Below are 72,089 nucleotides of genomic sequence, written 5' to 3'. Positions count from 1 at the left end.
TATTTTACCGCAGCTATAATCAGAGCTCTACCTTACCGCAGCTGTAATCAGCGCTCTACCTTACTGCAGCTGTGATCAGTGCTCTACAATACCCCAGCTGTGATCAGTGCTCTACCTTACCGCAGCTGTGATCAGTGCTCTTCCTTACCGCAGCTTTGATCAGTGCTCTACCTTAGCGCAGCTGTGATCAGCGCTCAACCTTACCCCAGCTGTAATCAGCGCTCTACCTTACTGCAGCTGTAATCAGCACTCTATCTTAACCCAGCTGTAATCTTTGCTGTACTTTACCGCAGATGTAATCGGCGTTCTACCTTACCACAGCTGTAATCCGTTTCCTACCTTACCGCAGCTGTAATCAGAGCTCTACATTACCCCAGCTGTAATCAGTGCCCTACCTTACCCCAACTGTAATCAGTGCTCTACCTTACCCCAGCTGTTATCAGTGCCCTACCATACCGCAGATGTAATCAGTGCCCTACCTTACCGTAGCAGTAATCAGTACTCTACCTTACCCCAGCTGTAATCAGTGCTCTACCTTACCGCAGCTGTAATCTGTGCTCTACCTTACCCAAGCTGTAATCAGCGCTCTACCTTACCCCAGCTGTAATCAGCGCTCTACCTTACCCCAGCTGTAATCAGTGCACTACCTTACCCCAGCTGTAATCAGCGCCCTACCTTACTGCAGCTGTAATCAGTGCTCTACCTTACCCCAGCTGTAATCATCGCTTTACTTTACCGCAGCTGTAATCTGTGCTCTACCTTACCCCAGCTGTAATCATCGCTCTACCTTACCCCTGCTGTAATCAGCGCTCTACCTTACACCAGCTGTAATCAGAGCTCTACCTTACCCCAGCTTTAATCTGTGCTCTACTTTACAGCAGCTGTAATCAGTGCTCAACCTTACCCTAGCTGTAATCAGCGCTCTACCTTACCGCAGCTGTAATCAGCCCTCAACCTTACCGCAGGTGTAATCAGTGCTCTACCTTGCCCCAGCTGTAATCAGCTGTAATCAGTGCTCTACCTTACCGCTGCTGTGATCATTGCTCTACCATACCTCAGCTGTAATCAGCGCTCTACCTTACCCCAGCTGTAATCAGCTGTAATCAGTGCTCTACCTTACCGCAGCTGTGATCATTGCTCTACCTTACCGCAGCTGTAATCAGTGCTCTACCTTACCCCAGCTGTAGTCAGCGCTCTACCTTAATGCAGCTGTGATCAGCGCTCTACCTTACCGCAGCTGTGATCAGCGCTCTACCTTACTGCAGATGTACTTAGCGCTCTACCTAAATGCAGCTGTACTCAGCGGTCTAACTTACCCCAGCTGTAATCAGCACTCAACCTTACCCCAGCTGTGATCAGTGCTCTCCCTTACCCCAGCTGTAACCAGCGCTCTACCTTACCCCAGCTGTAATCAGTGCTCTACCTTACCCCAGCTGTAATCTGTGCGCTACCTTACCACAGCTATAATCTGTGCTCTACCTTACCACAGCTATAATCTGTGCTCTACCTTACCACAGCTGGGATCAGCGCTCTACCTTACCACAGCTGCGATCAGCGTTCTGCCATACCGCAGCTGTGATCAGCGCTCTGCCATACCGCAGCTGTGATCAGCACTCTACCTTACCCCAGCTGTGATCAGCGCTCCACCTTACCGCAGCTGTACTCAGCACTCTACCTTAACCCAGCTGTAATTATTGCTCTATTTTACCGCAGCTATAATCAGCGCTCTACATTACCGCAGCTGTAATCAGCGCTCTACCTTACCGCAGCTGTGATCAGTGCTCTACAATACCCCAGCTGTGATCAGTGCTCTACCTTACCGCAGCTGTGATCAGTGCTCTTCCTTACCGCAGCTGTAATCAGCGCTCTACCTTACTGCAGCTGTAATCAGCACTCTATCTTAACCCAGCTGTAATCTTTGCTGTACTTTACCGCAGATGTAATCAGCGTTCTACCTTACCACAGCTGTAATCCGTTTCCTACCTTACCGCAGCTGTAATCAGAGCTCTACCTTACCCCAGCTGTAATCAGTGCTCTACCTTACCCCAGCTGTAATCAGTGCTCTACCTTACCCCAGCTGTAATCTGTGCTCTACCTTACCCCAGCTGTAATCAGCGCTCTACCTTACCCCAGCTGTAATCAGCGCTCTACCTTACCCCAGCTGTAATCAGCGCCCTACCTTACCGCAGCTGTAATCAGCGCTCTACCTTACCGCAGCTGTAATCAGCGCTCTACCTTACCGCAGCTGTAATCAGCGCTCTACCTTACCCCAGCTGTAATCTGTGCTCTATTTTACCCCAGCTGTAATCAGCACTCTACATTACCACAGCTGTAATCTGTGCTCTACCTTACCCCAGCTGTATTCAGCGCTCTACCTTCCTGCAGCTGTAATCAGCGCTCTACCTTACTGCAGCTGTAATCAGCGCTCTACCTTAACTTAGCTGTGATCAGTGCTCTACCTTACCGCAGCTGTGATCAGTGCTCTACCTTACCGCAGCTGTAATCAGTGCTCTACCTTCCTGCAGCTGTGATCACTGCTCTACCTTACCGCAGCTGTAATCAGCGCTCTACCTTAACGCAGCTGTGATAAGTACTATACCTTACCGCAGCTGTGATCAGTGCTCTACCTTACTGCAGCTTTAATCAGTGCTCTACAATACCCCAGCTGTAATCAGCACACCACCTTACCACAGCTTTGATCAGTGCTCTACAATACCCCAGCTGTAATCAGCACTCCACCTTACCACAGCTTTGATCAGTGCTCTATCTTACCCCAGCTATAATCTGTGCTCTACCTTACCGCAGCTGTAATCAGCGCTCTACCTTACCCCAGCTGTAATCTGTGTATAATCGATGCTCTACCTTACACCAGCTGTAATCAGCGCTCTACCTTACCCCAGCTGTAATCTGTGCTCTTCCTTACCGCAGCTGTAATCAGCGCTCCACCTTACCGCAGCTGTAATCAGCACTCTACCTTACCGCAGCTGTAATCAGCGCTCTACCTTACCCCAGCAATAATCAGCTGTAATCAGTGCTCTACCTTACCGCAGCTGTTATCAGTGCTCTACCTTAACCCAGCTGTGATCAGTGCTCTACCTTACCCCAGCTGTGATCAGCACTCTACCTTACCGCAGCTGTACACAGCGCTCTACCTTAACCCAGCTGTGATAAGTACTATACCTTACCGCAGCTGTGATCAGTGCTCTACCTTACTGCAGCTTTAATCAGTGCTCTACAATACCCCAGCTGTAATCAGCACACCACCTTACCACAGCTTTGATCAGTGCTCTACAATACCCCAGCTGTAATCAGCACTCCACCTTACCACAGCTTTGATCAGTGCTCTATCTTACCCCAGCTATAATCTGTGCTCTACCTTACCGCAGCTGTAATCAGCGCTCTACCTTACCCCAGCTGTAATCTGTGTATAATCGATGCTCTACCTTACACCAGCTGTAATCTGTGCTCTTCCTTACCGCAGCTGTAATCAGCGCTCCACCTTACCGCAGCTGTAATCAGCACTCTACCTTACTGCAGCTGTAATCAGCGCTCTACCTTACCCCAGCAATAATCAGCTGTAATCAGTGCTCTACCTTACCGCAGCTGTTATCAGTGCTCTACCTTAACCCAGCTGTGATCAGTGCTCTACCTTACCCCAGCTGTGATCAGCGATCTACCTTACCGCAGCTGTACACAGCGCTCTACCTTAACCCAGCTGTAATTATCGCTCTATCTTACCGCAGCTGTAATCAGCGCTCTACCTTACCGCAGCTGTAATCAGCGCTCTACCTTACCGCAGCTGTGATCAGTGCTCTACAATACCCCAGCTGTGATCAGTGCTCTACCTTACCCCAGGTGTGATCAGCGCTCTACCTTACCGCAGCTGTACTCAGCGCTCTACCTTAACCCAGCTGTAATTATCGCTCTATCTTACCGCAGCTGTAATCAGCGCTCTACCTTACCGCAGCTGTAATCAGCGCTCTACCTTACCGCAGCTGTGATCAGTGCTCTACAATACCCCAGCTGTGATCAGTGCTCTACCTTACCGCAGCTTTGATCAGCGCTCTACCTTAGCGCAGCTGTGATCAGCGCTCTACCTTACCCCAGCTGTGATCAGCGCTCTACCTTACCCCTGCTGTAATCAGCGCTCTACCTTACCCCAGCTGTAATCTCTGCTCTACCTTACCACAGCTATGATCTGTGCTCTACCTTACCGCAGCTGTAATCAGCGCTCTACCTTACTGCAGCTGTAATCAGCACTCTATCTTAACCCAGCTGTAATCTTTGCTGTTCTTTACCGCAGATGTAATCAGCGTTCTACCTTACCACAGCTGTTATCCGTTTCCTACCTTACCGCAGCTGTAATCAGAGCTCTACATTACCCCAGCTGTAATCAGTGCATTACTTTACCCCAACTGTAATCAGTGCTCTATCTTTCCCCAGCTGTTATCAGTGCCCTACCTTACCACAGCTGTAATCTGTGCTCTACCTTACCACAGCTGTAATCAGTGCTCTACCTTACCCCAATCGCGATCAGTGCTCTACCTTCCCGCAGCTGCAATCAGTGCTCTATGTTACCGCAGCTGCAATCAGCGCTCTACCTTACTGCAGTTGTAATCAGCGCTCTACCGTTCCGCAGCTGTGATCAGCAGTCAACCTTACCCCAGCTGTACTCAGCGCTCTACCTTACCGCAGCTGTAATCAGCGCTCTGCCATACTGCAGCTGTAATCAGCGTTCTGCCTTACCCCAGCTGTAATCAGCGGTCTACATTACCCCAGCTGTAATCAGCGCTCTACCTTACCGCAGCTGTAATCAGCGCTCTACCTTACCACAGCTGTAATCAGCGCTCTACCTTACCCCAGCTGTAATCAGCACCGTATCTTACCGCAGCTGTAATCAGCGCTCTACCTTACCCCAGCTGTGATCAGTGCTCTACCTTACCCCAGCTATGATCAGTGCTCTACCTTACCCCAGCTGTGATAAGCGCTCTACCTTACCGCAGCTGTGATCAGTGCTCTTCCTTACCGCAGCTTTGATCAGTGCTCTACCTTAGCGCAGCTGTGATCAGCGCTCTACCTTACCCCAGCTGTAATCAGCGCTCTACCTTACTGCAGCTGTAATCAGCACTCTATCTTAACCCAGCTGTAATCTTTGCTGTACTTTACCGCAGATGTAATCAGCGTTCTACCTTACCACAGCTGTAATCCATTTCCTACCTTACCGCAGCTGTAATCAGAGCTCTACATTACCCCAGCTGTAATCAGTGCCCTACCTTACCCCAACTGTAATCAGTGCTCTACCTTACCCCAGCTGTTATCAGTGCCCTACCATACAGCAGATGTAATCAGTGCCCTACCTTACCGTAGCAGTAATCAGTACTCTACCTTACCCCAGCTGTAATCAGTGCTCTACCTTACCGCAGCTGTAATCTGTGCTCTACCTTACCCAAGCTGTAATCAGCGCTCTACCTTACCCCAGCTGTAATCAGTGCTCTACCTTACCCCAGCTGTAATCAGTGCACTACCTTACCCCAGCTGTAATCAGCGCCCTACCTTACTGCAGCTGTAATCAGTGCCCTACCTTACTGCAGCTGTAATCAGTGCTCTACCTTACCACAGCTGTAATCAGCGCTCTACCTTACCGCAGCTGTAATCAGCGCTCTACCTTACCGCAGCTGTAATCAGCGCTCTACCTTACCCCAGCTGTAATCAGTGCTCTACCTTACCCCAGCTGTAATCTGTGTTCTACCTTACCACAGCTGTAATCAGCACTCTACCTTACCGCAGCTGTAATCTGTGCTCTACCTTACCGCAGCTATATTCTGTGCTCTACCTTTCCGCAGCTGTAATCAGCGCTCTACCTTACCGCAGCTGTAATCAGCGCTCTATCTTACCCCAGCTGTAATCAGCGCTCTACCTTACCCCAGCTGTAATCAGCGCTCTACCTTACTGCCGGTGTAATCAGCGCTCTACCTTACTGCAGTTGTAATCAGCGCTCTACCTTACTGCAGCTGTAATCAGCGCTCTACCTTACTGCAGCTGTAATCAGCGCTCTACATTAGTGCAGCTGTGATCACTGCTCTACCTTACCGCAGCTGTAATCAGTGCTCTACCTTATCCCAGCTGTAATCAGCGCTCTACCTTACCGCAGCTGTACTCAGCACTTTACATTACCCCAGCTGTAATCAGCACTCTACCTTACCACAGCTGTAATCTGTGCATAATCAGTGCTCTGCCTTACCCCAGCTGTAATCAGTGCTCTACCTTACCGCAGCTGTAATCAGCTATTTGCCATACCGCAGCTGTAATCAGCGCTCTGCCTTACCCCAGCTGTAATCAGCGCTCTACCTTACCGCAGCTGTACTCAGCGCTCTACATTACCCCAGCTGTAATCAGCACTCTACCTTACCGCAGCTGTAATCAGCGCTCTACCTTAACGCAGCTGTGATCAGCACTCTTCCTTAGCGCAGCTGTGATCAGCGCTCTACCTTACCCCAGCAGTGATCAGCGCTGTACTTTACCGCAGCTGTAATCTGTGCTCTACCTTACCCCAGCTGTAATCTGTGCTCTACTTTACCGCAGCTGTAATCATCGCTCTACTTTACCGCAGCTGTAATCTGTGCTCTACCTTACCCCAGCTGTAATCATCGCTCTACCTTACCCCTGCTGTAATCAGCGCTCTACCTTACACCAGCTGTAATCAGAGCTCTACCTTACCCCAGCTTTAATCTGTGCTCTACTTTACAGCAGCTGTAATCAGCGCTCAACCTTACCCTAGCTGTAATCAGCGCTCTACCTTACCGCAGCTGTAATCAGCCCTCAACCTTACCGCAGGTGTAATCAGTGCTCTACCTTACCCTAGCTGTAATCAGCTGTAATCAGTGCTCTACCTTACCGCAGCTGTGATCATTGCTCTACGATACCTCAGCTGTAATCAGCGCTCTACCTTACCCCAGCTGTAATCAGCTGTAATCAGTGCTCTACCTTACCGCAGCTGTGATCATTGCTCTACCTTACCGCAGCTGTAATCAGTGATCTACCTTACCCCAGCTGTAGTCAGCGCTCTACCTTAATGCAGCTGTGATCAGCGCTCTACCTTACCGCAGCTGTGATCAGCGCTCTACCTTACCGCAGATGTACTTAGCGCTCTACCTAAATGCAGCTGTACTCAGTGGTCTAACTTACCCCAGCTGTAATCAGCACTCTACCTTACCCCAGCTGTGATCAGTGCTCTCCCTTACCCCAGCTGTAACCAGCGCTCTACCTTACCCCAGCTGTAATCAGTGCTCTACCTTACCCCAGCTGTAATCTGTGCACTACCTTACCACAGCTATAATCTGTGCTCTACCTTACCACAGCTATAATCTGTGCTCTACCTTACCACAGCTGGGATCAGCGCTCTACCTTACCACAGCTGCGATCAGCGCTCTGCCATACCGCAGCTGTGATCAGCGCTCTGCCATACCGCAGCTGTGATCAGCACTCTACCTTACCCCAGCTGTGATCAGCGCTCCACCTTACCGCAGCTGTACTCAGCGCTCTACCTTAACCCAGCTGTAATTATTGCTCTATTTTACTGCAGCTATAATCAGCGCTCTACCTTACCGCAGCTGTAATCAGCGCTCTACCTTACCGCAGCTGTGATCAGTGCTCTACAATACCCCAGCTGTGATCAGTGCTCTACCTTACCGCAGCTGTGATCAGTGCTCTTCCTTACCGCAGCTGTAATCAGCGCTCTACCTTACTGCAGCTGTAATCAGCACTCTATCTTAACCCAGCTGTAATCTTTGCTGTACTTTACCGCAGATGTAATCAGCGTTCTACCTTACCACAGCTGTAATCCGTTTCCTACCTTACCGCAGCTGTAATCAGAGCTCTACATTACCCCAGCTGTAATCTGTGCTCTACCTTACCCCAGCTGTAATCAGCGCTCTACCTTACCCCAGCTGTAATCAGCGCTCTACCTTACCCCAGCTGTAATCAGTGCACTACCTTACCCCAGCTGTAATCAGCGCCCTACCTTACCGCAGCTGTAATCAGCGCTCTACCTTACCGCAGCTGTAATCAGCGCTCTACCTTACCGCAGCTGTAATCAGCGCTCTACCTTACCCCAGCTGTAATCTGTGCTCTATTTTACCCCAGCTGTAATCAGCACTCTACATTACCACAGCTGTAATCTGTGCTCTACCTTACCTCAGCTGTTTTCAGCGCTCTACCTTCCTGCAGCTGTAATCAGCGCTCTACCTTACTGCAGCTGTAATCAGCGCTCTACCTTAACTTAGCTGTGATCAGTGCTCTACCTTACCGCAGCTGTGATCAGTGCTCTACCTTACCGCAGCTGTAATCAGTGCTCTACCTTCCTGCAGCTGTGATCACTGCTCTACCTTACCGCAGCTGTAATCAGCGCTCTACCTTAACGCAGCTGTGATAAGTACTATACCTTACCGCAGCTGTGATCAGTGCTCTACCTTACTGCAGCTTTAATCAGTGCTCTACAATACCCCAGCTGTAATCAGCACACCACCTTACCGCAGCTGTGATCAGTGCTCTACAATACCCCAGCTGTAATCAGCACTCCACCTTACCACAGCTTTGATCAGTGCTCTATCTTACCCAAGCTATAATCTGTGCTCTACCTTACCGCAGCTGTAATCAGCGCTCTACCTTACCCCAGGTGTAATCTGTGTATAATCGATGCTCTACCTTACAACAGCTGTAATCAGCGCTCTACCTTACCCCAGCTGTAATCTGTGCTCTACTTTACCACTGCTGTAATCAGGGCTCTACCTTACCCCAGCTGTAATCAGTGCTCTTCCTTACCGCAGCTGTAATCAGCGCTCCACCTTACCGCAGCTGTAATCAGCACTCTACATTACCGCAGCGGTAATCAGCGCTCTACCTTACCCCAGCAATAATCAGCTGTAATCAGTGCTCTACCTTACCACAGCTATAATCTGTGCTCTACTTTACCGCAGCTGTAATCAGCGCTCTACCTTACCGCAGCTGTAATCAGCGCTCTACCTTACCCCAGCTGTGATCAGTGCTCTACAATACCCCAGCTTTAATCTGTGCTCTACCTTACCACACCTATAATCTGTGCTCTGTGCACTACCTTTCCGCAGCTGTAATCAGCGCTCTACCTTAACGCAGCTGTAATCAGTGCTATATGTTACTGCAGCTGTAATCAGCGCTCTACCTTACCCCAGCTGTAATCTGTGCTCTACCTTACCGCAGCTGTAATCAGCTCTCTTTTTCACCGCAGCTGTAATCAGCGCTCTACCTTACCCAAGCTGCAATCAGCGCTTTACCTTACCGCAGCTGCAATCAGCGCTCTACCTTACCGTAGCTGCAATCAGCGCTCTACCTTACCGCAGCTGTAGTCAGCGCTCTACCTTACCGCAGCTGTGATCAGCGCTCTACCTTAGCGCAGATGTACTCAACGCTCTACTTTACCCCAGCTGTACTCAGCACTCTACCTTTCCCCAGCTGTAATCAGCTCTCTACCTTACCGCAGCTGTAATCAGCGCTCTACCTTACCCCCGCTGTAATCAGCGCTCTACCTTACCCCAGCTGTAATCAGCGCTCTACCTTACTGCAGCTGTAATCAGCGCTCTACCTTAACGCAGCTGTGATCAGTGCTCTACCTTACCGCAGCTGTGATCAGTGCTCTACCTTACCGCAGCTGTAATCAGTGCTCTACCTTCCTGCAGCTGTGATCACTGCTCTACCTTACCGCAGCTGTAATCAGCGCTCTACCTTACAGCAGCTGTAATCAGCGCTCTACCTTAACGCAGCTGTGATAAGTACTATACCTTACCGGAGCTGTGATCAGTGCTCTACCTTACTGCAGCTTTGATCAGTGCTCTACAATACCCCAGCTGTAATCAGCGCTCCACCTTACCGCAGCTGTGATCAGTGCTCTACAATACCCCAGCTGTAATCAGCACTCCACCTTACCGCAGCTTTGATCAGTGCTCTATCTTACCCCAGCTGTAATCAGTGCCCTTCCTTACCACAGCTATAATCTGTGCTCTACCTTACTGCAGCTGTAATCAGCGCTCTACCTTACCCCAGCTGTAATCTGTGTATAATCAGCGCTCTACCTTACACCAGCTGTAATCAGCGCTATACCTTACCCCAGCTGTAATCTGTGCTCTACTTTACCACTGCTGTAATCAGCGCTCTACCTTACCCCAGCTGTAATCAGTGCTCTTCCTTACCGCAGCTGTAATCAGCACTCTGCCTTACCGCAGCTGTAATCAGCGCTCTACCTTACCCCAGCAATAATCAGCTGTAATCAGTGCTCTACCTTACCACAGCTGTGATCAGCACTCTACCTTACCCCAGCTGTGATCAGCGCTCTACCTTACCACAGCTGTACTCAGCACTCTACTTTACCCCAGCTGCAATTAGTGCTCTACCTTACCGCAGCTGCAATCAGCGCTCTAACTTACCGCAGCTGCAATCTGCGCTCTACCTTTCCATAGCTGTAATCAGCGCTCTATCTTACCGCAGCTGTGATCAGTGCTCTACAATACCCCAGCTGTGATCAGTGCTCTACCTTAGCGCAGCTGTTATCAGTGCTCTACCTTACCCCAGTTGTGATCAGTGCACTATTTTACACCAGCTGTATTCAGCACTCTACCTTTCCCCAGCTGTAATCTGTGCTTTACCTTAACAAAACTATAATCTGTGCTATACTTTACCGCAGCTGTAATCAGCGCTCTACCTTACCCCAGCTGTAATCAGCGCTCTACCTTACCCCAGCTGTAATCTGTGCTCTACTTTACCGCAGCTGTAATCAGCGCTCTACCTTACCCCAGCTGTAATCAGCGCTCTACCTTACCACAGCTGTAATCAGCGCTCTACCTTACCGCAGGTGTAATCAGCACTCTACCTTACCACAGCTGTAATCTGTGCGCTACCTTACCCCAGTCACGATCAGTGCTCTACCTTACCCCAGCTGTAATCAGCGCTCTACCATACCCCAGCTGTAATCTGTGCTCTATTTTACCGCAGCTGTAATCAGCCCTCTACCTAACCCCAGCTGTAATCTGTGCATAATCAGTGCTCTACCTTACCCCAGCTGTAATCAGTGCTCTACCTTACCCCAGCTGTAATCTGTGCTCTACTTTACCGCAGCTGTAATCAGCGCTCTACCTTACCCCAGCTATAATCAGCGCTCTACCTTACCACAGCTGTAATCAGCGCTCTACCTTACCGCAGCTTTAATCAGCGCTCAACCTTACCGCAGCTGTAATCAGCGCTCTACCTTACCCCAGCTGTAATCAGCTGTAATCAGTGCTCTATCCTTACCGCAGCTGTGATCAGCACTCTACCTTACCCCAGCTGCAATCAGCGCTCAACCTTACCGCAGCTGCAATCAAGAAATATACATTACCGTAGCTGCTTTCAGCGCTCTACCTTACCGCAGCTGTGATCAGCGCTCTACCTTACCGCAGCTGTGATCAGGCCTCTACCTTACCGCAGCTGTGATCAGCGCTCTACCTTACCCCAGCTGTGATCAGCGCTCTACCATACCGCAGATGTACTCAGCGCTCTACCTTACCCCAGCTGTAATCAGCGCTCTACCTTACCGCAGCTGTAATCAGTGCTCTACCTTACTGCAGCTGTAATCAGCCTCTACCTTACCGCAGGTGTAATCAGCACTCTACCCTACCGCAGCTATTATCAGCGCTCTACCTTGCCGCAGCTGTGATCAGCGCTCTACCTTACCTTAGCTGTGATCAGTGCTCTACCTTACCCCAGCTGTAATCAGTGCTCTTTCTTACCCCAGCTGTAATCTTCACTCTACCTTACCCCAGATGTAATCTGTGCATAATCAGTGCTCTACCTTACCCCAGCTGTAATCAGCGCTCTACCTTACCCCAGCTGTAATCTTTGCGCTGCTTTACCACAGCTGTAATCAGTGCTCTACCTTACCCCAGTCGCGATCAGTGCTCTACCTTACCGCAGCTGCAATCAGTGCTCTACCTTAACTTAGCTGTAATCAGCGCTCTACCTTACCCCAGCAATAATCAGCTGTAATCAGTGCTCTACCTTACCACAGCTGTGATCAGCACTCTACCTTACCCCAGCTGTGATCAGCGCTCTACCTTAGCACAGCTGTACTCAGCGCTCTACTTTACCCCAGCTGCAATCAGTGCTCTACCTTACCGCAGCTGCAATCAGCGCTCTAACTTACCGCAGCTGCAATCTGCGCTCTACCTTTCCATAGCTGTAATCAGCGCTCTATCTTACCGCAGCTGTGATCAGTGCTCTACAATACCACAGCTGTGATCAGTGCTCTACCTTAGCGCAGCTGTTATCAGTGCTCTACCTTACCCCAGTTGTGATCAGTGCACTATCTTACCCCAGCTGTATTCAGCACTCTACCTTACCCCAGCTGTAATCTGTGCTCTACCTTAACAAAACTATAATCTGTGCTATACTTTACCGCAGCTGTAATCAGCGCTCTACCTTACCCCAGCTGTAATCAGCGCTCTACCTTACCCCAGCTGTAATCTGTGCTCTACTTTACCGCAGCTGTAATCAGCGCTCTACCTTACCCCAGCTGTAATCAGCGCTCTACCTTACCACAGCTGTAATCAGCGCTCTACCTTACCGCAGGTGTAATCAGCGCTCTACTGCAATCTGTGCTCTACGTTACCACAGCTGCGATCAGCGCTTTACCTTACCGCAGCTGTGATCAGTGCTCTACCTTAGCCCAGCTGTGATCAGTGCTCTACCTTAGCCCAGCTGTAATCAGCGCTCTACCTTACCCCAGCTGTAATCTGTGCATAATCAGTGCTCTACCTTACCCCAGCTGTAATCTGTGCTCTATTTTACCCCAGCTGGAATCAGCACTCTACCTTACCCCAGCTGTAATCTGTGCATAATCAGTGCTCTAATTTACCCCAGCTGTAATCAGTGCTCTACCTTACCCCAGCTGTAATCTGTGCTCTATTTTACCCCAGCTGTAATCAGCACTCTACCTTACCACAGCTGTAATCTGTGCGCTACCTTACCCCAGTCACGATCAGTGCTCTACCTTACCCCAGCTGTAATCTGTGCATAATCAGTGCTCTACCTTACCCCAGCTGTAATCAGAGCTCTACCATACCCCAGCTGTAATCTGTGCTCTATTTTACCGCAGCTGTAATCAGCCCTCTACCTAACCCCAGCTGTAATCTGTGCATAATCAGTGCTCTACCTTACCCCAGCTGTAATCAGTGCTCTACCTTACCCCAGCTGTAATCTGTGCTCTACTGTACCGCAGCTGTAATCAGCGCTCTACCTTACCCCAGCTATAATCAGCGCTCTACCTTACCACAGCTGTAATCAGCGCTCTACCTTACCGCAGCTTTAATCAGCGCTCAACCTTACCGCAGCTGTAATCAGCGCTCTACCTTACCCCAGCTGTAATCAGCTGTAATCAGGGCTCTATCCTTACCGCAGCTGTGATCAGCACTCTACCTTACCCCAGCTGTGATCAGCGCTCTACCTTACCGCAGCTGTACTCAGTGCTCTACCTTACCCCAGCTGCAATCAGCGCTCAACCTTACCGCAGCTGCAATCAGCAATCTACATTACCGTAGCTGCTTTCAGCGCTCTACCTTACCGCAGCTGTGATCAGCGCTCTACCTTACCGCAGCTGTGATCAGGCCTCTACCTTAACGCAGCTGTGATCAGCGCTCTACCTTACCCCAGCTGTGATCAGCGCTCTACCTTACCGCAGATGTACTCAGCGCTCTACCTTACCCCAGCTGTAATCAGCGCTCTACCTTACCGCAGCTGTAATCAGTGCTCTACCTTACTGCAGCTGTAATCAGCCTCTACCTTACCGCAGGTGTAATCAGCACTCTACCCTACCGCAGCTATTATCAGCGCTCTACCTTGCCGCAGCTGTGATCAGCGCTCTACCTTACCTTAGCTGTGATCAGTGCTCTACCTTACCCCAGCTGTAATCAGTGCTCTTTCTTACCCCAGCTGTAATCTTCACTCTACCTTACCCCAGATGTAATCTGTGCATAATCAGTGCTCTACCTTACCCCAGCTGTAATCTTTGCGCTGCCTTACCACAGCTGTAATCAGTGCTCTACCTTACCCCAGTCGCGATCAGTGCTCTACCTTACCGCAGCTGCAATCAGTGCTCTACGTTACCACAGCTGCGATCAGCGCTTCACCTTACAGCAGCTGTGATCAGTGCTCTACCTTACCCCAGCTGTAATCAGCGCTCTACCTTACCCCAGCTGTAATCTGTGCTCTATCTTACCCCAGCTGGAATCAGCACTCTACCTTACCCCAGCAGTAATCTGTGCATAATCAGTGCTCTACCTTACCCCAGCTGTAATCAGTGCTCTACCTTACCCCAGCTGTAATCTGTGCTCTTTCTTACCCCAGCTGTAATCAGCACTCTACCTAACCCCAGCTGTAATCTGTGCATAATCAGTGCTCTACCTTACCCCAGCTGTAATCAGTGCTCTACCTTACCCAAGCTGTAATCTATGCTCTATCTTACCCCAGCTGTAATCAGCGCTCTACCTTACCACAGCTGTAATCAGTGCTCTACCTTACCCCAGTCGCGATCAGTGCTCTACTTTACTGCAGCTGTGATCAGCAGTCTACCTTACCCCAGCTGTACTCAGCGCTCTACCTTACCGCAGCTGTAATCAGCGCTCAGCCATACCGTAGCTGTAATCAGCGCTCTGCCTTACCCGAGCTGTAATCAGCGCTTTGCCTTACCCCAGCTGTAATCAGCGCTCTACCTTACCGCAGCTGTAATCAGCGCTCTACCTTACCCCAGCTGTAATCTGTGCTCTACCTTACCACAGCTGTAATCAGCTCTCTATTTTACCGCAGCTGTAATCAGCTCTCTACCTTACCGCAGCTGTACTCAGACTCTACCTTACCCCAGCTGTACTCAGCGCTCTACCTTACCCCAGCTGTAATCAGCGCTCTACCTTACCGCAGCTGTAAACAGCGCTCTACCTTACCGCAGCTGTAATCAGCGCTCTACCTTACCCCAGCTGTTATCAGCGCTCTACCTTACCGCAGCTGTAATCAGTGCTCTACCTTACCGCAGTTGTAATCAGCGCTCTACCTTACCGCAGCTGTAATCAGCGCTCTACATTACCGCAGCTGTGATCAGAGCTCTACAATACCCAGCTGTGATCAGCGCTCTACCTTACCGCAGCTGTGAACAGCGCTCTACCTTACCCCAGCTGTGCTCAGCGCTCTACCTTACCACAGCTATAATCAGTGCTCTACCTTACCCCAGCTGTAATCAGTGCTCTATCTTACCCCAGCTGTAATCAGCGCTCTACCATACCCAAGCTGTAATCAGTGCTCTACCTTACCACAGCTGTAATTAGCTCTCTATCTTATTGCAGCTGTAATCAGCGCTCTACCTTACCCCAGCTGTAATCTGTGCTCTATCTTACCACAGCTATAATCTGCGCTCTACCTTACCGCAGCTGTAATCAGCTCTCTACCTTACCGCAGCTGTAATCAGTGCTCTACCTTACACCAACTGTAATCAGTGCTCTACCTTACCCCTGATGTAATCAGCGCTCTACCTTACCCCAGCTGGAATCAGCTTTCTACCTTACCGCAGCTGTAATCAGTCCTCTACCTTACCGCAGCTGTAATCAGTGCTCTACCTTACCGCAGCTGTAATCAGTGCTCTACCTTACCTTAGCTGTAATCAGTGTCCTACGTTACCGCAGCTGTAATCAGCGCTCTACCGTACTGCAGCTGAAATCAGCGCTCTGCCTTACCCCAGGTGTAATCAGCGCTCTGCTTTACTGCAGCTGAAATCAGCGCTCTACCTTACCCCAGGTGTAATCAGCTCTCTACCTTACCGCAGGTGTAATCAGCGCTCTACCTTACTGCAGGTGTAATCAGCGCTCTACCTTACTGCAGCTTTAATCAGCACTCTACCTTACTGTAGCTGTAATCAGCGCTCTACATTAGTGCAGCTGTGATCACTGCTCTACCTTACCGCAGCTGTAATCAGTGCTCTACCTTATCCCAGCTGTAATCAGCGCTCTACCTTACCGCAGCTGTACTCAGCACTCTACATTACCCCAGCTGTAATCAGCGCTCTACCTTACCGCAGCTGTAATCAGCGCTCTAGCTTAACGCAGCTGTGATCAGCGCTCTACCTTAGCGCAGCTGTGATCAGCGCTCTACCTTACCCCAGCAGTGATCAGCGCTCTACCTTTCCGCAGCTGTAATCTGTTCTCTACCTTACCCCTGCTGTAATCTGTGCTCTACCTTACTGCAGCTGTGATCACTGCTCTACCTTACCGCAGCTGTAATCAGCGCTCTACCTTAACGCAGCTGTGATAAGTACTATACCTTACCGCAGCTGTGATCAGTGCTCTACCTTACTGCAGCTTTAATCAGTGCTCTACAATACCCCAGCTGTAATCAGCACACCACCTTACCGCAGCTGTGATCAGTGCTCTACAATACCCCAGCTGTAATCAGCACTCCACCTTACCCCAGCTATAATCTGTGCTCTACCTTACCGCAGCTATAATCAGCGCTCTACCTTACCCCAGCTGTAATCTGTGTATAATCGATGCTCTACCTTACACCAGCTGTAATCAGCGCTCTACCTTACCCCAGCTGTAATCTGTGCTCTGCCTTACCGCAGCTGTAATCAGCGCTCCACCTTACCGCAGCTGTAATCAGCACTCTACCTTACCGCAGCTGTAATCAGCGCTCTACCTTACCCCAGCAATAATCAGCTGTAATCAGTGCTCTACCTTACCACAGCTATAATCTGTGCTCTACTTTACCGCAGCTGTAATCAGCGCTCTACCTTACCGCAGCTGTAATCAGTGCTCTACCTTACCCCAGTCGCGATCAGTGCTCTACATTATTGCAGCTGCAATCAACGCTCTACCTTACCGCAGCTGTAATCAGCGCTCTGCCATACCGCAGCTGTAATCAGCGTTCTGCCTTACCCCAGCTGTAATCAGCGCTCTACCTTACCCAAGCTGTAATCAGCGCTCTACCTTACCGCAGCTGTAATCAGCGCTCTACCTTACCGCAGCTGTAATCAGCACTCTACCTTACCCCAGCTGTAATCAGCGCTCTACCTTACCACAGCTGTAATCAGCGCTCAACCTTACCGCAGGTGTAATCAGTGCTCTACATTTCCGCAGCTGTGATCAGTGCTCTACAATACCCCAGCTGTAATCAGCGCTCTACCTTACCGCAGCTGTGATCAGCGCTCTACCTTACCGCAGCTGTGATCAGGCCTCTACCTTAACGCAGCTGTGATCAGCGCTCTACCTTACCCCAGCTGTGATCAGCGCTCTACCTTACCGCAGATGTACTCAGCGCTCTACCTTACCCCAGCTGTAATCAGCGCTCTACCTTACCGCAGCTGTAATCAGTGCTCTACCTTACTGCAGCTGTAATCAGCCTCTACCTTACCGCAGGTGTAATCAGCACTCTACCCTACCGCAGCTATTATCAGCGCTCTACCTTGCCGCAGCTGTGATCAGCGCTCTACCTTACCTTAGCTGTGATCAGTGCTCTACCTTACCCCAGCTGTAATCAGTGCTCTTTCTTACCCCAGCTGTAATCTTCACTCTACCTTACCCCAGATGTAATCTGTGCATAATCAGTGCTCTACCTTACCCCAGCTGTAATCTTTGCGCTGCCTTACCACAGCTGTAATCAGTGCTCTACCTTACCCCAGTCGCGATCAGTGCTCTACCTTTCCGCAGCTGCAATCAGTGCTCTACGTTACCACAGCTGCGATCAGCGCTTCACCTTACAGCAGCTGTGATCAGTGCTCTACCTTACCCCAGCTGTAATCAGCGCTCTACCTTACCCCAGCTGTAATCTGTGCTCTATCTTACCCCAGCTGGAATCAGCACTCTACCTTACCCCAGCAGTAATCTGTGCATAATCAGTGCTCTACCTTACCCCAGCTGTAATCAGTGCTCTACCTTACCCCAGCTGTAATCTGTGCTCTTTCTTACCCCAGCTGTAATCAGCACTCTACCTAACCCCAGCTGTAATCTGTGCATAATCAGTGCTCTACCTTACCCCAGCTGTAATCAGTGCTCTACCTTACCCAAGCTGTAATCTATGCTCTATCTTACCCCAGCTGTAATCAGCGCTCTACCTTACCACAGCTGTAATCAGTGCTCTACCTTACCCCAGTCGCGATCAGTGCTCTACTTTACTGCAGCTGTGATCAGCAGTCTACCTTACCCCAGCTGTACTCAGCGCTCTACCTTACCGCAGCTGTAATCAGCGCTCAGCCATACCGTAGCTGTAATCAGCGCTCTGCCTTACCCGAGCTGTAATCAGCGCTTTGCCTTACCCCAGCTGTAATCAGCGCTCTACCTTACCGCAGCTGTAATCAGCGCTCTACCTTACCCCAGCTGTAATCTGTGCTCTACCTTACCACAGCTGTAATCAGCTCTCTACTTTACCGCAGCTGTAATCAGCTCTCTACCTTACCGCAGCTGTACTCAGACTCTACCTTACCCCAGCTGTACTCAGCGCTCTACCTTACCCCAGCTGTAATCAGCGCTCTACCTTACCGCAGCTGTAAACAGCGCTCTACCTTACCGCAGCTGTAATCAGCGCTCTACCTTACCCCAGCTGTTATCAGCGCTCTACCTTACCGCAGCTGTAATCAGCGCTCTACCTTACCGCAGTTGTAATCAGCGCTCTACCTTACCGCAGCTGTAATCAGCGCTCTACATTACCGCAGCTGTGATCAGAGCTCTACAATACCCAGCTGTGATCAGCGCTCTACCTTACCGCAGCTGTGAACAGCGCTCTACCTTACCCCAGCTGTGCTCAGCGCTCTACCTTACCACAGCTATAATCAGTGCTCTACCTTACCCCAGCTGTAATCAGTGCTCTATCTTACCCCAGCTGTAATCAGCGCTCTACCATACCCAAGCTGTAATCAGTGCTCTACCTTACCACAGCTGTAATTAGCTCTCTATCTTATTGCAGCTGTAATCAGCGCTCTACCTTACCCCAGCTGTAATCTGTGCTCTATCTTACCACAGCTATAATCTGCGCTCTACCTTACCGCAGCTGTAATCAGCTCTCTACCTTACCGCAGCTGTAATCAGTGCTCTACCTTACACCAACTGTAATCAGTGCTCTACCTTACCCCTGATGTAATCAGCGCTCTACCTTACCCCAGCTGGAATCAGCTTTCTACCTTACCGCAGCTGTAATCAGTCCTCTACCTTACCGCAGCTGTAATCAGTGCTCTACCTTACCGCAGCTGTAATCAGTGCTCTACCTTACCTTAGCTGTAATCAGTGTCCTACGTTACCGCAGCTGTAATCAGCGCTCTACCGTACTGCAGCTGAAATCAGCGCTCTGCCTTACCCCAGGTGTAATCAGCGCTCTGCTTTACTGCAGCTGAAATCAGCGCTCTACCTTACCCCAGGTGTAATCAGCTCTCTACCTTACCGCAGGTGTAATCAGCGCTCTACCTTACTGCAGGTGTAATCAGCGCTCTACCTTACTGCAGCTTTAATCAGCACTCTACCTTACTGTAGCTGTAATCAGCGCTCTACATTAGTGCAGCTGTGATCACTGCTCTACCTTACCGCAGCTGTAATCAGTGCTCTACCTTATCCCAGCTGTAATCAGCGCTCTACCTTACCGCAGCTGTACTCAGCACTCTACATTACCCCAGCTGTAATCAGCGCTCTACCTTACCGCAGCTGTAATCAGCGCTCTAGCTTAACGCAGCTGTGATCAGCGCTCTACCTTAGCGCAGCTGTGATCAGCGCTCTACCTTACCCCAGCAGTGATCAGCGCTCTACCTTTCCGCAGCTGTAATCTGTTCTCTACCTTACCCCTGCTGTAATCTGTGCTCTACCTTACTGCAGCTGTGATCACTGCTCTACCTTACCGCAGCTGTAATCAGCGCTCTACCTTAACGCAGCTGTGATAAGTACTATACCTTACCGCAGCTGTGATCAGTGCTCTACCTTACTGCAGCTTTAATCAGTGCTCTACAATACCCCAGCTGTAATCAGCACACCACCTTACCGCAGCTGTGATCAGTGCTCTACAATACCCCAGCTGTAATCAGCACTCCACCTTACCCCAGCTATAATCTGTGCTCTACCTTACCGCAGCTATAATCAGCGCTCTACCTTACCCCAGCTGTAATCTGTGTATAATCGATGCTCTACCTTACACCAGCTGTAATCAGCGCTCTACCTTACCCCAGCTGTAATCTGTGCTCTGCCTTACCGCAGCTGTAATCAGCGCTCCACCTTACCGCAGCTGTAATCAGCACTCTACCTTACCGCAGCTGTAATCAGCGCTCTACCTTACCCCAGCAATAATCAGCTGTAATCAGTGCTCTACCTTACCACAGCTATAATCTGTGCTCTACTTTACCGCAGCTGTAATCAGCGCTCTACCTTACCGCAGCTGTAATCAGTGCTCTACCTTACCCCAGTCGCGATCAGTGCTCTACATTATTGCAGCTGCAATCAACGCTCTACCTTACCGCAGCTGTAATCAGCGCTCTGCCATACCGCAGCTGTAATCAGCGTTCTGCCTTACCCCAGCTGTAATCAGCGCTCTACCTTACCCAAGCTGTAATCAGCGCTCTACCTTACCGCAGCTGTAATCAGCGCTCTACCTTACCGCAGCTGTAATCAGCACTCTACCTTACCACAGCTGTAATCAGCGCTCTACCTTACCACAGCTGTAATCAGCGCTCAACCTTACCGCAGGTGTAATCAGTGCTCTACATTTCCGCAGCTGTGATCAGTGCTCTACAATACCCCAGCTGTAATCAGCGCTCTACCTTACCTCATCTGTAATCAGTGCTCAATCTTACCCCAGCTGTAATCAGCGCTCTACCTTACCCCAGCTATAATCTGTGCTCTACCTTACTACACCTATAATCTGTGCTCTGTGCACTACCTTTCCGCAGCTGTAAACAGCGCTCTACCTTAACGCAGCTGTAATCAGTGCTCTATGTTACCGCAGCTGTAATCAGCACTCTACCTTACCCCAGCTGTAATCTGTGCTCTACCTTACCGCAGCTGTAATAAGCTCTCTATTTTACCGCAGCTGTAATCAGCGCTCTACCTTACCCCAGCTGCAATCAGCGCTTTACCTTAACCCAGCTGCAATCAGCGCTCTACCTTACCGTAGCTGAAATCAGTGCTCTACCTTATCGCAGCTGTAATCAGCGCTCTACCTTACCGGAGCTGTACTAAGCGCTCTACCTTATCGCAGCTGTGATCAGCGCTCTACCTTAGCGCAGATGTACTCAACGCTCTACTTTACCCCAGCTGTACTCAGCGCTCTACCTTACCCCAGCTGTAATCAGCTCTCTACCTTACCGCAGCTGTATTCAGCTCTCTACCTTACCCCCGCTGTAATCAGTGCTCTACCTTACCCCAGCTGTAATCAGCGCTCTACCTTCCTGCAGCTGTAATCAGCGCTCTACCTTACTGCAGCTGTAATCAGCGCTCTACCTTACCGCAGCTGTAATCAGCGCTCTAGCTTAACGCAGCTGTGATCAGCGCTCTACCTTAGCGCAGCTGTGATCAGCGCTCTACCTTACCCCAGCAGTGATCAGCGCTCTACCTTTCCGCAGCTGTAATCTGTTCTCTACCTTACCCCTGCTGTAATCTGTGCTCTACCTTACTGCAGCTGTGATCACTGCTCTACCTTACCGCAGCTGTAATCAGCGCTCTACCTTAACGCAGCTGTGATAAGTACTATACCTTACCGCAGCTGTGATCAGTGCTCTACCTTACTGCAGCTTTAATCAGTGCTCTACAATACCCCAGCTGTAATCAGCACACCACCTTACCGCAGCTGTGATCAGTGCTCTACAATACCCCAGCTGTAATCAGCACTCCACCTTACCCCAGCTATAATCTGTGCTCTACCTTACCGCAGCTATAATCAGCGCTCTACCTTACCCCAGCTGTAATCTGTGTATAATCGATGCTCTACCTTACACCAGCTGTAATCAGCGCTCTACCTTACCCCAGCTGTAATCTGTGCTCTGCCTTACCGCAGCTGTAATCAGCGCTCCACCTTACCGCAGCTGTAATCAGCACTCTACCTTACCGCAGCTGTAATCAGCGCTCTACCTTACCCCAGCAATAATCAGCTGTAATCAGTGCTCTACCTTACCACAGCTATAATCTGTGCTCTACTTTACCGCAGCTGTAATCAGCGCTCTACCTTACCGCAGCTGTAATCAGTGCTCTACCTTACCCCAGTCGCGATCAGTGCTCTACATTATTGCAGCTGCAATCAACGCTCTACCTTACCGCAGCTGTAATCAGCGCTCTGCCATACCGCAGCTGTAATCAGCGTTCTGCCTTACCCCAGCTGTAATCAGCGCTCTACCTTACCCAAGCTGTAATCAGCGCTCTAACTTACCGCAGCTGTAATCAGCGCTCTACCTTACCGCAGCTGTAATCAGCACTCTACCTTACCACAGCTGTAATCAGCGCTCTACCTTACCACAGCTGTAATCAGCGCTCAACCTTACCGCAGGTGTAATCAGTGCTCTACATTTCCGCAGCTGTGATCAGTGCTCTACAATACCCCAGCTGTAATCAGCGCTCTACCTTACCTCATCTGTAATCAGTGCTCAATCTTACCCCAGCTGTAATCAGCGCTCTACCTTACCCCAGCTATAATCTGTGCTCTACCTTACTACACCTATAATCTGTGCTCTGTGCACTACCTTTCCGCAGCTGTAAACAGCGCTCTACCTTAACGCAGCTGTAATCAGTGCTCTATGTTACCGCAGCTGTAATCAGCACTCTACCTTACCCCAGCTGTAATCTGTGCTCTACCTTACCGCAGCTGTAATCAGCTCTCTATTTTACCGCAGCTGTAATCAGCGCTCTACCTTACCCCAGCTGCAATCAGCGCTTTACCTTAACCCAGCTGCAATCAGCGCTCTACCTTACCGTAGCTGAAATCAGTGCTCTACCTTATCGCAGCTGTAATCAGCGCTCTACCTTACCGGAGCTGTACTAAGCGCTCTACCTTATCGCAGCTGTGATCAGCGCTCTACCTTAGCGCAGATGTACTCAACGCTCTACTTTACCCCAGCTGTACTCAGCGCTCTACCTTACCCCAGCTGTAATCAGCTCTCTACCTTACCGCAGCTGTATTCAGCTCTCTACCTTACCCCCGCTGTAATCAGTGCTCTACCTTACCCCAGCTGTAATCAGCGCTCTACCTTCCTGCAGCTGTAATCAGCGCTCTACCTTACTGCAGCTGTAATCAGCGCTCTACCTTAACTTAGCTGTGATCAGTGCTCTACCTTACCGCAGCTGTGATCAGTGCTCTACCTTACCGCAGCTGTAATCAGTGCTCTACCTTCCTGCAGCTGTGATCACTGCTCTACCTTACCGCAGCTGTAATCAGCGCTCTACCTTACTGCAGCTTTAATCAGTGCTCTACAATACCCCAGCTGTAATCAGCGCACCACCTTACCGCAGCTGTGATCAGTGCTCTACAATACCCCAGCTGTAATCAGCACTCCACCTTACCACAGCTTTGATCAGTGCTCTATCTTACCCCAGCTATAATCTGTGCTCTACCTTACCGCAGCTGTAATCAGCGCTCTACCTTACCCCAGCTGTAATCTGTGTATAATCGATGCTCTACCTTACAACAGCTGTAATCAGCGCTCTACCTTACCCCAGCTGTAATCTGTGCTCTACTTTACCACTGCTGTAATCAGGGCTCTACCTTACCCCAGCTGTAATCAGTGCTCTTCCTTACCGCAGCTGTAATCAGCGCTCCACCTTACCGCAGCTGTAATCAGCACTCTACATTACAGCAGCGGTAATCAGCGCTCTACCTTACCCCAGCAATAATCAGCTGTAATCAGTGCTCTACCTTACCACAGCTATAATCTGTGCTCTACTTTACCGCAGCTGTAATCAGCGCTCTACCTTACCGCAGCTGTAATCAGCGCTCTACCTTACCCCAGCTGTGATCAGTGCTCTACAATACCCCAGCTGTAATCAGAGCTCTACCTTACCTCATCTGTAATCAGTGCTCTACCTTACCACAGCTGTACTCAGTGCTGTACCTTACCTCAGCTGGAATCAGTGCTCTACCTTACCGCATCTGTAATCAGCGCTTTACCTTACCTCAGCTGTAATCAGCGCTCTACCTTACCGCAGCTGTAATCAGCGCTCTACCTTACCCCAGCTGTAATCAGTGCTCAATCTTACCCCAGCTGTAATCAGCGCTCTACCTTACCCCAGCTTTAATCTGTGTTCTACCTTACCACACCTATAATCTGTGCTCTGTGCACTACCTTTCCGCAGCTGTAATCAGCGCTCTACCTTAACGCAGCTATAATCAGTGCTATATGTTACCGCAGCTGTAATCAGCGCTCTACCTTACCCCAGCTGTAATCTGTGCTCTACCTTACTGCAGCTGTAATCAGCTCTCTTTTTTACCGCAGCTGTAATCAGTGCTCTACCTTACCTTAGCTGTAATCAGTGTCCTACGTTACCGCAGCTGTAATCAGCGCTCTACCGTACTGCAGCTGAAATCAGCGCTCTGCCTTACCCCAGGTGTAATCAGCGCTCTGCTTTACTGCAGCTGAAATCAGCGCTCTACCTTACCCCAGGTGTAATCAGCTCTCTACCTTACCGCAGGTGTAATCAGCGCTCTACCTTACTGCAGGTGTAATCAGCGCTCTACCTTACTGCAGCTTTAATCAGCACTCTACCTTACTGTAGCTGTAATCAGCGCTCTACATTAGTGCAGCTGTGATCACTGCTCTACCTTACCGCAGCTGTAATCAGTGCTCTACCTTATCCCAGCTGTAATCAGCGCTCTACCTTACCGCAGCTGTACTCAGCACTCTACATTACCCCAGCTGTAATCAGCGCTCTACCTTACCGCAGCTGTAATCAGCGCTCTAGCTTAACGCAGCTGTGATCAGCGCTCTACCTTAGCGCAGCTGTGATCAGCGCTCTACCTTACCCCAGCAGTGATCAGCGCTCTACCTTTCCGCAGCTGTAATCTGTTCTCTACCTTACCCCTGCTGTAATCTGTGCTCTACCTTACTGCAGCTGTGATCACTGCTCTACCTTACCGCAGCTGTAATCAGCGCTCTACCTTAACGCAGCTGTGATAAGTACTATACCTTACCGCAGCTGTGATCAGTGCTCTACCTTACTGCAGCTTTAATCAGTGCTCTACAATACCCCAGCTGTAATCAGCACACCACCTTACCGCAGCTGTGATCAGTGCTCTACAATACCCCAGCTGTAATCAGCACTCCACCTTACCCCAGCTATAATCTGTGCTCTACCTTACCGCAGCTATAATCAGCGCTCTACCTTACCCCAGCTGTAATCTGTGTATAATCGATGCTCTACCTTACACCAGCTGTAATCAGCGCTCTACCTTACCCCAGCTGTAATCTGTGCTCTGCCTTACCGCAGCTGTAATCAGCGCTCCACCTTACCGCAGCTGTAATCAGCACTCTACCTTACCGCAGCTGTAATCAGCGCTCTACCTTACCCCAGCAATAATCAGCTGTAATCAGTGCTCTACCTTACCACAGCTATAATCTGTGCTCTACTTTACCGCAGCTGTAATCAGCGCTCTACCTTACCGCAGCTGTAATCAGTGCTCTACCTTACCCCAGTCGCGATCAGTGCTCTACATTATTGCAGCTGCAATCAACGCTCTACCTTACCGCAGCTGTAATCAGCGCTCTGCCATACCGCAGCTGTAATCAGCGTTCTGCCTTACCCCAGCTGTAATCAGCGCTCTACCTTACCCAAGCTGTAATCAGCGCTCTACCTTACCGCAGCTGTAATCAGCGCTCTACCTTACCGCAGCTGTAATCAGCACTCTACCTTACCCCAGCTGTAATCAGCGCTCTACCTTACCACAGCTGTAATCAGCGCTCAACCTTACCGCAGGTGTAATCAGTGCTCTACATTTCCGCAGCTGTGATCAGTGCTCTACAATACCCCAGCTGTAATCAGCGCTCTACCTTACCTCATCTGTAATCAGTGCTCAATCTTACCCCAGCTGTAATCAGCGCTCTACCTTACCCCAGCTATAATCTGTGCTCTACCTTACTACACCTATAATCTGTGCTCTGTGCACTACCTTTCCGCAGCTGTAAACAGCGCTCTACCTTAACGCAGCTGTAATCAGTGCTCTATGTTACTGCAGCTGTAATCAGCACTCTACCTTACCCCAGCTGTAATCTGTGCTCTACCTTACCGCAGCTGTAATCAGCTCTCTATTTTACCGCAGCTGTAATCAGCGCTCTACCTTACCCCAGCTGCAATCAGCGCTTTACCTTAACCCAGCTGCAATCAGCGCTCTACCTTACCGTAGCTGAAATCAGTGCTCTACCTTATCGCAGCTGTAATCAGCGCTCTACCTTACCGGAGCTGTACTAAGCGCTCTACCTTATCGCAGCTGTGATCAGCGCTCTACCTTAGCGCAGATGTACTCAACGCTCTACTTTACCCCAGCTGTACTCAGCGCTCTACCTTACCCCAGCTGTAATCAGCTCTCTACCTTACCGCAGCTGTATTCAGCTCTCTACCTTACCCCCGCTGTAATCAGTGCTCTACCTTACCCCAGCTGTAATCAGCGCTCTACCTTCCTGCAGCTGTAATCAGCGCTCTACCTTACTGCAGCTGTAATCAGCGCTCTACCTTAACTTAGCTGTGATCAGTGCTCTACCGTACCGCAGCTGTGATCAGTGCTCTACCTTACCGCAGCTGTAATCAGTGCTCTACCTTCCTGCAGCTGTGATCACTGCTCTACCTTACCGCAGCTGTAATCAGCGCTCTACCTTACTGCAGCTTTAATCAGTGCTCTACAATACCCCAGCTGTAATCAGCGCACCACCTTACCGCAGCTGTGATCAGTGCTCTACAATACCCCAGCTGTAATCAGCACTCCACCTTACCACAGCTTTGATCAGTGCTCTATCTTACCCCAGCTATAATCTGTGCTCTACCTTACCGCAGCTGTAATCAGCGCTCTACCTTACCCCAGCTGTAATCTGTGTATAATCGATGCTCTACCTTACAACAGCTGTAATCAGCGCTCTACCTTACCCCAGCTGTAATCTGTGCTCTACTTTACCACTGCTGTAATCAGGGCTCTACCTTACCCCAGCTGTAATCAGTGCTCTTCCTTACCGCAGCTGTAATCAGCGCTCCACCTTACCGCAGCTGTAATCAGCACTCTACATTACCGCAGCGGTAATCAGCGCTCTACCTTACCCCAGCAATAATCAGCTGTAATCAGTGCTCTACCTTACCACAGCTATAATCTGTGCTCTACTTTACCGCAGCTGTAATCAGCGCTCTACCTTACCGCAGCTGTAATCAGCGCTCTACCTTACCCCAGCTGTGATCAGTGCTCTACAATACCCCAGCTGTAATCAGAGCTCTACCTTACCTCATCTGTAATCAGTGCTCTACCTTACCACAGCTGTACTCAGTGCTGTACCTTACCTCAGCTGGAATCAGTGCTCTACCTTACCGCATCTGTAATCAGCGCTTTACCTTACCTCAGCTGTAATCAGCGCTCTACCTTACCGCAGCTGTAATCAGCGCTCTACCTTACCCCAGCTGTAATCAGTGCTCAATCTTACCCCAGCTGTAATCAGCGCTCTACCTTACCCCAGCTTTAATCTGTGCTCTACCTTACCACACCTATAATCTGTGCTCTGTGCACTACCTTTCCGCAGCTGTAATCAGCGCTCTACCTTAACGCAGCTATAATCAGTGCTATATGTTACCGCAGCTGTAATCAGCGCTCTACCTTACCCCAGCTGTAATCTGTGCTCTACCTTACTGCAGCTGTAATCAGCTCTCTTTTTTACCGCAGCTGTAATCAGCGCTCTACCTTACCCAAGCTGCAATCAGCGCTTTACCTTACCGCAGCTACAATCAGCGCTCTACCTTACCGTAGCTGCAATCAGCGCTCTACCTTACCGCAGCTGTAGTCAGCGCTCTACCTTACCGCAGCTGTGATCAGCGCTCTACCTTAGCGCAGATGTACTCAACGCTCTACTTTACCCCAGCTGTACTCAGCACTCTACCTTTCCCCAGCTGTAATCAGCTCTCTACCTTACCGCAGCTGTAATCAGCGCTCTACCTTACCCACGCTGTAATCAGCGCTCTACCTTACCCCAGCTGTAATCAGCGCTCTACCTTACCACAGCTGTAATCAGCGCTCTACCTTACTGCAGCTGTAATCAGCGCTCTACCTTAACGCAGCTGTGATCAGTGCTCTACCTTACCGCAGCTGTGATCAGTGCTCTACCTTACCGCAGCTGTAATCAGTGCTCTACCTTCCTGCAGCTGTGATCACTGCTCTACCTTACCGCAGCTGTAATCAGCGCTCTACCTTACAGCAGCTGTAATCAGCGCTCTACCTTAACGCAGCTGTGATAAGTACTATACCTTACCACAGCTGTGATCAGTGCTCTACCTTACTGCAGCTTTGATCAGTGCTCTACAATACCCCAGCTGTAATCAGCGCTCCACCTTACCGCAGCTGTGATCAGTGCTCTACAATACCCCAGCTGTAATCAGCACTCCACCTTACCGCAGCTTTGATCAGTGCTCTATCTTACCCCAGCTGTAATCAGTGCCCTTCCTTACCACAGCTATAATCTGTGCTCTACCTTACTGCAGCTGTAATCAGCGCTCTACCTTACCCCAGCTGTAATCTGTGTATAATCAGCGCTCTACCTTACACCAGCTGTAATCAGCGCTATACCTTACCCCAGCTGTAATCTGTGCTCTACTTTACCACTGCTGTAATCAGCGCTCTACCTTACCCCAGCTGTAATCAGTGCTCTTCCTTACCGCAGCTGTAATCAGCACTCTGCCTTACCGCAGCTGTAATCAGCGCTCTACCTTACCCCAGCAATAATCAGCTGTAATCAGTACTCTACCTTACCACAGCTGTGATCAGCACTCTACCTTACCCCAGCTGTGATCAGCGCTCTACCTTACCACAGCTGTACTCAGCGCTCTACTTTACCCCAGCTGCAATCAGTGCTCTACCTTACCGCAGCTGCAATCAGCGCTCTAATTTACCGCAGCTGCAATCTGCGCTCTACCTTTCCATAGCTGTAATCAGCGCTCTATCTTACCGCAGCTGTGATCAGTGCTCTACAATACCCCAGCTGTGATCAGTGCTCTACCTTACCCCAGCTGTATTCAGCACTCTACCTTACCCCAGCTGTAATCTGTGCTCTACCTTAACAAAACTATAATCTGTGCTATACTTTACCGCAGCTGTAATCAGCGCTCTACCTTACCCCAGCTGTAATCAGCGCTCTACCTTACCCCAGCTGTAATCTGTGCTCTACTTTACCGCAGCTGTAATCAGCGCTCTACCTTACCCCAGCTGTAATCAGCGCTCTACCTTACCACAGCTGTAATCAGCGCTCTACCTTACCGCAGGTGTAATCAGCGCTCTACTGCAATCTGTGCTCTACGTTACCACAGCTGCGATCAGCGCTTTACCTTACCGCAGCTGTGATCAGTGCTCTACCTTAGCCCAGCTGTGATCAGTGCTCTACCTTAGCCCAGCTGTAATCTGTGCATAATCAGTGCTCTACCTTACCCCAGCTGTAATCTGTGCTCTATTTTACCCCAGCTGGAATCAGCACTCTACCTTACCCCAGCTGTAATCTGTGCATAATCAGTGCTCTAATTTACCCCAGCTGTAATCAGTGCTCTATTTTACCCCAGCTGTAATCAGTGCTCTACCTTACCACAGCTGTAATCTGTGCGCTACCTTACCCCAGTCACGATCAGTGCTCTACCTTACCCCAGCTGTAATCTGTGCATAATCAGTGCTCTACCTTACCCCAGCTGTAATCAGCGCTCTACCATACCCCAGCTGTAATCTGTGCTCTATTTTACCGCAGCTGTAATCAGCCCTCTACCTAACCCCAGCTGTAATCTGTGCATAATCAGTGCTCTACCTTACCCCAGCTGTAATCAGTGCTCTACCTTACCCCAGCTGTAATCTGTGCTCTACTTTACCGCAGCTGTAATCAGCGCTCTACCTTACCCCAGCTATAATCAGTGCTCTACCTTACCACAGCTGTAATCAGCGCTCTACCTTACCGCAGCTTTAATCAGCGCTCAACCTTACCGCAGCTGTAATCAGCGCTCTACCTTACCCCAGCTGTAATCAGCTGTAATCAGTGCTCTATCCTTACCGCAGCTGTGATCAGCACTCTACCTTACCCCAGCTGTGATCAGCGCTCTACCTTACCGCAGCTGTACTCAGTGCTCTACCTTACCCCAGCTGCAATCAGCGCTCTACTTTACCGCAGCTGCAATCAGCAATCTACATTACCGTAGCTGCTTTCAGCGCTCTACCTTACCGCAGCTGTGATCAGCGCTCTACCTTACCGCAGCTGTGATCAGGCCTCTACCTTAACGCAGCTGTGATCAGCGCTCTACCTTACCCCAGCTGTGATCAGCGCTCTACCTTACCGCAGATGTACTCAGCGCTCTACCTTACCCCAGCTGTAATCAGCGCTCTACCTTACCGCAGCTGTAATCAGTGCTCTACCTTACTGCAGCTGTAATCAGCCTCTACCTTACCGCAGGTGTAATCAGCACTCTACCCTACCGCAGCTATTATCAGCGCTCTACCTTGCCGCAGCTGTGATCAGCGCTCTACCTTACCTTAGCTGTGATCAGTGCTCTACCTTACCCCAGCTGTAATCAGTGCTCTTTCTTCCCCAGCTGTAATCTTCACTCTACCTTACCCCAGATGTAATCTGTGCATAATCAGTGCTCTACCTTACCCCAGCTGTAATCAGCGCTCTACCTTACCCCAGCTGTAATCTTTGCGCTGCCTTACCACAGCTGTAATCAGTGCTCTACCTTACCCCAGTCGCGATCAGTGCTCTACCTTACCGCAGCTGCAATCAGTGCTCTACGTTACCACAGCTGCGATCAGCGCTTCACCTTACCGCAGCTGTGATCAGTGCTCTACCTTAGCCCAGCTGTGATCAGTGCTCTACCTTACCCCAGCTGTAATCAGCGCTCTACCTTACCCCAGCTGTAATCTGAGCTCTATCTTACCCCAGCTGGAATCAGCACTCTACCTTACCCCAGCAGTAATCTGTGCATAATCAGTGCTCTACCTTACCCCAGCTGTAATCAGTGCTCTACCTTACCCCAGCTGTAATCTGTGCTCTTTCTTACCCCAGCTGTAATCAGCACTCTACCTAACCCCAGCTGTAATCTGTGCATAATCAGTGCTCTACCTTACCCCAGCTGTAATCAGTGCTCTACCTTACCCAAGCTGTAATCTGTGCTCTATCTTACCCCAGCTGTAATCAGCGCTCTACCTTACCACAGCTGTAATCAGTGCTCTACCTTACCCCAGTCGCGATCAGTGCTCTACCTTACTGCAGCTGTGATCAGCGCTCTACATTTCCCCAGCTGTGATCAGCAGTCTACCTTACCCCAGCTGTACTCAGCGCTCTACCTTACCGCAGCTGTAATCAGCGCTCAGCCATACCGTAGCTGTAATCAGCGCTCTGCCTTACCCGAGCTGTAATCAGCGCTTTGCCTTACCCCAGCTGTAATCAGCGCTCTACCTTACCGCAGCTGTAATCAGCGCTCTACCTTACCCCAGCTGTAATCTGTGCTCTACCTTACCACAGCTGTAATCAGCTCTCTATCTTACCGCAGCTGTAATCAGCTCTCTACCTTACCGCAGCTGTACTCAGACTCTACCTTACCCCAGCTGTACTCAGCGCTCTACCTTACACCAGCTGTAATCAGCGCTCTACCTTACCGCAGCTGTAAACAGCGCTCTACCTTACCGCAGCTGTAATCAGCGCTCTACCTTACCCCAGCTGTTATCAGCGCTCTACCTTACCGCAGCTGTAATCAGCGCTCTACCTTACTGCAGTTGTAATCAGCGCTCTACCTTACCGCAGCTGTAATCAGCGCTCTACATTACCGCAGCTGTGATCAGAGCTCTACAATACCCAGCTGTGATCAGCGCTCTACCTTACCGCAGCTGTGAACAGCGCTCTACCTTACCCCAGCTGTGCTCAGCGCTCTACCTTACCACAGCTATAATCAGTGCTCTACCTTACCCCAGCTGTAATCAGTGCTCTATCTTACCCCAGCTGTAATCAGCGCTCTACCATACCCCAGCTGTAATCAGTGCTCTACCTTACCACAGCTGTAATTAGCTCTCTATCTTATTGCAGCTGTAATCAGCGCTCTACCTTACCCCAGCTGTAATCTGTGCTCTACCTTACCACAGCTATAATCTGCGCTCTACCTTACCGCAGATGTAATCTGTGCATAATCAGTGCTCTACCTTACCCCAGCTGTAATCAGCGCTCTACCTTACCCCAGCTGTAATCAGCGCTCTACCTTACCCCAGCTGTAATCTTTGCGCTGCCTTACCACAGCTGTAATCAGTGCTCTACGTTACCCCAGTCGCGATCAGTGCTCTACCTTACCGCAGCTGCAATCAGTGCGCTACGTTACCACAGCTGCGATCAGCGCTTCACCTTACCGCAGCTGTGATCAGTGCTCTACCTTAGCCCAGCTGTGATCAGTGCTCTACCTTACCCCAGCTGTAATCAGCGCTCTACCTTACCCCAGCTGTAATCTGAGCTCTATCTTACCCCAGCTGGAATCAGCGCTCTACCTTACCCCAGCAGTAATCTGTGCATAATCAGTGCTCTACCTTACCCCAGCTGTAATCAGTGCTCTACCTTACCCCAGCTGTAATCTGTGCTCTTTCTTACCCCAGCTGTAATCAGCACTCTACCTAACCCCAGCTGTAATCTGTGCATAATCAGTGCTCTACCTTACCCCAGCTGTAATCAGTGCTCTACCTTACCCAAGCTGTAATCTGTGCTCTATCTTACCCCAGCTGTAATCAGCGCTCTACCTTACCACAGCTGTAATCAGTGCTCTACCTTACCCCAGTCGCGATCAGTGCTCTACCTTACTGCAGCTGTGATCAGCGCTCTACCTTTCCCCAGCTGTGATCAGCAGTCTACCTTACCCCAGCTGTACTCAGCGCTCTACCTTACCGCAGCTGTAATCAGCGCTCAGCCATACCGTAGCTGTAATCAGCGCTCTGCCTTACCCGAGCTGTAATCAGCGCTTTGCCTTACCCCAGCTGTAATCAGCGCTCTACCTTACCGCAGCTGTAATCAGCGCTCTACCTTACCCCAGCTGTAATCTGTGCTCTACCTTACCACAGCTGTAATCAGCTCTCTATTTTACCGCAGCTGTAATCAGCGCTCTACCTTACCGCAGTTGTAATCAGCGCTCTACCTTACCGCAGCTGTAATCAGCGCTCTACATTACCGCAGCTGTGATCAGAGCTCTACAATACCCAGCTGTGATCAGCGCTCTACCTTACCGCAGCTGTGAACAGCGCTCTACCTTACCCCAGCTGTGCTCAGCGCTCTACCTTACCACAGCTATAATCAGTGCTCTACCTTACCCCAGCTGTAATCAGTGCTCTATCTTACCCCAGCTGTAATCAGCGCTCTACCATACCCCAGCTGTAATCAGTGCTCTACCTTACCACAGCTGTAATTAGCTCTCTATCTTATTGCAGCTGTAATCAGCGCTCTACCTTACCCCAGCTGTAATCTGTGCTCTACCTTACACCAACTGTAATCAGTGCTCTACCTTACCCCTGATGTAATCAGCGCTCTACCTTACCCCAGCTGTAATCAGCGTTCTACCTTACCGCAGCTGTAATCAGTCCTCTACCTTACCGCAGCTGTAGTCAGTGCTCTACCTTACCGCAGCTGTAATCAGTGCTCTACCGTACCTTAGCTGTAATCAGTGTCCTACGTTACCGCAGCTGTAATCAGCGCTCTGCCGTACTGCAGCTGAAATCAGCGCTCTGCCTTACCCCAGGTGTAATCAGCGCTCTGCTTTACTGCAGCTGAAATCAGCGCTCTACCTTACCCCAGGTGTAATCAGCTCTCTACCTTACCGCAGGTGTAATCAGCGCTCTACCTTACTGCAGGTGTAATCAGCGCTCTACCTTACTGCAGCTTTAATCAGCGCTCTACCTTACTGCAGCTGTAATCAGCGCTCTACATTAGTGCAGCTGTGATCACTGCTCTACCTTACCGCAGCTGTAATCAGTGCTCTACCTTATCCCAGCTGTAATCAGCGCTCTACCTTACCGCAGCTGTACTCAGCACTCTACATTACCCCTGCTGTAATCAGCGCTCTACCTTACCGCAGCTGTAATCAGCGCTCTAGCTTAACGCAGCTGTGATCAGCGCTCTACCTTAGCGCAGCTGTGATCAGCGCTCTACCTTACCCCAGCAGTGATCAGCGCTCTACTTTACCGCAGCTGTAATCTGTGCTCTACCTTACCCCTGCTGTAATCTGTGCTCTACCTTACTGCAGCTGTAATCTGTGCTCTACCTTACCCCAGCTGTAGTCATCGCTCTACCTTACCCCAGCTGTAATCAGTGCTCTATCTTACCCCATCTGTAATTTGTGCTCTACCTTACCCCAGCTCTAATCTGCGCTCTACCTTACCGCAGCTGTAATCAGTGCTCTACCTTATCCCAGCTGTAATCAGCGCTCTACCTTACCGCAGCTGTACTCAGCACTCTACCTTACCGCAGCTGTAATCAGTGCTCTACCTTATCCCAGCTGTAATCAGTGCTCTACCTTACCCCAGCTGTAATCAGTGCTCTACCTTACCACAGCTGTAATCAGCGCTTTGCCATACTGCAGCTGTAATCAGCGCTCTGCCTTACCCCAGCTGTAATCAGCGCTCTGCCTTACCGCAGCTGTACTCAGCGCTCTACATTACCCCAGCTGTAATCAGCGCTCTACCTTACCGCAGCTGTAATCAGCGCTCTAGCTTAACGCAGCTGTGATCAGCGCTCTACCTTAGCGCAGCTGTGATCAGCGCTCTACCTTACCCCAGCAGTGATCAGCGCTCTACCTTTCCGCAGCTGTAATCTGTGCTCTACCTTACCCCTGCTGTAATCTGTGCTCTACTTTACCGCAGCTGTAATCTGTGCTCTACCTTACCCCAGCTGTAGTCATCGCTCTACCTTATCCCAGCTGTAATCAGTGCTCTATCTTACCCCATCTGTAATTTGTGCTCTACCTTACCCCAGCTCTAAACTGCGCTCTACCTTACCGCAGCTGTAATCAGTGCTCTACCTTACCGCAGCTGTAATCAGTGCTCTACCTTACACCAGCTGTAATCAGCGCTCTACCTTACCCCAGCTTTAATCTGTGCTCTACTTTACCGCAGCTGTAATCAGCGCTCAACCTTACCCTAGCTGTAATCAGCACTCTACCTTACCGCAGCTGTAATCAGCGCTCAACCTTACTGCAGGTGTAATCAGCGCTCTACCTTACCCCAGCTGTAATCAGCTGTAATCAGTGCTCTACCTTACCGCAGCTGTGATCAGTGCTCTACCATACCCCAGCTGTGATCAGTGCTCTACCTTACCGCTCTACCTTACCGCAGCTGTACTCAGCACTCTACCTTACCCCAGCTGCAATCAGCGCTCTACCTTACCGCAGCTGCAATCAGCACTCTACCTTACCGCAGCTGCAATCAGCGCTCTACCTTACCATAGCTTTAATCAGCACTCTACCTTACCGGAGCTGTGATCAGCGCTCTACCTTACTGCAGCTGTGATCAGGGCTCTAGCTTAATGCAGCTGTGATCAGCGCTCTACCTTACCCCAGCTGTACTCAGCGCTCTACCTTACCGCAGCTGTGATCAGCGCTCTACCTTACCGCAGATGTACTCAGCGCTCTACCTAAATGCAGCTGTACTCAGCGATCTACCTTACCCCAGCTGTAATCAGCGCTCTACCTTACAGCAGCTGTAATCAGCTCTCTACCTTACCGCAGCTGTAATCAGCGCTCTACCCTACCGCAGCTGTAATCAGCGCTCTACCTTGCCGCAGCTGTGATCAGCGCGCTACCTTTCCGCAGCTGTGATCAGCGCTCTACCTTACCCCAGCTGTGATCAGCGCTCTACCTTACCCCAGCTGTAATCAGTGCTCTACCTTACCCCAGCTGTAATCAGTGATCCTCCTTACCCCAGCTGTAATCAGTGCTCCACCTTACCCCAGCTGTAATTATCGCTCTATCGTACCGCAGCTGTAATCAGCGCTCTACCTTACGCAGCTGTAATCAGCGCTTTACCTTACCGCAGCTGTGATCAGTACTCTACAATACCCCAGCTGTGATCAGTACTCTACAATACCCCAGCTGTGATAAGTGCTCTACCTGACCGCAGCTGTAATCAGCGCTCTACCTTACGCAGCTGTAATCAGCGCTTTACCTTACCGCAGCTGTGATCAGTACTCTACAATACCCCAGCTGTAATCAGCGCTCTACCTTACCGCTGCTGTAATCAGCGCTCTACCTTACCCCAGCTGTAATCTCTGCTCTACCTTACCACAGCTATGATCTGTGCTCTACCTTACCGCAGCTGTAATCAGCGCTCTACCTTACTGCAGCTGTAATCAGCACTCTATCTTAACCCAGCTGTAATCTTTGCTGTACTTTACCGCAGATGTAATCAGCGTTCTACCTTACCACAGCTGTAATCCGTTTCCTACCTTACCGCAGCTGTAATCAGAGCTCTACATTATCCCAGCTGTTATCAGTGCCCTACCTTACCACAACTGTAATCAGTGCTTTACCTTACCCAAGCTGTTATCAGTGCCCTACCTTACCGCAGATGTAATCAGTGCCCTACCTTACCGTAGCAGTAATCAGTACTTTACCTTACCCCAGCTGTAATCTGTGCTCTACCTTACCGCAGCTGTAATCTGTGCTCTACCTTACCCCAGCTGTAATCAGCGCTCTACCTTACCCCAGCTGTAATCAGCGCTCTACCTTACCCCAGCTGTAATCAGCGCCCTACCTTACCGCAGCTGTAAACAGTGCTCTACCTTACCGCAGCTGTAATCAGCGCTCTACCTTACCGCAGCTGTAATCAGCGCTCTACCTTACCCCAGCTGTAATCAGCGCTCTACCTTACCGCTGCTGTAATCAGCGCTCTACCTTACCCCAGCTGTAATCTCTGCTCTACCTTACCACAGCTATGATCTGTGCTCTACTTTACCGCAGCTGTAATCAGCGCTCTACCTTACTGCAGCTGTAATCAGCACTCTATCTTAACCCAGCTGTAATCTTTGCTGTACTTTACCGCAGATGTAATCAGCGTTCTACCTTACCACAGCTGTAATCCGTTTCCTACCTTACCGCAGCTGTAATCAGAGCTCTACATTATCCCAGCTGTTATCAGTGCCCTACCTTACCGCAGATGTAATCAGTGCCCTACCTTACCGTAGCAGTAATCAGTACTTTACCTTACCCCAGCTGTAATCCGTGCTCTACCTTACCGCAGCTGTAATCTGCGCTCTACCTTACCCCAGCTGTAATCAGCGCTCTACCTTACCCCAGCTGTAATCAGCGCTCTACCTTACCCCAGCTGTAATCAGCGCCCTACCTTACCGCAGCTGTAAACAGCGCTCTACCTTACCGCAGCTGTAATCAGCGCTCTACCTTACCGCAGCTGTAATCAGCGCTCTACCTTACCCCAGCTGTAATCTGTGCTCTATCTTACCCCAACTGTAATCAGTGCTCTACCTTACCCCAATCGCGATCAGTGCTCTACCTTCCCGCAGCTGCAATCAGTGCTCTATGTTACCGCAGCTGCAATCAGCGCTCTACCTTACTGCAGCTGAGATCAGCGCTCTACCTTTCCGCAGCTGTGATCAGCAGTCTACCTTACCCCAGCTGTACTGAGCGCTCTACCTTACCGCAGCTGTAATCAGTGCTCTGCCATACCGCAGCTGTAATCAGCGTTCTGCCTTACCCCAGCCGTAATCAGCGCTCTACCTTACCCCAGCTGTAATCAGCGCTCTACCTTACCGCAGCTGTAATCAGCGCTCTACCTTAACGCAGATGTAATCAGCGCTCTACCTTACCCCAGCTGTAATCAGCGCCGTATCTTACTGCAGCTATAATCAGCGCTCTACCTTACCCCAGATGTGATCAGTGCTCTACCTTACCCCAGCTGTGATCAGTGCTCTACCTTACCCCAGCTGTGATCAGTGCTCTACCTTACCTCTGCTGTAATCTGTGCTAATCAGTACTCTACCTTACCCGAGCTGTAATCAGCGCTCTACCTTACCCCAGCTGTGATCAGTGCTCTCCCTTACCCCAGCTGTAACCAGCGCTCTACCTTACCCCAGCTGTAATCAGTGCTCTACCTTACCCCAGCTGTAATCTGTGCGCTACCTTACCACAGCTATAATCTGTGCTCTACCTTACCACAGCTGGGATCAGCGCTCTACCTTACCACAGCTGCGATCAGCGCTCTGCCATACAGCAGCTGTGATCAGCGCTCTGCCATACCGCAGCTGTGATCAGCGCTCTACCTTACCCCAGCTGTGATCAGCGCTCTACCTTACCGCAGCTGTACTCAGCGCTCTACCTTAACCCAGCTGTAATCTTTGCTGTACTTTACCGCAGATGTAATCAGCGTTCTACCTTACCACAGCTGTAATCCGTTTCCTACCTTACCGCAGCTGTAATCAGAGCTCTACATTATCCCAGCTGTTATCAGTGCCCTACCTTACCCCAACTGTAATCAGTGCTCTACCTTACCCCAGCTGTTATCAGTGCCCTACCTTACCGCAGATGTAATCAGTGTCCTACCTTACCGTAGCAGTAATCAGTACTTTACCTTACCCCAGCTGTAATCCGTGCTCTACCTTACCGCAGCTGTAATCTGCGCTCTACCTTACCCCAGCTGTAATCAGCGCTCTACCTTACCCCAGCTGTAATCAGCGCTCTACCTTACCCCAGCTGTAATCAGCACCCTACCTTACCGCAGCTGTAAACAGCGCTCTACCTTACCGCAGCTGTAATCAGCGCTCTACCTTACCGCAGCTGTAATCAGCGCTCTACCTTACCCCAGCTGTAATCTGTGCTCTATCTTACCCCAACTGTAATCAGCACTCTACCTTACCCCAATCGCGATCAGTGCTCTACCTTCCCGCAGCTGCAATCAGTGCTCTATGTTACCGCAGCTGCAATCAGCGCTCTACCTTACTGCAGCTGAGATCAGCGCTCTACCTTTCCGCAGCTGTGATCAGCAGTCTACCTTACCCCAGCTGTACTGAGCGCTCTACCTTACCGCAGCTGTAATCAGTGCTCTGCCATACCGCAGCTGTAATCAGCATTCTGCCTTACCCCAGCTGTAATCAGCGCTCTACCTTACCCCAGCTGTAATCAGCGCTCTACCTTACCGCAGCTGTAATCAGCGCTCTACCTTACCGCAGATGTAATCAGCGCTCTACCTTACCCCAGCTGTAATCAGCGCCGTATCTTACTGCAGCTATAATCAGCGCTCTACCTTACCCCAGATGTGATCAGTGCTCTACCTTACCCCAGCTGTGATCAGTGCTCTACCTTACCCCAGCTGTGATCAGTGCTCTACATTACCTCTGCTGTAATCTGTGCTAATCAGTACTCTACCTTACCCGAGCTGTAATCAGCGCTCTACCTTACCCCAGCTGTGATCAGTGCTCTCCCTTACCCCAGCTGTAACCAGCGCTCTACCTTACCCCAGCTGTAATCAGTGCTCTACCTTACCCCAGCTGTAATCTGTGCGCTACCTTACCACAGCTATAATCTGTGCTCTACCTTACCACAGCTGGGATCAGCGCTCTACCTTACCACAGCTGCGATCAGCGCTCTGCCATACAGCAGCTGTGATCAGCGCTCTGCCATATCGCAGCTGTGATCAGCGCTCTACCTTACCCCAGCTGTGATCAGCGCTCTACCTTACCGCAGCTGTACTCAGCGCTCTACCTTAACCCAGCTGTAATTATCGCTCTATCTTACCGCAGCTGTAATCAGCGCTCTACCTTACCGCAGCTGTAATCAGCGCTCTACCTTACGCAGCTGTGATCAGTGCTCTACAATACTCCAGCTGTGATCAGTGCACTACCTTACCGCATCTGTGATCAGTGCTCTACCTTAGCGCAGCTTTGATCAGTGCTCTACCTTAGCGCAGCTATGATCAGCGCTCTACCTTACCCCAGCTATGATCTGTGCTCTACCTTACCGCAGCTGTAATCAGCGCTCTACCTTACTGCAGCTGTAATCAGCACTCTATCTTAACCCAGCTGTAATCTTTGCTGTACTTTACCGCAGATGTAATCAGCGTTCTACCTTACCACAGCTGTAATCCGTTTCCTACCTTACCGCAGCTGTAATCAGAGCTCTACATTATCCCAGCTGTTATCAGTGCCCTACCTTACCCCAACTGTAATCAGTGCTCTACCTTACCCCAGCTGTTATCAGTGCCCTACCTTACCGCAGATGTAATCAGTGCCCTACCTTACCGTAGCAGTAATCAGTACTTTACCTTACCCCAGCTGTAATCCGTGCTCTACCTTACCGCAGCTGTAATCTGTGCTCTACCTTACCCCAGCTGTAATCAGCGCTCTACCTTACCCCAGCTGTAATCAGCGCTCTACCTTACCCCAGCTGTAATCAGCGCCCTACCTTACCGCAGCTGTAAACAGCGCTCTACCTTACCGCAGCTGTAATCAGCGCTCTACCTTACCGCAGCTGTAATCAGCGCTCTACCTTACCCCAACTGTAATCAGCGCTCTACCTTACCGCTGCTGTAATCAGCGCTCTACCTTACCCCAGCTGTAATCTCTGCTCTACCTTACCACAGCTATGATCTGTGCTCTACCTTACCGCAGCTGTAATCAGCGCTCTACCTTACTGCAGCTGTAATCAGCACTCTATCTTAACCCAGCTGTAATCTTTGCTGTACTTTACCGCAGATGTAATCAGCGTTCTACCTTACCACAGCTGTAATCCGTTTCCTACCTTACCGCAGCTGTAATCAGAGCTCTACATAATCCCAGCTGTTATCAGTGCCCTACCTTACCCCAACTGTAATCAGTGCTCTACCTTACCCCAGCTGTTATCAGTGCCCTACCTTACCGCAGATGTAATCAGTGCCCTACCTTACCGTAGCAGTAATCAGTACTTTACCTTACCCCATCTGTAATCCGTGCTCTACCTTACCGCAGCTGTAATCTGCGCTCTACCTTACCCCAGCTGTAATCAGCGCAATACCTTACCCCAGCTGTAATCAGCGCTCTACCTTACCCCAGCTGTAATCAGCGCCCTACCTTACCGCAGCTGTAAACAGCGCTCTACCTTACCGCAGCTGTAATCAGCGCTCTACCTTACCGCAGCTGTAATCAGCGCTCTACCTTACCCCAGCTGTAATCTGTGCTCTATCTTACCCCAACTGTAATCAGCACTCTACCTTACCCCAATCGCGATCAGTGCTCTACCTTCCCGCAGCTGCAATCAGTGCTCTATGTTACCGCAGCTGCAATCAGCGCTCTACCTTACTGCAGCTGAGATCAGCGCTCTACCTTTCCGCAGCTGTGATCAGCAGTCTACCTTACCCCAGCTGTACTGAGTGCTCTACCTTACCGCAGCTGTAATCAGTGCTCTGCCATACCGCAGCTGTAATCAGCGTTCTGCCTTACCCCAGCTGTAATCAGCGCTCTACCTTACCCCAGCTGTAATCAGCGCTCTACCTTACCGCAGCTGTAATCAGCGCTCTACCTTACCGCAGATGTAATCAGCGCTCTACCTTACCCCAGCTGTAATCAGCGCCGTATCTTACTGCAGCTATAATCAGCGCTCTACCTTACCCCAGATGTGATCAGTGCTCTACCTTACCCCAGCTGTGATCAGTGCTCTACCTTACCCCAGCTGTGATCAGTGCTCTACCTTACCTCTGCTGTAATCTGTGCTAATCAGTACTCTACCTTACCCGAGCTGTAATCAGCACTCTACCATACCCCAGCTGTGATCAGTGCTCTCCCTTACCCCAGCTGTAACCAGCGCTCTACCTTACCCCAGCTGTAATCAGTGCTCTACCTTACCCCAGCTGTAATCTGTGCGCTACCTTACCACAGCTATAATCTGTGCTCTACCTTACCACAGCTGGGATCAGCGCTCTACCTTACCACAGCTGCGATCAGCGCTCTGTCATACAGCAGCTGTGATCAGCGCTCTGCCATACCGCAGCTGTGATCAGCGCTCTACCTTACCCCAGCTGTGATCAGCGCTCTACCTTACCGCAGCTGTACTCAGCGCTCTACCTTAACCCAGCTGTAATTATCGCTCTATCTTACAGCAGCTGTCATCAGCGCTCTACCTTACTGCAGCTGTAATCAGCACTCTATCTTACCCCAGCTGTAATCTTCACTCTACCTTACCCCAGATGTAATCTGTGCATAATCAGTGCTCTACCTTACCCCAGCTGTAATCAGCGCTCTACCTTACCCCAGCTGTAATCTTTGCGCTGCCTTACCACAGCTGTAATCAGTGCTCTACCTTACCCCAGTCGCGATCAGTGCTCTACCTTACCGCAGCTGCAATCAGTGCTCTACGTTACCGCAGCTGCGATCAGCGCTTTACCTTACCGCAGCTGTGATCAGTGCTCTACCTTAGCCCAGCTGTGATCAGTGCTCTACCTTACCCCAGCTGTAATCAGCGCTCTACCTTACCCCAGCTGTAATCTGTGCATAATCAGTGCTCTACCGTACCGCAGCTGCAATCAGTGCTCTACGTTACCACAGCTGCGATCAGCGCTTTACCTTACCGCAGCTGTAATCAGCTCTCTACCTTAAAGCAGCTGTAATCAGCGCTCTACCCTACCGCAGCTGTAATCAGCGCTCTACCTTGCCGCAGCTGTGATCAGCGCGCTACCTTTCCGCAGCTGTGATCAGCGCTCTACCTTACCCCAGCTGTAATCAGCGCTCTACATTACCCCAGCTGTAATCAGTGCTCTACCTTACCCCAGCTGTAATCAGTGCTCCACCTTACCCCAGCTGTAATCAGTGCTCCACCTTACCCCAGCTGTAATCAGTGCTCCACCTTACCGCAGCTGTGATCAGTTCTCTACCTTACCGCAGCTGTGATCAGTGCTCTACCTTAACCCAGCTGTGATCAGTGCTCTACCTTACCCCAGTTGTGATCAGTGCTCTACCTTACCCCAGCTGTGATCAGTGCTCTACCTTACCCCAGCTGTGATCAGCGCTCTACCTTACCGCAGCTGTACTCAGCGCTCTACCTTAACCCAGCTGTAATTATCGCTCTATCTTACCGCAGCTGTAATCAGCGCTCTACCTTACCGCAGCTGTAATCGGCGCTCTACCTTACCGCAGCTGTGATCAGTGCTCTACAATACCCCAGCTGTGATCAGTGCTCTACCTTACCCCAGGTGTGATCAGCGCTCTACCTTACCGCAGCTGTACTCAGCGCTCTACCTTAACCCAGCTGTAATTATCACTCTATCTTACCGCAGCTGTAATCAGCGCTCTACCTTACCGCAGCTGTAATCAGCGCTCTACCTTACCACAGCTGTGATCAGTGCTCTACAATACCCCAGCTGTGATCAGTGCTCTACCTTACCGCAGCTTTGATCAGCGCTCTACCTTAGCGCAGCTGTGATCAGCGCTCTACCTTACCCCAGCTTTGATCAGCGCTCTACCTTACCACTGCTGTAATCAGCGCTCTACCTTACCCCAGCTGTAATCTCTGCTCTACCTTACCACAGCTATGATCTGTGCTCTACCTTACCGCAGCTGTAATCAGCGCTCTACCTTACTGCAGCTGTAATCAGCACTCTATCTTAACCCAGCTGTAATCTTTGCTGTACTTTACCGCAGATGTAATCAGCGTTCTACCTTACCACAGCTGTAATCCGTTTCCTACCTTACCGCAGCTGTAATCAGAGCTCTACATTACCCCAGCTGTAATCAGTGCCCTACCTTACCCCAACTGTAATCAGTGCTCTATCTTTCCCCAGCTGTTATCAGTGCCCTACCTTACCGCATATGTAATCAGTGCCCTGCCTTACCGTAGCAGTAATCAGTACTCTACCTTACCCCAGCTGTAATCAGTGCTCTACCTTACCTCAGCTGTAATCTGTGCTCTACATTACCCCAGCTGTAATCAGCGCTCTACCTTACCCCAGCTGTAATCAGCGCTCTACCTTACCCCAGCTGTAATCAGCGCTCTACCTTACCACAGCTGTAATCAGTGCACTACCTTACCCAAGCTGTAATCAGCGCCCTACCTTACCGCAGCTGTAATCAGCGCTCTACTTTACCGCAGCTGTAATCAGCGCTCTACCTTACCGCAGCTGTAATCAGCGCTCTACCTTACCCCAGCTGTAATCTGTGCTCTATCTTACCCCAGCTGTAATCAGCGCTCTACCTTACCACAGCTGTAATCTGTGCGCTACCTTACCACAGCTGTAATCTGTGCTCTACCTTACCACAGCTGTAATCAGTGCTCTACCTTACCCCAATCGCGATCAGTGCTCTACCTTCCCGCAGCTGCAATCAGTGCTCTGTTACCGCAGCTGCAATCAGCGCTCTACCTTACTGCAGTTGTGATCAGCGCTCTACCTTTCCGCAGCTGTGATCAGCAGTCAACCTTACCCCAGCTGTACTCAGCGCTCTACCTTACCGCAGCTGTAATCAGCGCTCTGCCATACTGCATCTGTTATCAGCGTTCTGCCTTACCCCAGCTGTAATCAGCGCTCTACATTACCCCTGCTGTAATCAGCGCTCTACTTTACCGCAGCTGTAATCAGCGCTCTACCTTACCGCAGCTGTAATCAGCGCTCTACCTTACCCCAGCTGTAATCAGCACCGTATCTTACCGCAGCTGTAATCAGCGCTCTACCTTACCCCAGCTGTGATCAGTGCTCTACCTTACCCCAGCTGTGATCAGTGCTCTACCTTACCCCAGCTGTGATCAGTGCTCTACCTTACCTCTGCTGTAATCTGTGCTAATCAGTACTCTACCTTACCCAAGCTGTAATCAGCACTCTACCTTACCCCAGCTGTGATCAGTGCTCTCCCTTACCCCAGCTGTAACCAGCGCTCTACCTTACCCCAGCTGTAATCAGTGCTCTTCCTTACCCCAGCTGTAATCTGTGCGCTACCTTACCACAGCTATAATCTGTGCTCTACCTTACCACAGCTGGGATCAGCGCTCTACCTTACCACAGCTGCGATCAGCGCTCTGCCATACCGCAGCTGTGATCAGCACTCTGCCATACCGCAGCTGTGATCAGCACTCTACCTTACCCCAGCTGTGATCAGCGCTCTACCTTACCGCAGCTGTACTCAGCGCTCTACCTTAACCCAGCTGTAATTATCGCTCTATTTTACCGCAGCTATAATCAGAGCTCTACCTTACCGCAGCTGTAATCAGCGCTCTACCTTACCGCAGCTGTGATCAGTGCTCTACAATACCCCAGCTGTGATCAGTGCTCTACCTTACCGCAGCTGTGATCAGTGCTCTTCCTTACCGCAGCTTTGATCAGTGCTCTACCTTAGCGCAGCTGTGATCAGCGCTCTACCTTACCCCAGCTGTAATCAGCGCTCTACCTTACTGCAGCTGTAATCAGCACTCTATCTTAACCCAGCTGTAATCTTTGCTGTACTTTACCGCAGATGTAATCAGCGTTCTACCTTACCACAGCTGTAATCCGTTTCCTACCTTACCGCAGCTGTAATCAGAGCTCTACATTACCCCAGCTGTAATCAGTGCCCTACCTTACCCCAACTGTAATCAGTGCTCTACCTTACCCCAGCTGTTATCAGTGCCCTACCATACCGCAGATGTAATCAGTGCCCTACCTTACCGTAGCAGTAATCAGTACTCTACCTTACCCCAGCTGTAATCAGTGCTCTACCTTACCGCAGCTGAAATCTGTGCTCTACCTTACCCAAGCTGTAATCAGCGCTCTACCTTACCCCAGCTGTAATCAGCGCTCTACCTTACCCCAGCTGTAATCAGTGCACTACCTTACCCCAGCTGTAATCAGCGCCCTACCTTACCGCAGCTGTAATCAGCGCTCTACCTTACCGCAGCTGTAATCAGCGCTCTACCTTACCGCAGCTGTAATCAGCGCTCTACCTTACCGCAGCTGTAATCAGCGCTCTACCTTACCCCAGCTGTAATCAGTGCTCTACCTTACCCCAGCTGTAATCTGTGTTCTACCTTACCATAGCTGTAATCAGCACTCTACCTTACCGCAGCTGTAATCTGTGCTCTTCCTTACCGCAGCTATATTCTGTGCTCTGTGCTCTACCTTTCCGCAGCTGTAATCAGCGCTCTACCTTACCGCAGCTGTAATCAGCGCTCTATCTTACCCCAGCTGTAATCAGCGCTCTACCTTACCCCAGCTGTAATCAGCGCTCTACCTTACCGCAGGTGTAATCAGCGCTCTACCTTACTGCAGGTGTAATCAGCGCTCTACCTTACTGCAGCTGTAATCTGTGCTCTACCTTACCCCAGCTGTAATCTGTGCTCTACCTTACCGCAGCTGTAATCATCGCTCTACTTTACCGCAGCTGTAATCTGTGCTCTACCTCACCCCAGCTGTAATCATCGCTCTACCTTACCCCTGCTGTAATCAGTGCTCTATCTTACCCCAGCTGTAATCTGTGCTCTACCTTACCCCAGCTGTAATCTGTGCTCTATCTTACCCCAACTGTAATCAGCACTCTACCTTACCCCAATCACGATCAGTGCTCTACCTTCCCGCAGCTGCAATCATCGCTCTACTTTACCGCATCTGTAATCAGCGCTCTACTTTACCGCAGCTGTAATCAGCGCTCTACCTTACCCCAGCTGTAATCTGTGCTCTATCTTACCCCAGCTGTAATCAGCGCTCTACCTTACCACAGCTGTAATCTGTGCGCTACCTTACCACAGCTGTAATCTGTGCTCTACCTTACCACAGCTGTAATCAGTGCTCTACCTTACCCCAATCGCGATCAGTGCTCTACCTTCCCGCAGCTGCAATCAGTGCTCTATGTTACCGCAGCTGCAATCAGCGCTCTACCTTACTGCAGTTGTGATCAGCGCTCTACCTTTCCGCAGCTGTGATCAGCAGTCAACCTTACCCCAGCTGAACTCAGCGCTCTACCTTACCGCAGCTGTAATCAGCGCTCTGCCATACTGCATCTGTAATCAGCGTTCTGCCTTACCCCAGCTGTAATCAGCGCTCTACATTACCCCTGCTGTAATCAGCGCTCTACCTTACCGCAGCTGTAATCAGCGCTCTACCTTACCGCAGCTGTAATCAGCGCTCTACTTTACCCCAGCTGTAATCAGCACCGTATCTTACCGCAGCTGTAATCAGCGCTCTACCTTACCCCAGCTGTGATCAGTGCTCTACCTTACCCCAGCTGTGATCAGTGCTCTACCTTACCTCTGCTGTAATCTGTGCTAATCAGTACTCTACCTTACCCGAGCTGTAATCAGCACTCTACCTTACCCCAGCTGTGATCAGTGCTCTCCCTTACCCCAGCTGTAACCAGCGCTCTACCTTACCCCAGCTGTAATCAGTGCTCTTCCTTACCCCAGCTGTAATCTGTGCGCTACCTTACCACAGCTATAATCTGTGCTCTACCTTACCACAGCTGGGATCAGCGCTCTACCTTACCACAGCTGCGATCAGCGCTCTGCCATACCGCAGCTGTGATCAGCGCTCTGCCATACCGCAGCTGTGATCAGCACTCTACCTTACCCCAGCTGTGATCAGCGCTCTACCTTACCGCAGCTGTACTCAGCGCTCTACCTTAACCCAGCTGTAATTATCGCTCTATTTTACCGCAGCTATAATCAGAGCTCTACCTTACCGCAGCTGTAATCAGCGCTCTACCTTACCGCAGCTGTGATCAGTGCTCTACAATACCCCAGCTGTGATCAGTGCTCTACCTTACCGCAGCTGTGATCAGTGCTCTTCCTTACCGCAGCTTTGATCAGTGCTCTACCTTAGCGCAGCTGTGATCAGCGCTCTACCTTACCCCAGCTGTAATCAGCGCTCTACCTTACTGCAGCTGTAATCAGCACTCTATCTTAACCCAGCTGTAATCTTTGCTGTACTTTACCGCAGATGTAATCAGCGTTCTACCTTACCACAGCTGTAATCCGTTTCCTACCTTACCGCAGCTGTAATCAGAGCTCTACATTACCCCAGCTGTAATCAGTGCCCTACCTTACCCCAACTGTAATCAGTGCTCTACCTTACCCCAGCTGTTATCAGTGCCCTACCATACCGCAGATGTAATCAGTGCCCTACCTTACCGTAGCAGTAATCAGTACTCTACCTTACCCCAGCTGTAATCAGTGCTCTACCTTACCGCAGCTGTAATCTGTGCTCTACCTTACCCAAGCTGTAATCAGCGCTCTACCTTACCCCAGCTGTAATCAGCGCTCTACCTTACCCCAGCTGTAATCAGTGCACTACCTTACCCCAGCTGTAATCAGCGCCCTACCTTACCGCAGCTGTAATCAGCGCTCTACCTTACCGCAGCTGTAATCAGCGCTCTACCTTACCGCAGCTGTAATCAGCGCTCTACCTTACCGCAGCTGTAATCAGCGCTCTACCTTACCCAAGCTGTAATCAGTGCTCTACCTTACCCCAGCTGTAATCTGTGTTCTACCTTACCATAGCTGTAATCAGCACTCTACCTTACCGCAGCTGTAATCTGTGCTCTACCTTACCCAGCTATATTCTGTGCTCTGTGCTTTACCTTTCCGCAGCTGTAATCAGCGCTCTACCTTACCGCAGCTGTAATCAGCGCTCTACCTTACCCCAGCTGTAATCAGCGCTCTACCTTACCGCAGGTGTAATCAGCGCTCTACCTTACTGCAGGTGTAATCAGCGCTCTACCTTACTGCAGCTGTAATCAGCGCTCTACCTTACTGCAGCTGTAATCAGCGCTCTACATTAGTGCAGCTGTGATCACTGCTCTACCTTACCGCAGCTGTAATCAGTGCTCTACCTTATCCCAGCTGTAATCAGCGCTCTACCTTACCGCAGCTGTACTCAGCACTTTACATTACCCCAGCTGTAATCAGCACTCTACCTTACCACAGCTGTAATCTGTGCATAATCAGTGCTCTACCTTACCCCAGCTGTAATCAGCGCTCTACCTTACCGCAGCTGTGATCAGTGCTCTACAATACCCCAGCTGTGATCAGTGCTCTACCTTACAGAAGCTGTGATCAGTGCTCTTCCTTACCGCAGCTGTAATCAGCGCTCTACCTTACTGCAGCTGTAATCAGCACTCTATCTTAACCCAGCTGTAATCTTTGCTGTACTTTACCGCAGATGTAATCAGCGTTCTACCTTACCACAGCTGTAATCCGTTTCCTACCTTACCGCAGCTGTAATCAGAGCTCTACATTACCCCAGCTGTAATCAGTGCCCTACCTTACCCCAACTGTAATCAGTACTCTACCTTACCCCAGCTGTTATCAGTGCCCTACCATACCGCAGATGTAATCAGTGCCCTACCTTACCGTAGCAGTAATCAGTACTCTACCTTACCCCAGCTGTAATCAGTGCTCTACCTTACCCCAGCTGTAATCTGTGCTCTACCTTACCCCAGCTGTAATCAGCGCTCTACCTTACCCCAGCTGTAATCAGCGCTCTACCTTACCCCAGCTGTAATCAGTGCACTACCTTACCCCAGCTGTAATCAGCGCCCTACCTTACCGCAGCTGTAATCAGCGATCTACCTTACCGCAGCTGTAATCAGCGCTCTACCTTACCGCAGCTGTAATCAGCGCTCTACCTTACCCCAGCTGTAATCTGTGCTCTATTTTACCCCAGCTGTAATCAGCACTCTACCTTACCACAGCTGTAATCTGTGCGCTACCGTACCACAGCTGTAATCTGTGCTCTACCTTACCACAGCTGTAATCAGTGCTCTACCTTACCCCAGTCGCGATTAGTGCTCTACCTTCCCGCAGCTGCAATCAGTGCTCTATGTTACCGCAGCTGCAATCAGCGCTCTACCTTACTGCAGCTGTGATCAGCGCTCTACCTTTCCACAGCTGTGATCAGCAGTCTACCTTACCCCAGCTGTACTCAGCGCTCTACCTTACCGCAGCTGTAATCAGCGCTCTGCCATACCGCAGCTGTAATCAGCATTCTACCTTACCCCAGCTGTAATCAGCGCTCTACCTTACCCCAGCTGTAATCAGCGCTCTACCTTACCGCAGCTGTAATCAGCGCTCTACCTTACAGCAGCTGTAATCAGCGCTCTTCCTTACCCCAGCTGTAATCAGTGCCGTATCTTACCGCAGCTGTAATCAGTGCTCTACCTTACCGCAGGTGTAATCAGTGCTCTACATTACCGCAGCTGTGATCAGTGCTCTACAATACCCCAGCTGTGATCAGTGCTCTATCTTACCGCAGCTGTGATCAGTGCTCTACCTTACCGCAGCTTTGATCAGTGCTCTACCTTACCCCAGCTGTAATCTGTGTTCTACCTTACCACAGCTGTAATCAGCACTCTACCTTACCGCAGCTGTAATCTGTGCTCTACCTTAGCGCAGCTATATTCTGTGCTCTGTGCTCTACCTTTCCGCAGCTGTAATCAGCGCTCTACCTTACCGCAGCTGTAATCAGCGCTCTATCTTACCCCAGCTGTAATCAGAGCTCTACCTTACCCCAGCTGTAATCAGCGCTCTACCTTACCGCAGGTGTAATCAGCGCTCTACCTTACTGCAGGTATAATCAGCGCTCTACCTTACTGCAGCTGTAATCAGCGCTCTACCTTACTGCAGCTGTAATCAGCGCTCTAAATTAGTGCAGCTGTGATCACTGCTCTACCTTACCGCAGCTGTAATCAGTGCTCTACCTTATCCCAGCTGTAATCAGCGCTCTACCTTACCGCAGCTGTACTCAGCACTCTACATTACCCCAGCTGTAATCAGCACTCTACCTTACCACAGCTGTAATCTGTGCATAATCAGTGCTCTACCTTACCCCAGCTGTAATCAGTGCTCTACCTTACCGCAGCTGTAATCAGCGCTTTGCCATACCGCAGCTGTAATCAGCGCTCTGCCTTACCCCAGCTGTAATCAGCGCTCTACCTTACCGCAGCTGTACTCAGCGCTCTACATTACCCAGCTCTAATCAGTGCTCTACCTTACCTCAGCTGTAATCAGCGCTTTACCTTAACGCAGCTGTGATCAGCGCTCTTCCTTAGCGCAGCTGTGATCAGCGCTCTACCTTTCCCCAGCAGTGATCAGCGCTCTACCTTACCGCAGCTGTAATCTGTGCTCTACCTTACCCCAGCTGTAATCTGTGCTCTACCTTACCGCAGCTGTAATCATCGCTCTACTTTACCGCAGCTGTAATCTGTGCTCTACCTCACCCCAGCTGTAATCATCGCTCTACCTTACCCCTGCTGTAATCAGTGCTCTATCTTACCCCAGCTGTAATCTGTGCTCTACCTTACCCTAGCTGTAATCTGTGCTCTATCTTACCCCAACTGTAATCAGCACTCTACCTTACCCCAATCACGATCAGTGCTCTACCTTCCCGCAGCTGCAATCAGTGCTCTATGTTACCGCAGCTGCAATCAACGCTCTACCTTACTGCAGCTGAGATCAGCGCTCTACCTTTCCGCAGCTGTGATCAGCAGTCTACCTTACCCCAGCTGTACTGAGCGCTCTACCTTACCGCAGCTGTAATCAGTGCTCTGCCATACCGCAGCTGTAATCAGCGTTCTGCCTTACCCCAGCTGTAATCAGCGCTCTACCTTACCCCAGCTGTAATCAGCGCTCTACCTTACCGCAGCTGTAATCAGCGCTCTACCTTACCGCAGATGTAATCAGCGCTCTACCTTACCCCAGCTGTAATCAGCGCCGTATCTTACTGCAGCTATAATCAGCGCTCTACCTTACCCCAGATGTGATCAGTGCTCTACCTTACCCCAGCTGTGATCAGTGCTCTACCTTACCCCAGCTGTGATCAGTGCTCTCCCTTACCCCAGCTGTAACCAGCGCTCTACCTTACCCCAGCTGTAATCAGTGCTCTACCTTACCCCAGCTGTAATCTGTGCGCTACCTTACCACAGCTATAAACTGTGCTCTACCTTACCACAGCTGGGATCAGCGCTCTACCTTACCACAGCTGCGATCAGCACTCTGCCATACAGCAGCTGTGATCAGCGCTCTGCCATACCGCAGCTGTGATCAGCGCTCTACCTTACCCCAGCTGTGATCAGCGCTCTACCTTACCGCAGCTGTACTCAGCGCTCTACCTTACCGCAGCTGTAATCAGCGCTCTACCTTACCCCAGCTGTAATCAGTGCTCTACCTTACCCCAGCTGTAATCTGTGTTCTACCTTACCATAGCTGTAATCAGCACTCTACTTTACCGCAGCTGTAATCTGTGCTCTACCTTACCGCAGCTATATTCTGTGCTCTGTGTTCTACCATTCCGCAGCTGTAATCAGCGCTCTACCTTACCGCAGCTGTAATCAGCGCTCTATCTTACCCCAGCTGTAATCAGCGCTCTACCTTACCCCAGCTGTAATCAGCGCTCTACCTTACCGCAGGTGTAATCAGCGCTCTACCTTACTGCAGGTGTAATCAGCGCTCTACCTTACTGCAGCTGTAATCTGTGCTCTACCTTACCCCAGCTGTAATCTGTGCTCTACTTTACCGCAGCTGTAATCATCGCTCTACTTTACCGCAGCTGTAATCTGTGCTCTACCTCACCCCAGCTGTAATCATCGCTCTACCTTACCCCTGCTGTAATCAGTGCTCTATCTTACCCCAGCTGTAATCTGTGCTCTACCTTACCCCAGCTGTAATCTGTGCTCTATCTTACCCCAACTGTAATCAGCACTCTACCTTACCCCAATCACGATCAGTGCTCTACCTTCCCGCAGCTGCAATCATCGCTCTACTTTACCGCAGCTGTAATCAGCGCTCTACTTTACCGCAGCTGTAATCAGCGCTCTACCTTACCCCAGCTGTAATCTGTGCTCTATCTTACCCCAGCTGTAATCAGCGCTCTACCATACCACAGCTGTAATCTGTGCGCTACCTTACCACAGCTGTAATCTGTGCTCTACCTTACCACAGCTGTAATCAGTGCTCTACCTTACCCCAATCGCAATCAGTGCTCTACCTTCCCGCAGCTGCAATCAGTGCTCTATGTTACCGCAGCTGCAATCAGCGCTCTACCTTACTGCAGTTGTGATCAGCGCTCTACCTTTCCGCAGCTGTGATCAGCAGTCAACCTTACCCCAGCTGTACTCAGCGCTCTACCTTACCGCAGCTGTAATCAGCGCTCTGCCATACTGCATCTGTAATCAGCGTTCTGCCTTACCCCAGCTGTAATCAGCGCTCTACATTACCCCTGCTGTAATCAGCGCTCTACCTTACCGCAGCTGTAATCAGCGCTCTACCTTACCCCAGCTGTAATCAGCACCGTATCTTACCGCAGCTGTAATCAGCGCTATACCTTACCCCAGCTGTGATCAGTGCTCTACCTTACCCCAGCTGTGATCAGTGCTCTACCTTACCCCAGCTGTGATCAGTGCTCTACCTTACCTCTGCTGTAATCTGTGCTAATCAGTACTCTACCTTACCCGAGCTGTAATCAGCACTCTACCTTACCCCAGCTGTGATCAGTGCTCTCCCTTACCCCAGCTGTAACCAGCGCTCTACCTTACCCCAGCTGTAATCAGTGCTCTTCCTTACCCCAGCTGTAATCTGTGCGCTACCTTACCACAGCTATAATCTGTGCTCTACCTTACCACAGCTGGGATCAGCGCTCTACCTTACCACAGCTGCGATCAGCGCTCTGCCATACCGCAGCTGTGATCAGCGCTCTGCCATACCGCAGCTGTGATCAGCACTCTACCTTACCCCAGCTGTGATCAGCGCTCTACCTTACCGCAGCTGTACTCAGCGCTCTACCTTAACCCAGCTGTAATTATCGCTCTATTTTACCGCAGCTATAATCAGAGCTCTACCTTACCGCAGCTGTAATCAGCGCTCTACCTTACCGCAGCTGTGATCAGTGCTCTACAATACCCCAGCTGTGATCAGTGCTCTACCTTACCGCAGCTGTGATCAGTGCTCTTCCTTACCGCAGCTTTGATCAGTGCTCTACCTTAGCGCAGCTGTGATCAGCGCTCTACCTTACCCCAGCTGTAATCAGCGCTCTACCTTACTGCAGCTGTAATCAGCACTCTATCTTAACCCAGCTGTAATCTTTGCTGTACTTTACCGCAGATGTAATCAGCGTTCTACCTTACCACAGCTGTAATCCGTTTCCTACCTTACCGCAGCTGTAATCAGAGCTCTACATTACCCCAGCTGTAATCAGTGCCCAACCTTACCCCAACTGTAATCAGTGCTCTACCTTACCCCAACTGTAATCAGTGCTCTACCTTACCCCAGCTGTTATCAGTGCCCTACCATACCGCAGATGTAATCAGTGCCCTACCTTACCGTAGCAGTAATCAGTACTCTACCTTACCCCAGCTGTAATCAGTGCTCTACCTTACCGCAGCTGTAATCTGTGCTCTACCTTACCCAAGCTGTAATCAGCGCTCTACCTTACCCCAGCTGTAATCAGCGCTCTACCTTACCCCAGCTGTAATCAGCGCTCTACATTACCCCAGCTGTAATCAGTGCTCTACCTTACCCCAACTGTAATCAGTGCTCTACCTTACCCCAGCTGTTATCAGTGCCCTACCATACCGCAGATGTAATCAGTGCCCTACCTTACCGTGGCAGTAATCAGTACTCTACCTTACCCCAGCTGTAATCAGTGCTCTACCTTACCGCAGCTGTAATCTGTGCTCTACCTTACCCAAGCTGTAATCAGCGCTCTACCTTACCCCAGCTGTAATCAGCGCTCTACCTTACCCCAGCTGTAATCAGTGCACTACCTTACCCCAGCTGTAATCAGCGCCCTACCTTACCGCAGCTGTAATCAGCGCTCTACCTTACCGCAGCTGTAATCAGCGCTCTACCTTACCGCAGCTGTAATCAGCGCTCTACCTTACCGCAGCTGTAATCAGCGCTCTACCTTACCCCAGCTGTAATCAGTGCTCTACCTTACCCCAGCTGTAATCTGTGTTCTACCTTACCATAGCTGTAATCAGCACTCTACCTTACCGCAGCTGTAATCTGTGCTCTACCTTACCGCAGCTATATTCTGTGCTCTGTGCTCTACCTTTCCGCAGCTGTAATCAGCGCTCTACCTTACCGCAGCTGTAATCAGCGCTCTACCTTACCCCAGGTGTAATCAGCGCTCTACCTTACCGCAGGTGTAATCAGCGCTCTACCTTACTGCAGGTGTAATCAGCGCTCTACCTTACTGCAGCTGTAATCAGCGCTCTACCTTACTGCAGCTGTAATCAGCGCTCTACATTAGTGCAGCTGTGATCACTGCTCTACCTTACCGCAGCTGTAATCAGTGCTCTACCTTATCCCAGCTGTAATCAGCGCTCTACCTTACCGCAGCTGTACTCAGCACTTTACATTACCCCAGCTGTAATCAGCACTCTACCTTACCACAGCTGTAATCTGTGCATAATCAGTGCTCTACCTTACCCCAGCTGTAATCAGCGCTCTACCTTACCGCAGCTGTGATCAGTGCTCTACAATACCCCAGCTGTGATCAGTGCTCTACCTTACCGCAGCTGTGATCAGTGCTCTTCCTTACCGCAGCTGTAATCAGCGCTCTACCTTACTGCAGCTGTAATCAGCACTCTATCTTAACCCAGCTGTAATCTTTGCTGTACTTTACCGCAGATGTAATCAGCGTTCTACCTTACCACAGCTGTAATCCGTTTCCTACCTTACCGCAGCTGTAATCAGAGCTCTACATTACCCCAGCTGTAATCAGTGCCCTACCTTACCCCAACTGTAATCAGTACTCTACCTTACCCCAGCTGTTATCAGTGCCCTACCATACCGCAGATGTAATCAGTGCCCTACCTTACCGTAGCAGTAATCAGTACTCTACCTTACCCCAGCTGTAATCAGTGCTCTACCTTACCCCAGCTGTAATCTGTGCTCTGCCTTACCGCAGCTGTAACCAGCGCTCTACCTCCCTGCAGCTGTAATCAGTGCTCTACCTTACCGCAGGTGTAATCAGCGCTCTACCTTACTGCAGGTATAATCAGCGCTCTACCTTACTGCAGCTGTAATCAGCGCTCTACCTTACTGCAGCTGTAATCAGCGCTCTACATTAGTGCAGCTGTGATCACTGCTCTACCTTACCGCAGCTGTAATCAGTGTTCTACCTTATCCCAGCTGTAATCAGCGCTCTACCTTAACGCAGCTGTACTCAGCACTCTACATTACCCCAGCTGTAATCAGCACTCTACCTTACCACAGCTGTAATCTGTGCATAATCAGTGCTCTACCTTACCCCAGCTGTAATCAGTGCTCTACCTTACCGCAGCTGTAATCAGCGCTTTGCCATACCGCAGCTGTAATCAGCGCTCTGCCTTACCCCAGCTGTAATCAGCGCTCTACCTTACCGCAGCTGTACTCAGCGCTCTACATTACCCAGCTGTAATCAGCGCTCTACCTTACCGCAGCTGTAATCAGCGCTTTACCTTAACGCAGCTGTGATCAGCGCTCTTCCTTAGCGCAGCTGTGATCAGCGCTCTACCTTTCCCCAGCAGTGATCAGCGCTCTACCTTACCGCAGCTGTAATCTGTGCTCTACCTTACCCCAGCTGTAATCTGTGCTCTACCTTACCGCAGCTGTAATCATCGCTCTACTTTACCGCAGCTGTAATCTGTGCTCTACCTCACCCCAGCTGTAATCATCGCTCTACCTTACCCCTGCTGTAATCAGTGCTCTATCTTACCCCAGCTGTAATCTGTGCTCTACCTTACCCTAGCTGTAATCTGTGCTCTATCTTACCCCAACTGTAATCAGCACTCTACCTTACCCCAATCACGATCAGTGCTCTACCTTCCCGCAGCTGCAATCAGTGCTCTATGTTACCGCAGCTGCAATCAACGCTCTACCTTACTGCAGCTGAGATCAGCGCTCTACCTTTCCGCAGCTGTGATCAGCAGTCTACCTTACCCCAGCTGTACTGAGCGCTCTACCTTACCGCAGCTGTAATCAGTGCTCTGCCATTCCGCAGCTGTAATCAGCATTCTGCCTTACCCCAGCTGTAATCAGCGCTCTACCTTACCCCAGCTGTAATCAGCGCTCTACCTTACCGCAGCTGTAATCAGCGCTCTACCTTACCGCAGATGTAATCAGCGCTCTACCTTACCCCAGCTGTAATCAGCGCCGTATCTTACTGCAGCTATAATCAGCGCTCTACCTTACCCCAGATGTGATCAGTGCTCTACCTTACCCCAGCTGTGATCAGTGCTCTACCTTACCCCAGCTGTGATCAGTGCTCTACCTTACCTCTGCTGTAATCTGTGCTAATCAGTACTCTACCTTACCCGAGCTGTAATCAGCGCTCTACCTTACCCCAGCTGTGATCAGTGCTCTCCCTTACCCCAGCTGTAACCAGCGCTCTACCTTACCCCAGCTGTAATCAGTGCTCTACCTTACCCCAGCTGTAATCTGTGCGCTACCTTACCACAGCTATAAACTGTGCTCTACCTTACCACAGCTGGGATCAGCGCTCTACCTTACCACAGCTGCGATCAGCGCTCTGCCATACAGCAGCTGTGATCAGCGCTCTGCCATACCGCAGCTGTGATCAGCGCTCTACCTTACCCCAGCTGTGATCAGCGCTCTACCTTACCGCAGCTGTACTCAGCGCTCTACCTTAACCCAGCTGTAATTATCGCTCTATCTTACCGCAGCTGTAATCAGCGCTCTACCTTACCGCAGCTGTAATCAGCGCTCTACCTTACCGCAGCTGTAATCAGCGCTCTACCTTACGCAGCTGTGATCAGTGCTCTACAATACTCCAGCTGTGATCAGTGCTCTACCTTACCGCATCTGTGATCAGTGCTCTACCTTAGCGCAGCTATGATCAGCGCTCTACCTTACCCCAGCTATGATCTGTGCTCTACCTTACCGCAGCTGTAATCAGCGCTCTACCTTACTGCAGCTGTAATCAGCACTCTATCTTAACCCAGCTGTAATCTTTGCTGTACTTTACCGCAGATGTAATCAGCGTTCTACCTTACCACAGCTGTAATCTGTTTCCTACCTTACCGCAGCTGTAATCAGAGCTCTACATTATCCCAGCTGTTATCAGTGCCCTACCTTACCCCAACTGTAATCAGTGCTCTACCTTACCCCAGCTGTTATCAGTGCCCTACCTTACCGCAGATGTAATCAGTGCCCTACCTTACCGTAGCAGTAATCAGTACTTTACCTTACCCCAGCAGTAATCCGTGCTCTACCTTACCGCAGCTGTAATCTGTGCTCTACCTTACCCCAGCTGTAATAAGCGCTCTACCTTACCCCAGCTGTAATCAGCGCTCTACCTTACCCCAGCTGTAATCAGCGCCCTACCTTACCGCAGCTGTAAACAGCGCTCTACCTTACCGCAGCTGTAATCAGCGCTCTACCTTACCGCAGCTGTAATCAGCGCTCTACCTTACCCCAGCTGTAATCAGCGCTCTACCTTACCGCTGCTGTAAGCAGCGCTCTACCTTACCCCAGCTGTAATCTCTGCTCTACCTTACCACAGCTATGATCTGTGCTCTACCTTACCGCAGCTGTAATCAGCGCTCTACCTTACTGCAGCTGTAATCAGCACTCTATCTTAACCCAGCTGTAATCTTTGCTGTACTTTACCGCAGATGTAATCAGCGTTCTACCTTACCACAGCTGTAATCCGTTTCCTACCTTACCGCAGCTGTAATCAGAGCTCTACATTATCCCAGCTGTTATCAGTGCCCTACCTTACCCCAACTGTAATCAGTGCTCTACCTTACCCCAGCTGTTATCAGTGCCCTACCTTACCGCAGATGTAATCAGTGCTCTACCTTACCGTAGCAGTAATCAGTACTTTACCTTACCCCAGCTGTAATCCGTGCTCTACCTTACCGCAGCTGTAATCTGCGCTCTACCTTACCCCAGCTGTAATCAGCGCAATACCTTACCCCAGCTGTAATCAGCGCTCTACCTTACCCCAGCTGTAATCAGCGCCCTACCTTACCGCAGCTTAAACAGCGCTCTACCTTACCGCAGCTGTAATCAGCGCTCTACCTTACCGCAGCTGTAATCAGCGCTCTACCTTACCCCAGCTGTAATCTGTGCTCTATCTTACCCCAACTGTAATCAGCACTCTACCTTACCCCAATCGCGATCAGTGCTCTACCTTCCCGCAGCTGCAATCAGTGCTCTATGTTACCGCAGCTGCAATCAGCGCTCTACCTTACTGCAGCTGTGATCAGCAGTCTACCTTACCCCAGCTGTACTGAGCGCTCTACCTTACCGCAGCTGTAATCAGTGCTCTGCCATACCGCAGCTGTAATCAGCGTTCTGCCTTACCCCAGCTGTAATCAGCGCTCTACCTTACCCCAGCTGTAATCAGTGCTCTACCTTACCGCAGCTGTAATCAGCGCTCTACCTTACCGCAGATGTAATCAGCGCTCTACCTTACCCCAGCTGTAATCAGCGCCGTATCTTACTGCAGCTATAATCAGCGCTCTACCTTACCCCAGATGTGATCAGTGCTCTACCTTACCCCAGCTGTGATCAGTGCTCTACCTTACCCCAGCTGTGATCAGTGCTCTACCTTACCTCTGCTGTAATCTGTGCTAATCAGTACTCTACCTTACCCGAGCTGTAATCAGCGCTCTACCTTACCCCAGCTGTGATCAGTGCTCTCCCTTACCCCAGCTGTAACCAGCGCTCTACCTTACCCCAGCTGTAATCTGTGCGCTACCTTACCACAGCTATAATCTGTGCTCTACCTTACCACAGCTGGGATCAGCGCTCTACCTTACCACAGCTGCGATCAGCGCTCTGCCATACAGCAGCTGTGATCAGCGCTCTGCCATACCGCAGCTGTGATCAGTGCTCTACCTTACCCCAGCTGTGATCAGCGCTCTACCTTACCGCATCTGTAATCAGCGCTCTACCTTACCGCAGCTGTAGTCAGCGCTCTACCTTACGCAGCTGTGATCAGTGCTCTACAATACCCCAGCTGTGATCAGTGCTCTACCTTACCGCATCTGTGATCAGTGCTCTACCTTAGCGCAGCTTTGATCAGTGCTCTACCTTAGCGCAGCTATGATCAGCGCTCTACCTTACCCCAGCTGTCATCAGCGCTCTACCTTACTGCAGCTGTAATCAGCACTCTATCTTACCCCAGCTGTAATCGTCACTCTACCTTACCCCAGATGTAATCTGTGCATAATCAGTGCTCTACGTTACCCCAGCTGTAATCAGCGCTCTACCTTACCCCAGCTGTAATCTTTGCGCTGCCTTACCACAGCTGTAATCAGTGCTCTACCTTACCCCAGTCGCGATCAGTGCTCTACCTTACCGCAGCTGCAATCAGTGGTCTACGTTACCGCAGCTGCGATCATTGCTTTACCTTACCGCAGCTGTGATCAGTGCTCTACCTTAGCCCAGCTGTGATCAGTGCTCTACCTTACCCCAGCTGTAATCAGCGCTCTACCTTACCCCAGCTGTAATCTGTGCATAATCAGTGCTCTACCGTACCGCAGCTGCAATCAGTGCTCTACGTTACCACAGCTGCGATCAGCGCTTTACCTTACCGCAGCTGTAATCAGCTCTCTACCTTAAAGCAGCTGTAATCAGCGCTCTACCCTACCGCAGCTGTAATCAGCGCTCTACCTTGCCGCAGCTGTGATCAGCGCGCTACCTTTCCGCAGCTGTGATCAGCGCTCTACCTTACCCCAGCTGTAATCAGCGCTCTACATTACCCCAGCTGTAATCAGTGCTCTACCTTACCCCTGCTGTAATCAGTGCTCCACCTTACCCCAGCTGTAATCAGTGCTCCACCTTACCCCAGCTGTAATCAGTGCTCCACCTTACCGCAGCTGTGATCAGTTCTCTACCTTAACCCAGCTGTGATCAGTGCTCTACCTTACCCCAGTTGTGATCAGTGCTCTACCTTACCCCAGCTGTGATCAGTGCTCTACCTTACCCCAGCTGTGATCAGCGCTCTACCTTACCGCAGCTGTACTCAGCGCTCTACCTTAACCCAGCTGTAATTATCGCTCTATCTTACCGCAGCTGTAATCAGCGCTCTACCTTACCGCAGCTGTAATCAGCGCTCTACCTTACCGCAGCTGTGATCAGTGCTCTACAATACCCCAGCTGTGATCAGTGCTCTACCTTACCCCAGGTGTGATCAGCGCTCTACCTTACCGCAGCTGTACTCAGCGCTCTACCTTAACCCAGCTGTAATTATCACTCTATCTTACCGCAGCTGTAATCAGCGCTCTACCTTACCGCAGCTGTAATCAGCGCTCTACCTTACCACAGCTGTGATCAGTGCTCTACAATACCCCAGCTGTGATCAGTGCTCTACCTTACCGCAGCTTTGATCAGCGCTCTACCTTAGCGCAGCTGTGATCAGCGCTCTACCTTACCCCAGCTGTGATCAGCGCTCTACCTTACCACTGCTGTAATCAGCGCTCTACCTTACCCCAGCTGTAATCTCTGCTCTACCTTACCACAGCTATGATCTGTGCTCTACCTTACCGCAGCTGTAATCAGCGCTCTACCTTACTGCAGCTGTAATCAGCACTCTACCTTACCCCAGCTGTAATCAGTGCACTACCTTAACCCAGCTGTAATCTTTGCTGTACTTTACCGCAGATGTAATCAGCGTTCTACCTTACCACAGCTGTAATCCGTTTCCTACCTTACCGCAGCTGTAATCAGAGCTCTACATTACCCCAGCTGTAATCAGTGCCCTACCTTACCCCAACTGTAATCAGTGCTCTATCTTTCCCCAGCTGTTATCAGTGCCCTACCTTACCGCATATGTAATCAGTGCCCTGCCTTACCGTAGCAGTAATCAGTACTCTACCTTACCCCAGCTGTAATCAGTGCTCTACCTTACCGCAGCTGTAATCTGTGCTCTACATTACCCCAGCTGTAATCAGTGCTCTACCTTACCCCAGCTGTAATCAGCGCTCTACCTTACCCCAGCTGTAATCAGCGCTCTACCTTACCACAGCTGTAATCAGTGCACTACCTTACCCAAGCTGTAATCAGCGCCCTACCTTACCGCAGCTGTAATCAGCGCTCTACTTTACCGCAGCTGTAATCAGCGCTCTACCTTACCGCAGCTGTAATCAGCGCTCTACCTTACCCCAGCTGTAATCTGTGCTCTATCTTACCCCAGCTGTAATCAGCGCTCTACCTTACCACAGCTGTAATCTGTGCGCTACCTTACCACAGCTGTAATCTGTGCTCTACCTTACCACAGCTGTAATCAGTGCTCTACCTTACCCCAATCGCGATCAGTGCTCTACCTTCCCGCAGCTGCAATCAGTGCTCTATGTTACCGGAGCTGCAATCAGCGCTCTACCTTACTGCAGTTGTGATCAGCGCTCTACCTTTCCGCAGCTGTGATCAGCAGTCAACCTTACCCCAGCTGTACTCAGCGCTCTACCTTACCGCAGCTGTAATCAGCGCTCTGCCATACTGCATCTGTAATCAGCGTTCTGCCTTACCCCAGCTGTAATCAGCGCTCTACATTACCCCTGCTGTAATCAGCGCTCTACCTTACCGCAGCTGTAATCAGCGCTCTACCTTACCGCAGCTGTAATCAGCGCTCTACCTTACCCCAGCTGTAATCAGCACCGTATCTTACCGCAGCTGTAATCAGCGCTCTACCTTACCCCAGCTGTGATCAGTGCTCTACCTTACCCCAGCTGTGATCAGTGCTCTACCTTACCCCAGCTGTGATCAGTGCTCTACCTTACCTCTGCTGTAATCTGTGCTAATCAGTACTCTACCTTACCCGAGCTGTAATCAGCACTCTACCTTACCCCAGCTGTAACCAGCGCTCTACCTTACCCCAGCTGTAATCAGTGCTCTTCATTACCCCAGCTGTTATCTGTGCGCTACCTTACCACAGCTATAATCTGTGCTCTACCTTACCACAGCTGGGATCAGCGCTCTACCTTACCACAGCTGCGATCAGCGCTCTGCCATACCGCAGCTGTGATCAGCGCTCTGCCATACCGCAGCTGTGATCAGCACTCTACCTTACCCCAGCTGTACTCAGCGCTCTACCTTAACCCAGCTGTAATTATCGCTCTATTTTACCGCAGCTATAATCAGAGCTCTACCTTACCGCAGCTGTAATCAGCGCTCTACCTTACCGCAGCTGTGATAAGTGCTCTACAATACCCCAGCTGTGATCAGTGCTCTACCTTACCGCAGCTGTGATCAGTGCTCTTCCTTACCGCAGCTTTGATCAGTGCTCTACCTTAGCGCAGCTGTGATCAGCGCTCTACCTTACCCCAGCTGTAATCAGCGCTCTACCTTACTGCAGCTGTAATCAGCACTCTATCTTAACCCAGCTGTAATCTTTGCTGTACTTTACCGCAGATGTAATCAGCGTTCTACCTTACCACAGCTGTAATCCGTTTCCTACCTTACCGCAGCTGTAATCAGAGCTCTACATTACCCCAGCTGTAATCAGTGCCCTACCTTACCCCAACTGTAATCAGTGCTCTACCTTACCCCAGCTGTTATCAGTGCCCTACCATACCGCAGATGTAATCAGTGCCCTACCTTACCGTAGCAGTAATCAGTACTCTACCTTACCCCAGCTGTAATCAGTGCTCTACCTTACCGCAGCTGTAATCAGTGCACTACCTTACCCCAGCTGTAATCAGCGCCCTACCTTACCGCAGCTGTAATCAGCGCTCTACCTTACCGCAGCTGTAATCAGCGCTCTACCTTACCGCAGCTGTAATCAGCGCTCTACCTTACCGCAGCTGTAATCTGTGTTCTACCTTACCCAAGCTGTAATCAGCGCTCTACCTTACCCCAGCTGTAATCAGCGCTCTACCTTACCCCAGCTGTAATCAGTGCACTACCTTACCCCAGCTGTAATCAGCGCCCTACCTTACCGCAGCTGTAATCAGCGCTCTACCTTACCGCAGCTGTAATCAGCGCTCTACCTTACCGCAGCTGTAATCAGCGCTCTACCTTACCGCAGCTGTAATCAGCGCTCTACCTTACCCCAGCTGTAATCAGTGCTCTACCTTACCCCAGCTGTAATCTGTGTTCTACCTTACCATAGCTGTAATCAGCACTCTACCTTACCGCAGCTGTAATCTGTGCTCTACCTTACCGCAGCTATATTCTGTGCTCTGTGTTCTACCTTTCCGCAGCTGTAATCAGCGCTCTACCTTACCGCAGCTGTAATCAGCGCTCTATCTTACCCCAGCTGTAATCAGCGCTCTACCTTACCCCAGCTGTAATCAGCGCTCTACCTTACCGCAGGTGTAATCAGCGCTCTACCTTACTGCAGGTGTAATCAGCGCTCTACCTTACTGCAGCTGTAATCAGCGCTCTACCTTACTGCAGCTGTAATCAGCGCTCTACATTAGTGCAGCTGTGATCACTGCTCTACCTTACCGCAGCTGTAATCAGTGCTCTACCTTATCCCAGCTGTAATCAGCGCTCTACCTTACCGCAGCTGTACTCAGCACTTTACATTACCCCAGCTGTAATCAGCACTCTACCTTACCACAGCTGTAATCTGTGCATAATCAGTGCTCTACCTTACCCCAGCTGTAATCAGCGCTCTACCTTACCGCAGCTGTGATCAGTGCTCTACAATACCCCAGCTGTGATCAGTGCTCTACCTTACCGCAGCTGTGATCAGTGCTCTTCCTTACCGCAGCTGTAATCAGCGCTCTACCTTACTGCAGCTGTAATCAGCACTCTATCTTAACCCAGCTGTAATCTTTGCTGTACTTTACCGCAGATGTAATCAGCGTTCTACCTTACCACAGCTGTAATCCGTTTCCTACCTTACCGCAGCTGTAATCAGAGCTCTACATTACCCCAGCTGTTATCAGTGCCCTACCATACCGCAGATGTAATCAGTGCCCTACCTTACCGTAGCAGTAATCAGTACTCTACCTTACCCCAGCTGTAATCAGTGCTCTACCTTACCCCAGCTGTAATCTGTGCTCTACCTTACCCCAGCTGTAATCAGCGCTCTACCTTACCCCAGCTGTAATCAGCGCTCTACCTTACCCCAGCTGTAATCAGTGCACTACCTTACCCCAGCTGTAATCAGCGCCATACCTTACCGCAGCTGTAATCAGCGATCTACCTTACCGCAGCTGTAATCAGCGCTCTACCTTACCGCAGCTGTAATCAGCGCTCTACCTTACCCCAGCTGTAATCTGTGCTCTATTTTACCCCAGCTGTAATCAGCACTTTACCTTACCACAGCTGTAATCTGTGCGCTACCGTACCACAGCTGTAATCTGTGCTCTACCTTACCACAGCTGTAATCAGTGCTCTACCTTACCCCAGTCGCGATTAGTGCTCTACCTTCCCGCAGCTGCAATCAGTGCTCTATGTTACCGCAGCTGCAATCAGCGCTCTACCTTACTGCAGCTGTGATCAGCGCTCTACCTTTCCACAGCTGTGATCAGCAGTCTACCTTACCCCAGCTGTACTCAGCGCTCTACCTTACCGCAGCTGTAATCAGCGCTCTGCCATACCGCAGCTGTAATCAGCATTCTACCTTACCCCAGCTGTAATCAGCGCTCTACCTTACCCCAGCTGTAATCAGCGCTCTACCTTACCGCAGCTGTAATCAGCGCTCTACCTTACAGCAGCTGTAATCAGCGCTCTACCTTACCCCAGCTGTAATCAGTGCCGTATCTTACCGCAGCTGTAATCAGCGCTCTACCTTACCGCAGGTGTAATCAGTGCACTACATTACCGCAGCTGTGATCAGTGCTCTACAATACCCCAGCTGTGATCAGTGCTCTATCTTACAGCAGCTGTGATCAGTGCTCTACCTTACAGCAGCTTTGATCAGTGCTCTACCTTAGCGCAGCTGTGATCAGCGCTCTGCCATACCGCAGCTGTAATCAGCGCTCTACCTTACCCCAGCTGTAATCAGTGCTCTACCTTACCCCAGCTGTAATCTGTGTTCTACCTTACCACAGCTGTAATCAGCACTCTACCTTACCGCAGCTGTAATCTGTGCTCTACCTTACCGCAGCTATATTCTGTGCTCTGTGCTCTACCTTTCCGCAGCTGTAATCAGCGCTCTACCTTACCGCAGCTGTAATCAGCGCTCTATCTTACCCCAGCTGTAATCAGAGCTCTACCTTACCCCAGCTGTAATCAGCGCTCTACCTTACCGCAGGTGTAATCAGCGCTCTACCTTACTGCAGGTATAATCAGCGCTCTACCTTACTGCAGCTGTAATCAGCGCTCTACCTTACTGCAGCTGTAATCAGCGCTCTACATTAGTGCAGCTGTGATCACTGCTCTACCTTACCGCAGCTGTAATCAGTGCTCTACCTTATCCCAGCTGTAATCAGCGCTCTACCTTACCGCAGCTGTACTCAGCACTCTACATTACCCCAGCTGTAATCAGCACTCTACCTTACCACAGCTGTAATCTGTGCATAATCAGTGCTCTACCTTACCCCAGCTGTAATCAGTGCTCTACCTTACCGCAGCTGTAATCAGCGCTTTGCCATACCGCAGCTGTAATCAGCGCTCTGCCTTACCCCAGCTGTAATCAGCGCTCTACCTTACCGCAGCTGTAATCAGCGCTTTACCTTAACGCAGCTGTGATCAGCGCTCTTCCTTAGCGCAGCTGTGATCAGCGCTCTACCTTTCCCCAGCAGTGATCAGCGCTCTACCTTACCGCAGCTGTAATCTGTGCTCTACCTTACCCCAGCTGTAATCTGTGCTCTACCTTACCGCAGCTGTAATCATCGCTCTACTTTACCGCAGCTGTAATCTGTGCTCTACCTCACCCCAGCTGTAATCATCGCTCTACCTTACCCCTGCTGTAATCAGTGCTCTATCCTACCCCAGCTGTAATCTGTGCTCTACCTTACCCCAGCTGTAATCTGTGCTCTACATTACCGCAGCTGTAATCAGTGCTATACCATACCGCAGCTGTAATCAGTGCTCTACCTTACACCAGCTGTAATCAGAGCTCTACCTTACCCCAGCTTTAATCTGTGCTCTACTTTACAGCAGCTGTAATCAGTGCTCAACCTTACCCTAGCTGTAATCAGCACTCTACCTTACCGCAGCTGTAATCAGCGCTCAAAATTACCGCAGGTGTAATCAGCGCTCTACCTTACCCCAGCTGTAATCAGCTGTAATCAGTGCTCTACCATACCGCAGCTGTGATCATTGCTCTACCATACCTCAGCTGTAATCAGTGCTCTACCTTACCGCAGCTGTAATCAGTGATCTACCTTACCCCAGCTGTAATCAGTGCTCTACCTTAATGCAGCTGTGATCAGCGCTCTACCTTACCCCAGCTGTACTCAGCGCTCTACCTTACAGCAGCTGTGATCAGCGCTCTACCTTACCGCAGATGTACTTAGCGCTCTACCTAAATACAGCTGTACTCAGCGGTCTAACTTACCCCAGCTGTAATCAGCGCTCTACCTTACCGCAGCTGTAATCAGCGCTCTACCTTACCACAGCTGTAATCAGCGCTCTACCCTACCGCAGCTGTAATCAGCGCTCTAACTTGCCGCAGCTGTGATCAGAGCGCTACCTTTCCGCAGCTGTGATCAGTGCTCTACCTTACCCCAGCTGTGATCAGCACTCTACCTTACCCCAGCTGTAATCAGTGCTCCACCTTACCCCAGCTGTAATCAGTGCTCCACCTTACCCCAGCTGTAATCAGTGCTCCACCTTACCGCAGCTGTGATCAGTGCTCTACCTTACCGCAACTGTGATCAGTGCTCTACCTTACCCCAGCTGTGATCAGTGCTCTACCTTACCCCAGCTGTGATCAGTGCTCTACCTTACCCCAGCTGTGATCAGTGCTCTACCTTACCCCAGCTGTGATCAGCGCTCTACCTTAGCGCAGATGTACTCAGCGCTCTACCTTAACCCAGCTGTAATTATCGCTCTATCGTACCGCAGCTGTAATCAGCGCTCTACCTTACCGCAGCTGTAATCAGCGCTCTACCTTACCGCAGCTGTGATCAGTACTCTACAATGCCCCAGCTGTGATCAGTGCTCTACCTTACCGCAGCTTTGATAAGCGCTCTACCTTAGCGCAGCTGTGATCAGCGCTCTACCTTACCCCAGCTGTAATCAGCGCTCTACCTTACCCCTGCTGTAATCAGAGCTCTACATTACCCCAGCTGTAATCAGTGCCCTACCTTACCCCAACTGTAATCAGTGCTCTACCTTACCCCAGCTGTTATCAGTGCCCTACCTTACCGCAGATGTAATCAGTGCCCTACCTTACCGTAGCAGTAATCAGTACTCTACCTTACCCCAGCTGTAATCAGTGCTCTACCTTACCGCAGCTGTAATCTGCGCTCTACCTTACCCCAGCTGTTATCAGCACTCTACCTTACCACAGCTATAATCTGTGCGCTACCTTACCACAGCTGTAATCTGTGCTCTACATTACCACAGCTGTAATCAGTGCTCTACCTTACCCCAATCGAGATCAGTGCTCTACCTTCCCGCAGCTGCAATCAGTGCTCTATGTTACCCCAGCTGCAATCAGCGCTCTACCTTACTGCAGCTGTGATAAGCGCTCTACCTTTCCGCAGCTGTGATCAGCAGTCTACCATACCCCAGCTGTACTGAGCGCTCTACCTTACCGCAGCTGTAATCAGTGCTCTGCCATACCGCAGCTGTAATCAGCGTTCTGCCTTACCCCAGCTGTAATCAGCGCTCTACCTTACGCCAGCTGTAATCAGCGCTCTACTTTACCGCAGCTGTAATCAGCGCTCTACCTTACCGCAGCTGTAATCAGCGCTCTACCTTACTCCAGCTGTAATCAGTGCCGTATCTTACCGCAGCTGTAATCAGCGCTATACCTTACCCCAGCTGTGATCAGTGCTCTACCTTACCCCAGCTGTGATCAGTGCTCTACCTTACTCCAGCTGTGATCAGTGCTCTACCTTACCTCTGCTGTAATCTGTGCTAATCAGTACTCTACCTTACCCGAGCTGTAATCAGCGCTCTACCTTACCCCAGCTGTGATCAGTGCTCTCCCTTACCCCAGCTGTAACCAGCGCTCTACCTTACCCCAGCTGTAATCAGCGCTCTACCTTACCCCAGCTGCGATCAGTGCTCTACCTTAGCGCAGCTTTGATCAGTGCTCTACCTTAGCGCAGCTGTGATCAGCGCTCTACCTTACCCCAGCTGTAATCAGCGCTCTACCTTACTGCAGCTGTAATCAGCACTCTATCTTACCCCAGCTGTAATCTTCACTCTACCTTACCCCAGATGTAATCTGTGCATAATCAGTGCTCTACCTTACCCCAGCTGTAATCAGCGCTCTACATTACCGCAGCTGTAATCTTTGCGCTGCCTTACCACAGCTTTAATCAGTGCTCTACCTTACCCCTGTCGCGATCAGTGCTCTACCTTACCACAGCTGCAATCAGTGCTCTACGTTACCCCAGCTGCGATCAGCACTTTACCTTACCGCAGCTGTGATCAGTGCTCTACCTTTGCCCAGCTGTGATCAGTGCTCTACCTTACCCCAGCTGTAATCAGCGCTCTACCTTACCCCAGCTGTAATCTTTGCTTAATCAGTGCTCTACCTTACCCCAGATGTAATCAGTGCTCTACCTTACCCCAGCTGTAATCAGTGCTCTACCTTACCCCAGCTGTAATCAGTGCTCTATCTTACCCCAGCTGTAATCAGCACTCTATCTTACCACAGCTGTAATCTGTGCATAATCAGTGCTCTACCTTACCCCAGCTGTAATCAGTGCTCTATCTTACCCCAGCTGTAATCAGCACTCTATCTTACCACAGCTGTAATCTGTGCATAATCAGTGCTCTACCATACCCCAGCTGTAATCTGTGCTCTATTTTACCGCAGCTGTAATCAGCACTCTACCTAACCCCAGCTGTAATCTGTGCATAATCAGTGCTCTACCTTACCCCAGCTGTAATCAGCGCTCTACCTTACCACAGCTGTAATCAGTGCTCTACCTTACCCCAGTCACGATCAGTGCTCTACCTTACTGCAGCTGTGATCAGCGCTCTACCTTTCCCCAGCTGTGATCAGCAGTCTACCTTACCCCAGCTGTACTCAGCGCTCTACCTTACCCCAGCTGTAATCAGCGCTCTGCCATACCGTAGCTGTAATCAGCACTCTGCCTTACCCCAGCTGTAATCAGCGCTTTACCTTACCCCAGCTGTAATCAGCGCTCTACCTTACCGCATCTGTAATCAGCACTCTATCTTACGGCAGCTGTAATCAGCGCTCTACCTTACCCTAGCTGTAATCTGTGCTCTACCTTACCACAGCTGTAATCAGCTCTCTATTTTACCGCAGCTGTAATCAGCTCTCTACCTTACCGCAGCTGTACTCAGCGCTCTACCTTACCCCAGCTGTACTCAGCGCTCTACCTTACCCCAGCTGTAATCAGCGCTCTACCTTACCGCAGCTGTAAACAGCGCTCTAACTTACCGCAGCTGTAATCAACGCTCTACCTTACCCCAGCTGTTATCAGCGCTCTACCTTACCGCAGCTGTAATCAGCGCTCTACCTTACCGCAGTTGTAATCAGCGCTCTACCTTACAGCAGCTGTAATCAGCGCTCTACATTACCGCAGCTGTGATCAGAGCTCTACAATACCCCAGCTGTGATCAGCGCTCTACCTTACCGCAGCTGTGATCAGCGCTCTACCTTACCCCAGCTGTGCTCAGCGCTCTACCTTACCACAGCTATAATCAGTGCTCTACCTTACCCCAGCTGTAATCAGTGCTCTATCTTACCCCAGCTGTAATCATCGCTCTACCATACCCCAGCTGCAATCAGTGCTCTACCTTACCACAGCTGTAATCAGCTCTCTATCTTATTGCAGCTGTAATCAGCGCTCTACCTTACCCCAGCTGTAATCTGTGCTCTACCTTACCGCAGCTGTAATCAGTGCTCTACCTTACCGCAGCTGTAATCAGCGCTCTACTGTACCCCAGCTGTAATCAGTGCTCTACCTTACAACAACTGTAATCAGCGCTCTACCTTACCCCAGATGTAATCAGCGCTCTACCTTACCCCAGCTGTAATCAGCGTTCTACCTTACCGCAGCTGTAATCAGTTCTCTACCTTACCGCAGCTGTAATCAGTGCTCTACCTTACCCCAGCTGTAATCAGTGTCCTACGTTACCGCAGCTGTAATCAGCGCTCTGCCTTACTGCAGCTGAAATCAACACTCTGCCTTACCCCAGGTGTAATCAGCGCTCTGCTTTACCACAGCTGAAATCAGCGCTCTACCTTACCCCAGGTGTAATCAGCTCTCTACCTTACCGCAGGTGTAATCAGCGCTCTACCTTACTGCAGGTGTAATCAGCGCTCTACCTTACTGCAGCTGTAATCAGCGCTCTACCTTACCGCAGCTGTAATCAGTGCTCTACCTTATCCCAGCTGTAATCAGTGCTCTACCTTACCGCAGCTGTACTCAGCACTCTACATTACCCCAGCTGTAATCAGCGCTCTACCTTACCGCAGCTGTTATCAGCGCTTTGCCATTCCGCAGCTGTAATCAGCGATCTGCCTTACCCCAACTGTAATCAGCGCTCTGCCTTACCGCAGCTGTACTCAGCGCTCTACATTACCCCAGCTGTAATCAGCGCTCTACCTTACCGCAGCTGTAATCAGCGCTCTACCTTAACGCAGCTGTGATCAGCGCTATACCTTAGCGCAGCTGTGATCAGCGCTCTGCCTTACCCCAGCAGTGATCAGCGCTCTGCCTTACCGCAGCTGTAATCTGTGCTCTACCTTACCCCAGCTGTAATCTGTGCTCTACCTTACCCCAGCTGTAATCATCGCTCTACCTTACCCCAGCTGTAAACAGTGCTCTATCTTTCCCCAGCTGTAATCTGTGCTCTACCTTACCCCAGCTCTAATCTGTGCTCTACCTTACCGCAGCTGTAATCAGCGCTCTACTTTACCGCAGCTGTAATCAGCGCTCT

This window comes from Taudactylus pleione, unplaced genomic scaffold, assembly GCF_031769625.1.
Source record: "Taudactylus pleione unplaced genomic scaffold, aTauple2 ptg000440l, whole genome shotgun sequence".
Taxonomy (NCBI): domain Eukaryota; kingdom Metazoa; phylum Chordata; class Amphibia; order Anura; family Myobatrachidae; genus Taudactylus; species Taudactylus pleione.
The sequence above is the reverse complement of the archived record's forward strand: the minus strand, read 5'-3'. Positions refer to the sequence as shown.